Genomic DNA, 58365 nt, shown 5'->3' with positions numbered 1-58365 from the left:
ATTTAATTTAATTTAATTTAATTAATTATCATATACATGTACACGAAGGTCTTTGATTTCTTATATCTGAATGAAATAAATGTAATATATGCACAGAAATTCAATGACATAGCCGGCTAGCTAGCTTTCCAAGTGGTCACAACTCACGAACAGGTCCTTTTTCTTATATACGCATGATGAAAAAGAATAATTAAAAAATATAGAAAGACGTGTTCGTACAAGTCCAGCGCGTTCCTGTCATTTCTTAGTAACATGTACATGAACGCGTTGATCGTCGATAGGATCTATAGAGAGATAGCATTGCTTGCACGCAGGGTTTCTCAATAATTCGATCTACAAAGGACATGCATGGTTCATCCTACTACTATACTATAGGACTTTTTCTCAGTAAGTTGCAGTCGTCGTCGAATAAAAGCAGAAGAAGAGACACAAGAATGAACGCTAGCTGCTGCACGACGATTTGACGAGCCACGCATCAGGCACGTACTAGCTGCATGCGTGTGTGTATGTGGATTCCTGCATGTACAACCTCAGGCGTACTAGCCACCGGACCAGCCACCTCAGGCGCCGCCGCCCGCCGGCGACCAAGCACCACCACCGGCCAAAGCCCGTGATGGTCGTCCACGCGTGCGCCATGTGCGGGCTGGGCTTCTCCACGGGCCAGAGGCCCTTGGTGGCCACATGAGGAGGCGCCGCGACGGGCCTAATACGGAGAATTCTGCCTATGTGGGCCTTACAACGATCATCGCGCACGAGAGGCTCCTCAGTTCGACCTCGTTGCAGCTTCTCAACCTGTTCGTGTAGATCGCCGTCGTTTGGGGTGCAAATAGTGCTCCTTATAAAGTTCTTTTTTTTCTTCATAAATCAAATTTTATGTGACAAATAAATGCGTGTACCAGTTGTAAATTAAGCTAGGGAAATTTAATAAACATGGAAAATATTTACAAGCTAAGCAATATACCACGTATATCCTTAACACCCTTAAGCTTGTATGTGCTCAACATGTATGTAGGAGGCTAGGAGCCCAACCCCTTCTTTTTCTCCCTAATGTTGATGTGAGGCCACACTTAACCTGACAGTGAGTATCAGGTGGAAAGCTCGCAATTAATGAAACAAACTTCATCTTCACAACCTATAACAAATGCGCTGCTCTTTGTATAATTTGGTATTATAATTTACAAGCTGCTTGCCACTGGCATGGTCTGCACTCTGCACTGCCCTGCCCGGCTTCTTCCTTTTTCATTTGGTTGGGCCCTAGGCCCGGTGACCCATTCAACCTTGTCGGTCATGACCTTCTCGAGTCGTGTGTTACCCTGTATATTCTTTGCCACCCACTGATGCATGCTTTAAAGAGTTTCTTACAATGATACGCTGCTGTTGCTCGGAGGTCTCCGAGACTCCGACAGGCCATCGCCGGTTTCACTCCACACACTGGGGGTTGGTTCTTCTGACTTATTTTTAGCACATGTTATATCGAATGTTTAAATACTAATTAGGAGTATTAAATGTAGACTATTTACAAAACCTATTACACAGTTGGAGGCTAAACGACGAGATGAATCTATTAAGCCTAATTAATCCATCATTAGCAAATATTTACTGTAGCATCACATTGTCAAATCATGGACTAATTAGGTTTAATAGATTCGTCTCGTCGTTTAGCCTCCATCTGTGCAATTAGTTTTATAATTAACTCATACTTAGTCCTCCTAATTAGCCTCCGAATATTCGATGTGACACGGATTAAACTTTAGCTCGAGGAACCAAACGCCTCCTAGATGTGGCAGCCTCGGAGCTGATCGATGCTCTGTGACGAGGGAAAAAAACAACAGCCTTGTTATTCCACGCTCGAGTATCCAATGCGCCATGTGGTGCCGGAAAAAAACATGTGCCCTCAAGTAACTCAGAATCATGTGTACCTTTGCCCAGAAATGTTGGATAAAACTTGGCCTCTTCCCTGATCTTTAAGAAGACCCTTACTCCATCCTGAGTAGTTTGAAAACTCAACTACAGGTGCCTTTTTTTATGAAAATAATAATTATTATGAGTTGGTGCATATAGATGGCTCGTAATGATTACATATTCAAATGCATTTCGCCGAACATCTAAGGAGTTCTTATTCGATTCACTGCTATTTATACTCTGGTTATGCACAGAGTAAAGGAAGACTGGCATCAACCTATGCTTCAATGGCTCGAGCATACTCTATAATTCACATGATTTTCTTTGTAAGGTTCTTTTTTCAATATATAACCAGCAGGGGTAACCCCCTCCTATTTCATAAAAAAAAAATCATATGTATAGCAAGGGCGGACGAAAAGATCAGCCGCCCCTGATAACAGGGGCAACTACTACAGCATCCGGCCCTAGAAATGCATTACTAGGGCTGAACGAGGGGGCGAGCTGCTCCTAAAAAGCCCCAAATTACCCGCGCGTTATGAAAAAACATAAAGTAACCCAAATCATGTGCATATAATGCTAATTAATTAATTTAGTCCAAACAGAACATCGGCGTCTTAGGGGTGATGTGGAGTGCACCTAAAAATTCAAACTTTTTCTTGAAATGTTGCACCTTGAAGGTTAGCTTTCATGACTACTTGTCATTTTTTTGATGAGGCCGAGCTATTGACAGAGTACGTACACAACCAATAAATTAGAAGTAGCAGGTAGTAAGTGGGTTAGGTAAGTACCCACTGTCTGGCTTGGCGTGATCGGCTGTGCTGGTTCCACGAAGATGCTAATATATAGCAAGGACATAAGACCAAAGGAAAGAACAACCAACAACTGGGCTTGGTTCCAGCCGGTAGCTAATCAATAGGGGCGTACGGGTGGATTCGTGCGTCAATATTTTTTCAATCATGTCATCAGGCCGCGGATAAAATGGGCTTATGGTTGACTAACCTTTAACATTCTTAGAACTGTTGGCCATTGTGATAACTTTGCATGTGCATCATTTCTACCTTAGTGTATAATATAATTGAACCAGTGGCTTTGCGCTATTTTTAGATCAAGGAATAAATGATATCCGAGGCTTGGAAGAGGTTAGCATGAGAGCCAACATCTGCGCTGCAGCAACTCCGAGAGGACGAGTAAAATGAAGCGGCTTATTGGTTGCTCCCAAGCAAGATTTTTTGCGATAGAAGTATTTATTCTCTTTCTTTCTAGTGCGCTTGCATCACTGTTCCACTTCAGACCACCCCAGCCGCGTGGCCTCCAGGTCATCCAAATCTCTAGGGGAGATGAGATGCACAGGGAACCTAGGAGCGCTCTCTGTGCTCTGGTTGTACAGGTATCGGACCACGCAAGCACAGAGACACATGCTGCTAGCCATCTTTCCTCACCAATCAGTGGTGTGGAGCTCTGATAAAAATATCTCACATCCATGCAGTGCAAGATTGGTCATTGATTGGCAGTGATAGAGCACGCGTTCTCGTGACCACACAGCATAAAGGCTACAACAACTAAAAAAAACGACAGCATAGGAGTGAACATACAATCCAACAAAGAGAACAAAATTGTAAGAAGGGGAAGGATTTGTACTCTATGGAAAACTACTACTGGATAATAGGGTACTCTCAGGGAGAATATTTCATAGTGTCAGGGGGAGGGATCGGTACAATTCACGTGAAATTTCTACATAGATCTTGCACAATCGAAGAGCTGAACCAGAAGTAAGGTTCGTGACTTTAATTTGGCTCCGATCCCCATATCTTATCTATAATTCTTGCTTAATCCACCCATCAATCCTTCATTCTCTCTAGTCTCTACCTAGATCTGAAGCACATATTCTCTAGCTCTATCTTTCAAAATCCTGCTTAATCTTTTCTCGATCTAGCTTGCTTTCTTTCTTTTGAACGAAATATCCTCGATCTAGATTTCCACCCTATTATTTTTTTTCTTTTTCCTGCTTGTTCTCGATTGTGCTTGAAATCCTAGCCGGTAGCAGCATGTTCTTGGTAGCCTGTGTAAATAGTTCAATGTTATTCTATTTTCTTCATTCTATCTTAATTAGATCCACAATTCATGCAGGTGACATTGCATTAGCAAGGTTGTAGGTCCTTATGATAAAAACACATATGTTGTAATACATATTAATTTTAAATAATATAATTTATTTAAAATTAATATGAATAGTCATATTGAAATTAATTAAACTTTATCATTATATATCACTAGTAATATTAGGTTAACATAATTACTAATTTGTTGTATGGATAATTTTTTAATAGTTTAAATGGTGCAAGTAATTATTTCATTAGTAATATTAAAATTAACATAATTTGTAATTAGTATTTAGTAATATAAATAAGTTTTAGATGGCTTCGTTAGGTACTTTATTCTTTGCGGATACGGATAATGTTGGATATTTCATATTTTTGTCGAATATGAATCTGGAACCGGATAGAGAAAAACATTGAAAATCGAATACGAATACATCCATTAGACATCTCTATTAAAACGAATACGAATACGGATATTCATATTGACGTTTTTAGCAGATACGGATTCGGATAATTCGGATTTCTAGACATCCGAATCCATCCCTGTCCTGGGCCACCTGCTGCTTTATGTCAATTGGTGGTGTGGAGCCCAGCAGACAGCTGATCAATCAGTGGTGTGGAGCCCTTGAGATTAAAGTCCTTTGAAATTATGCACTCTCAATAATGCAGTCCATGCGTCACAGGCCTTGGTACCAAGCAGAGCAGCGGCCTCCCATTCACTGCAACTGCAAGTCGATCTACAAGCTCAACCAACCCCCAGTTCTTCCCTAGCGAGATCGATCTGAAGCACAATCAAGTCCATCCAAGCAGATATTTTCCCTACCAAGCAGAGCAGTCCTCGGCTCATTCACTGTAACTGCAAGTCGATCAACCAAAGCCCATCCATTATTCTTCGTAGCTCTATCTATTAATCCTGCTTAATGTTTTCTCGATCTAGCTTTCTTTCTTTCTTTTGAACGAAATATCCTCGATCTAGATTTCCACCCTATTATTTTTTTCTTTTTCTCGCTTTGTTCTTGATTGTGCTTGAAATCCTAGCCGATAGCAGCATGTTCTTGGTAGCCTGTGTAAATAGCTCAATGTTCTTGGTAGCCTTGCTACCGTTCTTACAAATATATATATTGATATTAGATTGCACGTACTTGATGCATGGACAAGCTGCAGTAGTGCTTGGCTCATTCATGACAAGCTGCGCTTCATCTTCAACTCAACCACCCATCAATCCTTCACTCTTTCCTCAAGCACAATCCAAGAGCTGAACCAGCAGCAGTAAGGGTGCGTGACTTTAATTTGGCTCCCTATAATTCTTGCTTATTGTCCTCGATCTAAATTTCTTTCTTCCTTTTGATCTAAATTAATTTGGCAATGCGATCTAAAGTCGCATTATTTTTTTCTTTTCTGGCTTCCCATTTCCATGCTTCTGAAGAAGAAAAAAACAGAATGAGTAATGCGCGAACAAGAGCGTTAGCAATTTCTTCGGGGTTGATCTGAAGAAAAAACAACATGACTAATCAAAGATCATACACAGCTGCTGTTTTTCATTGCTCCTTATATATAATTCTTAGCACTAGATCTAGCAGCAGATTAATGAAATTAGCCTCCAGTTAGTAACCTACTAGTCCACCAGTGCTTAGTTATCTTTATTCCATAGTGATCAGTTTTTCATCCACATTTTATATGTGTTTATTACAGGAACCTTTATTAGTTTGAGCGATGTGTTTGGCATTAGAATCTTCACTTTCGTCACTTCCTTCGTACATCTATACACTGTCTATGCTTGCAGGTGTTTACATGTATTAATCTGTTATATCAGCTCTGCACATGCACAAGAGCCATAGGCATGGATCTTGTGTCCGGGGCGGTGGGCAGCGTCATCGGCAAGCTCGGCGAGCTGCTCCAGGCGGAGTACAAGCTGCAGAAGGGCCTGCCTCAGCAAATCCAGTCTCTGAAAGATGAGCTCGAGAGTGCGCAGACGGCTCTCAGCAAGGTGGGCGAGGTGCGGCCGGAGCAGCTCGATCCACAAGTCCGGCTCTGGGCTCGCGAGGTCAGGGAGGCGTCCTACGACATGGAGGACATCCTCGACACCTTCCTCGTCGAGGTGACTGACCCAGCGGAGAAGAAGGATGGCCTGCTGGAACATCTCAACAAGAAGATGTCCAAGTTGCTCAAAAAAAGCAAAGCGCGCCACACCATCGCCGGCGCCATCGATGACATGAAGAAGCGACTCCAGGAGGTGGCTGACCGCCGTGACAGGTTCTCGGTTGCGGTGTCGCAACCTGCGTTGCCAACGAAGCCGGATCCTCGCCTTGCCGACATGCACAAAGAAGCGGCGCAGCTCATCGGCATCGAGGAGACCAAGGCTGAACTTACAGCCATGCTTCTGCCGACGCCTCAAGGCAATGGAGATTCTGACATCTCTGGCAGCAATAACAAGATGAAGATAGTATCTGTGGTTGGAGTTGGGGGACTGGGCAAGACGACTCTTGCCAAGGCAGTTTACGATGAGCTTCGTCCGCGATATGATCGTGGAGCATTTCTTTCCGTTGGCCGGAAACCTGACCTGGCACAAGTCTTGAAAGAAATCTTCCTTCTTCTAGACAAAAAGGAGTACGAGGCCATTCGTGATGTAAAGAACGAATCCCTGCTTATTGGTGAACTCCGAAAATTCCTCCAAAACAAGAGGTATGCATAGTAGCTACTCAACGCTCTAATTAAGATGACGAGCATATGCCACTAAATTAATAGTTTCTCTGTTAGTTTTGAAATTGTTTCCGTTTCCTTATGAATTAATAAACTACAATATTTACATCAAGATCATAAATATAGAGTAGATTTTAGATAATAAAATACATTACATTAGTAAATTTTCGCTAGCATTTTTAAGATTTTATTCTATACTTTGTCACTCTTCTTTTCTTTTTATACATGCTCAACGGTTTATCAACTTTGGGTATTGATCTGTACTGTCATGTTGCTAGGTACTTCATTGTTATTGACGATGTATGGGACATAACAACTTGGAACATAATCAAATCAGTCTTGGTTGAGAATGACACTGGAAGTAGAGTAATCACAACTACTCGCAATCGAGATGTAGCCAGCATGGAGGAGGTTTATAAGTTACGCACACTTTCCCCTGATCACTCAGAGAAATTATTCAAAACGAGGTTGTTTGGTGTTAATGGTGAATACCCTGCTAATCACCCTGCGGAGGCATGTGAAAAGATTCTGAAAAAATGTGGTGGTGTACCATTAGCTATCATCACAATGGCCAGTTTGCTGGTGGGTAAATTAAGAGAAGATTGGTTTGCTGTGTGCAACTCTCCTGGATTCTATCGTGGTCAGGGTAACCAGCAAGTAGATGATACTGAGTGGATATTGTCTCTTAGCTATTATGATCTTCCTTCTTATCTAAGGACCTGCTTACTGTATCTAAGTGTGTATCCAGAAGACATTGTGATTGAGAAAAATTCTTTGATATGGAAATGGATAGCTGAAGGTTTCGTGGAGAAGAAAAGAGGGACCAGCTTGTTACAGCAGGGAGAGGAATACTACAATCAGCTCGTAAATAGAAGCATGATCCAGGTGGTCGAGTCATTACATTCCATGGGCATTAATGGCTGTCGTGTTCATGACATGGTTCTTGATCTCATCCGTGACTTATCAAATAAAGAAAACTTTGTGACTATCTCATCAAATGATGATGAAGGAAAATCACCACATCAGAGCAGGGTGCGCAGGTTAGCTCACCAGAACATAATTATGAAGCAAACACAGCAGGACGATCACATGGACATGGCACAAGTGAGGTCATTGGTTGCCTTTAGGTGTGATATTGATAGTTGGGTCTTGCATCCAAGCTTTAAACTCTTGCGAGTGCTAGCTTTATTGGGATGCCGTGGACATTGGGAAGGCCGGCAGGGTCTTAAGCATATTGGAAATCTACTTCATTTGAGGTACCTTGGGCTACGACGCACAAATATTCGTGAGCTCCCGGAAGAAATAGGAAAACTTAAGTTTCTACAGATACTTGACTTGGAAGGTTCTAAAGTAGGGCAACTGTCATCGAGCGTTTGCCAGTTAACGCAGTTGGTCTGCCTATGTGGTCACTCCCGTTATACATGCCCGCCGGATGGGTTATTCCTTAGGAAGGTGACATCATTAGAGTACCTGCGTATACGTATTGATAACCTTATACGTATTGATAACCTGGATGAGGAGTCCCAGCGGCAATTTATGAAGGACCTTGGCAACCTGAGGGAAGTCAGGGTGCTCCACATTATTGGCTCGTTGAAAGGGATGGTGCAGTCAGATCTAGTGCATTCACTAGGCAATCTCCATAAACTCCAGCATCTGGAGCTGACGAAATATAATGGCAATAGTGAAGCCGCAACGAGGGAGTGGGACAGAGTGGTGCTTCCACAGCATCTCCGGTATTTGGATTTAGATTCTATACCGCTCCGTCAGCTACCATCATGTATTAATCCCGTTCATCTCCCCGTCCTCCACTACTTGCGGTTGCATGTGGATCATATGGACGAGTCAAGTCTGCGAAACTTGGGTGGGTTGACAGAGCTCCGTGACCTCAATTTGTTTACGGCTCGGCCGTCGATGGCTTGCGCGGCAACTGCAGCTAATATAAATACTGCGGTCGATGGCTTCTTCAAGAAGTTGAGATATTGCTTATTGCATGGCTGGATGGTCCAGTTGGTGCTCAACGAGGACTCCACTGGTGTTTCGTTTAGCATCTGGAATGGGATGGGTGCTATAGCATTTGGTTCCAAAACAAAGGACGAGTACAGCAGATCAATAGCACCACAACCAGTGATGCCGAACCTCCAAGAGCTTCTGCTTTACGTTCCCGTCAGGGACTTTTATAAGGATGGAAATGGTAGCTGCGGTGATCTCAGGCTGGATTGCCTCCCTTCGCTTTGCAGTGTCATAATATTTGTCGACTGTATGGATGCCTCTACTGATGACGTGGAGAAGGCAGAGGCTGAGCTGAGGAATGCAGCAAAACTCTATCCCAACGGGCCCATAATCAGACTCCAACGACTCCTTGAACATAGGATGATGGCACGATCTACAGACCAAGATGACAAAGAGGTACGTGCGTGGTAACTTCCAACACGCAGTTCAACTTTTTTTTTGTGCTAATCAAATTCTTTCCCAATTCCAGTCCGTCGATGTTTCCGCGAAAGAAGAGGAGCGCGGGGCCTCAGCAACTGGCGATGAAGTCGCTGTCACGGAGTCAGGAGGTGACAACCCCGCGACGCCTAGCTGTTGAATCTGTTCAATGCAAATCAGTCTTGCTATGACAAAGAGGTACTTGCAGTGCATGGTATTTCTAGATTCATATAGTGTATATATGGATGAATACCAAAAGCTATGAACCTACGTATGCTAAAATGACCTACAATTTGGGATGGAGAGACTACCTTATGTGTGTGTATATATTGTTTGGTAGTATTTTATATATTACATTTGACATTTACATACGTACATATATCCGTTCTTGTGGCAGAGTTCTGTTTCTGGTGACTTATTAACCTGAATGAATCTATGTCAGTGCATTTTGGCCACCTGAATACCTGAATGAACCAATCTCCCCCTTTTATAAATGCACTATTTCTCAGTTTTGCAGCTATTGGCTAGGATTGCAAATGCACGGCAGTGTATAGGAAGATGAAGGCCTTGCTTTTGCCTAGGCTCTATCCTTACTAAACCAGTTCACTCTGCAGCTCTGTGCTTGTTTTTCAAATTAGAGCCTACAAGAAATAGTTGATAGAAAGGGACAGTATACTCTATGGCCGGCCATAGAATAGCTTATTCTGTGACTAGCCCATCTTACTTACTAGAATGGCTAAAATAACTTGAATGCTAATATATATTATACAACTTGCTTTTGCCTAGGCTCTATCCTTAGTCAACCCTTTCTTTTTCTCCCTCCTGAAGATGCAGAGCTCAACCTTGGTCCAACATTGGCCCGGTCAATTTCAAACTGGTTTTGTAAAAAAAAAATAAAAATAAGAAGAATGCCATGCTCGTTTTACAAACAGCAAGTTATCCGACAAGCGGCTGCGCGCGTGCAGCAAATAACATAAAGCAACTGTAACACAATACCACAGGTACCACGGCTACAAAAATTGGCAATCACGGTCACGGTCACGGCCTCAAGGGCCCTGGCATTTCTCTCTTCACCTGTGGCGGCGATCACGGTCCCGACTCTCGTAGCGATGGTCTCTTCCCCTATCCCTCCCTCTTTCCCTATCGCGGTCTCTGCTCCGGCTGCGGCGCCGCTCCCTTCCATGATCACCTCTGTCGTAGTCGTCCCTACCACGATCCCTGCTCCTCTCCCTGCCTTCCCTTTCACTGGAACCTGCAACAGCGAATTAACACCAGGTAAGTAATATTCATGACAACTACCAATTGGGCGATAAACAATCCTAAAACAGTCTGGAACATGGACTGTGTCGAGAAGAATACCTCGCTGCTCAACTTCCCATCCAGCACGTCCAGACCCAGGAAGAGTCTGTGCACTTTCAGTATGCTGTGCTTTAGCACGGAATTTCTTTTTGAGGTTGCCAAACTCATCATATATCTCTCCATCATCCTATTATACAAGCCACATTTAGGCATGGAAAGCAATGGTTACAAAAAACACAATCAGTAAGCATCCTACCTCCTCAGCCTCTTTCCGACGCTTTTTAACTTCCTCTAGTTCTTCTTCATCAAGCTCTTTGTACCCACCACCACGGCCACCCCTAAAAAAATAAAGAATTCGTGAGACAATTCTCAATATTTAAATAAATGTGTTTTAGTTATGAATAATTAAATGCATGGTTGCTCACTCATGGACATAACATACAACACCTAGTTGTGCTGTTCTATATATACATTTGTGTGCTGGTTTTTGACATCACATTTCACAAAATATTCACTGCAAGATTCACAACTAGCCACTCACTATTGTCGATGGATGGGCCAAAGTTTCATGGCACTGCACTGCTCCTCCTTCAAGTCCAGTTTTGAGCTCAAAAGCCAAAAACTGGTCACAAGAAGGGCACCATATCACTGCAGTTGACCTCATGTTTTTTAATAACTAACCTAATGTTGATGTGAGGCCACACTTAACCTGACAGTGAGTATCAGGTGGAAAAGCTCGCAATCAATGAAACAAACCTCATCTTCACAACATATAACAAATGCGCTGCTCTTTGTATAATTTGGTATTATAATTTACAAGCTGTTTTGTCACAGCAGGTCAGTCAGCCAGCTAGCCGTACGGGCCCAAGAGCACAAACCATAGCTGCTAGAGTAAATTTCATATTCAACTTCTTGAACAACGTGGTTATGAATGAGCCAAATGCAAATAGTAAATCTTGTACTTACCTTACACCGCCTTCATTCGTACCAGGCTTGGAAGTGTTACATATGTTACATTTTGGCCGCTTAGCCCAATTTATGTTGCCACACCTGGAATTCAAATGAAGATAGGTACCATAAGCATCATGTTTATTAAGTACAGTAGTTTAGGTTTTAAGCATAAACAAGCATACAATAGAGGCTTGGAAAGAACTATCTCATTGGTTTCATAGGGCAGCAATTACATGATGCATACAAATGAATGGGAAGACCGAGCTCAAAAGATGTATCCAATACATGAAACAGATAAACTTAAGCTATTAGCTTCTTACATTGGACATGTCCAGTCATTTGGACCAAACAATCCAGGTGGACCACCAACAGCAGCAGCAGCGCCAGCACGGCTGCTTCCTCTTGCATCAGTGCTACCACGACCTCTACCCCTGCCAACACCACCACCAGTAGCTCCACCAACACCAGCAGGGCGAGCAGCTCCACAACGATTACAAACACCACGAAAGGCAAAGTTTACATTGCCACAGCTGAGAGAAGAAATCATATCAGAAAGAACGGGATACACAATTAAGACCACACTAGTCAACTGGAAAACTGAAGTGATAGAGAAGTTGCTCACCAATCATAACAGACCTGGTATTTGGACACATCCAATCCCCATCTTGCTGCCAAGCCTTTCCTGGACCATCACCGGATCCTCTACCTCTGCCAACCCCATTATCCAAGTCTTGTCTACCTAAGTCAGCAGTGATGGCCAAGTTCGTGGAGCTATCGAATGTATCTTTACTTTTTGACTCAGCTATGTGAACTTGGATAATACTTCCATGGAAATCTTTGTTATTGAACCAGTCCACAGCAGCTGAAGCAGCATGTGGGTCCTCATAGGTAACTGTTGCATCACCCTTTGGTTCATTGGTAACCTTGTCTCTATATATCCAAATTTTTGGACGCCCAGTCCTTTTGTCCTTCTGTGTGGTTTAACAACAAAGACGACAAGTTTATCATGAAACGGAATTCAAAAATGCATAAAAGGGATCTTGACGAACTTAATAGAGGTTGCAAAAATGTTACCTGATAAGATCCATACCTTTAGCAACCCTATGGTGCCAAAATATTCAGCCAGCATAGTCTCATCAGTTCCAGGAGGCAGGTTGCACACATAAACTGAACTGTTTGGGGGCCCTCTTGACATATATCCAGCCATCTGTAACAAGCCACCATTATCATTATTTTTGAATTGCTTCTCTTCAAGAAAAGGTAGAGGGGCTACAAACAAACAAGTATTCAAATTACATCTATACTAGTACATGACATTGTAGTTGGGGCTACAAACAGAAAAATAGTAAAGGGACTACAGACAACCAAAAGAAGCATGGCGTCAAATCTGAAATATACTTATGCAGGACGTTGTATCAGGGGGGACTAAATGCGAAAAATCTTTGCTCAATCTCAAAAGTGAGCTGTGGGCTAATTTTACATGCAACATTCTAGTTGGATACAAAATTTTTGTTTGATGAATAATGTTGGAGGTTGCAGCCAAAAAAAAAATACTAAATTTGTACAGCAAAACCTATTTCTATAGTAGAATAATATTAATCCTGAAAGAAAACTAAGAAACCAAACATAACAAGTGAGCAACCGTGTTTGAAAAGGAGGAGCTAAGCACTTGATGTTTCCATTTCAAATGGCAATTGAAAATGTTGGAGGTATGTTTTTAAATCTAAACTTTTTTTTCAAAAACTTCTGCAAACATTTCACTACAGAGGTAGTCAGATGTAAAGGAAGACCAAAATTTGTCTATTTCTAATGCTGAATCTGAATGCCACACACACAAGTTACTACCTTGGTGATTCAGCATGCAGTAGAATATAGCTGACTCACCAGCAACATTGCGTGCACTGCAATTGTAAGGGGGCATGCTCAGTCTCAGTCCTACTTCGTAAATCGACAATTCATCTATGATTCAGCAACCTACCAGCCAGCCATCAGTAGACTAACCAAGCCCACCAAGCATGGCCAAATGACATCCACACGGACATTTGAAGAATCCAATCACGGTAGCAGATTACAAATGCGTGGAAATCAAATATGAACCGGCACGCTGGATCAAAAACCGCAGGTATTGCTCCATATATGTTGAATCGAAATTTGCACAATATAGATAAATACTGATGCATACAACAAGTTCACAGCAACAAACACAAGTCCAACATAGGCAAATAGCAGGAAACAAAGGTTCTAGTACGGTAGTACATAACAAATTGCCGAAGTAGGCCCCCTCTTGTTCTTACTATTACTGCCTGAAACTGAAGGAGGAGCAGTAGGCAAAGACACAGTACGTGTCTTCCCTCTTTCCACTAGTTCTTGGCACCTTGCAACTTCCCTCCTCATCTCACAAAGCATTTCAGATGTCACATTCGGAAACACATCAACTCTAGTGCAGCTAGTGGATTTACTCATTGGACAGTAGCACGAGGCACTGCTTGAATTTGTTGCTGCCATCCACTCGAGATCAGGAAGCAGATAGGAAAAATTGAACAAACAAAACGAAAAGAACCATCGATCGAGGAAGGGAAGGGAAGGGGTGAAGGGCTGACCGGCCGAAAAACAAGAAGAATGGGAAAAAAAACTCACTGGAGTTCGCCGGACTGCCGCTGAGCCGAAGGAGAGTCGCAGATTTTTCTTGTCCTTTTCAGTTCTTCGTGAGCCCGTCAGAGATGCAGTATTGCAGGTCGTCGCGGCCGGCGGCCCCGCTGCTGTGTGGTGGACGTGCGTGGCGACGGAGTAATGCCGCCGGCGAGCGGCGGCGCTCGTGGGTGTGGGTGGCACTGCGGCAAGCCGGCGGCGGCGGCGGCGGCGTGAGAGTGGAATGGAGAGGGTCGGGGTCTCGCCGTCTCGGGGACTCGGGGTTGGGTGGGCAGGGAGGGTCGGAGGGATATTGGGCTGGGCCGTATATCAAACCGGCCCATACGTACTTATTGGGCTGGGCCGTATCTCAAACCGGCCGAAATAGCTCTCTGTCTTATGGGGGTACATAAATGCTTGCCTGAGCAGCATTCCAACATATTACATGTCTATGTATCTGTTACAAAAACAATTTATAAAAGAATAGATAAAACAAGAAAAATGTTTTTTTGGGCAAGGTAGGGGACCAAAGAAAAGGTATTATCTGGTGAAATGGGTGAGGATTACCAAACCAAAGAAAAAAAAGGTGGGCTGGGAATTCAAGACTTGAGGAAAATGAATCTGAGTCTGTTTGTGCAGGTGGTGGTGGAAATTAGAAATGGGAGAGGGTCTTTGGGCCTGTTCGCTTCAGCTTATAAGCCGGCTGAAAAACTGAAACTTCTGATTTGTTGTGAGAGGAAAACACTGTTTGGTGGCTGATAAGCCGGCTGAATAAGCTCAAGCGAACAGGCCTGGCAAGAAATTGTTAGGAAAAAAAATACTTCAAACAAGATGGCATATCCCAGGTAAAAGCAAAACCAAATAATTCCCCCTGCGATGGAATGACTTAATAAAGGTGAAATAGTTGTGTTTGAAAGGTAGAATTATGAAAATTGGAAATGGGAAGGTGACTTACTTTTGGAGAGACCCATGGTGTGGCTCTGTTCCTGTGAGAGAAAAATTTCCAGACCTTTTTAACATTTTGTAATGAGCAAACTGGGAGTGTTGCAAATATGGCTAGTGCCCAATCCCAGATGAGGAGGCTGAGAGATATGTTAGTTACCTGTGCTTTGTCAAGTGAAAAAGACACTCCCAGATGGGTATGGGAGAAATCAGGTTGCTTTTTCAGTGAAATCCATGTATTCTCATTTATGTAGCTCGGAAATAGAAGCCCCAAATAAGAGTATTTGGAATGCAAAAATTCCCTTAAAAATAAGAATCTTTATGTGGTTATTAATCCAACAAAATGCTATACTAACAAGGGATAATCTACTAAGAAGAAGATGGCAGGGAGATAGAAGATGTTGCTTCTGTCCTTTAGATGAAAGTATAGAACATCTCTTCTTTTGTTGTTCTTTAGATGAAAGTATAGAACATCTCTTCTTTAGCTGTATGTTGGGCATTGTGGAAGTCTAGAAATTCAGTTTGTCTTAAAGGAAAAATAATAAGATCTACTGAGATTATCTGTTTGACTTCTTCCTTTGTATCATATTGGGCAGGTTTGAAAACCCCGGAGGACAAGGCCTGTTTGGGGATGGGAGCTGAAGCTATGAAGGGGACGGCGCGGCGCTGCACTTCCATCCGCGAGAAGCCAACCCTGATGACAGTGGAATGGTGCTACTTCAGTATGTAGAAGATGATGATGCACGGGTGGTGCTGGGCAAACTGAAGGTGACCGCCTGGTGAAAGTTGGAGTTGGGCACGAGTCCTGCTGAAGGAGGGCCATAGCGTTTTCTGGGTGAACATGAGGAACAAGCATGATGTTCCGTGGTCACTATTTTATCCCAGCAAAGTTCACTTCCTTTTACTACTTGACTTGATTCAGTAATGTTGCCATGAGCACAGGAGAAGTTTGCCGTGTGTCCACGGCACACGGCGAAGCCCAAAAAACACTCCGCAAAACTGCTAGTTACATCATATCGGGAACGAAAATGGACCTCATTCCTGGCTGCAATTGTTCGTCGTGTGCACTGCACATGATAACTATGCTGTGGCCCAGATACTGTTTTACATGACGCCTTGCCAACAAGAAAGATGTGGCCTTCGATCAGTTCCCGCCAGTAGCAGTGAAGAATGCGACGAGGCGGTCCATGAGCTCCGCCACGACATCATCGTCGGCAGGCTTGGCGAGGAAGAAGACGTGGTCCTCGCCCTTGGACTCGAACCACTCGACCTCGCCGCCCCACCCGCTCGCCTTGAGCGCCTCGTAGTACGCCCTGCACCTGGGCGCCCCAAAGTCCTTCTCCGCCGCGCACACCAGCACCCTCCGGCACGGCATCCTCCGCAGGCTCGCCGGCGCGGCCGCGGGGTTCATCCGCGGGTCGTCCGTCCCCTCCGCCGCCTCCGGGCACACGACCGCCCACAGCTTCCCCAACGACTCCACCCACATCGGCAGCTCTCCGTCGACGGGCTCCCTCCCGCTGAACAACGCGTGGAGCACCGCCGCGCCCTCGACCGCCGCCGCCGCCTCGCCGGCCGCGGCCATCATCGCGACGTTGTGGGCGATGTTCCCGCCGGCGCTCTCGCCGGCCAGGAAGACGCGGCCGAGGTCGCCGTGCCGCGACAGCCAGGGGTCCCCGCCGCCGCCGGCGACCGCCCACTCGAGCGCGCGGAGGGAGTCCTCGTACCCGGCGGGGAACGGGTGCTCCGGCGCGAGGCGGTAGTTGACGGAGACGACGAGCAGGCCTGCCCGAGCCGCCAGGGTGCTGAGGAACGGCTGGTACGCCGGGGCCGCCGCCGACTGCGTCACGAACGCGCCGCCGTGGAAGTAGACGAGCAAGGGGAGCTTCTTGACGTCGTTCTGCTGCTTGGACGACGTGTCCGCCGGGAGGTAGAGGCGGACGTAGAGGCCGGTGTCGGCGTCGATGGTGACGTCCCTGGACGTGACGCCGGTGGCGGCGTCGAAGCCCGGCGGCACGGTGGTGGTGCCGACCAGGCGGTCGATGCGGCGGTCGCCGTAGATGCGGAAGTAGCGACTGTCGATGATGATTTCTTCGGAGCTCGCCGGATCCATGGCCAGCGCCGGACCTGCTACTAGCCTCCTGGAAGGAATCGACCGGCGGCCAGCTGCTGCAGCTAGTAGATGTGCCTTGTTGCTCAATAAGCTGGTCTTGTGTCCATGGATGGAAACAGGAATCTGAGCTCCGGCCTGATGCGTCCTCGCTCGGGAGAACAATGTAGGTCTGGACCTGATCATATGGCGAGATTGCGTGGTAGCTAATAACTTTCGGATTGTTCAACAACGTTTCTGCCTGCGAGCGATTATACGGTAGCTGAAGCTTTTACGACACCACCACTGCATCTGCACCATTTGGAACTTGTAGGGGGTCTATGGAAATCCTGGATGGATGGTGACAGGCTGACAGTGATTGGAGCCTGTGGGAATTTCAGATAAGATCGAAGCTATTGGTGCACAGAGGTTCAAGGGTACGGTGCCATCTTATCTGTAGAAGAGACATCACTACTTAAGCAACAACCCGAACGTAGTACACCCTCGGCCTTTCAAGGATTATTCGTACAGGTAGTTCACATGAAGAATACAAAACGTATCATGTTCGGTGATAGGAGCTAGCTACAAATTAAATTACCACGTTAATTGAAAAAGCCTGGCTAGACTGTTGGATTTTAGATGTCAATGTACGTAGATGCACAAGAGAAGGCGATTTCGGAGCTCCGATCCATGGGGAGAGTGTAGTGACAGCCGATGACCGGATGGTTCAACGTTTCTGCTTGGCATAGGGTACGGTAGACAGAGCTTTCATGGAGTTTGGAGACGCCAGCACCGTTGATGGTCACCGTGATTGTGGCATGCGGAAATTTCAGACAAGAAACAAACTGGTGGCGCCCGAGGACAAGGTGCCATCTCGTCTAGAAGACTACTCCCTCGGTTCAGATATTATTATGCACATATACATACAATATATCTAGATACAATAATATCTATAAATCTAAAAAAATTAAAATGATCTACAATTTCGAACAGAGAGAGTAGAAGATAGCGCTCGTGTGTGATGGTACAAATGAGCACTGTCAGTTTCAGAGAACTGACTGTGGAACGGTGGAAATGAAGTTACCACCGTCGACAATGGGAACAATTTTTTTGCACCATCAGTTTCTGTTATATTTAAGTCTGTGAAAAAAGATATACTGCGCTGAGGTGGTTTTATCTCTCATCAAGTCTTGGTCTTGGTCATATAGAATCTTAAAAGAATTACATCATGTGACTAGCTAGATGTGCTGCTGATGGGTAGAAATGCAGGTGAGGTCTTCGTCGGTGTGAACGACACTACGGGAAACTTTAAATTTGCCGAGTGTTTTTTTTTTGCTGAGTGTTTTTTCTCGGACACTCGGCAAACAAGCTATTTGCCGAGTGCGAAGACAAAAACACTCGGCAAAAAAAAAAACACTCGGCAAATTGGGACTTTGCCGAGTGTCAAATAAAATACACTCGGTAAAGCCCCCTCTTTGCCGAGTGTCAAAAAAAACACTCGGCAAAGAGGGGGGTTTGCCGAGTGTCAAAAAAAACACTCGGCAAAGAGGGGAGTTTGCCTAGTGTTTTTTTTTACACTCGGCAAAAAAATAATTTTTTTTCCTCTTTTCACCATGAAATTTTTTCTACTCCCCACATACAACATGTGGTACTCCATGTTAAAATTTGGTATATTTTTGAATTTATTTGCTATATTTATTTAATTAATTGCATTTCAAGGGAATTTTTAGTATAAGTCAAATTTGAACTGCAAGTGATTCAAATTATGGAATAAAATGAGTAGAAAAATGATATTCATGTTATTTGGACCAATTTGAGACCTGACCCATGAAATGAAAAGAAATTTCGAACATCTTGTTCAGGAAACACGACCATGAACGTGTGGCAGTAGTATTTTTAAATTAAAAAAAACAATCAAAGTCTGAAAATTATGAGATTTGCCATGATGTGATGATATAATACGTGGAGACTGTGGAAAAAAATTGAGAAGGTTTTGCACATTTCATCATGTACGATGATTACAAACCGAAGCATCTCAGAAGAAGAATAGTAACTTTGAGAAGGATTCGATAAAATTTAGAGTCGAAGTGACGGTCGAGTTCGGTTTGACTATAAAACTTTTTGTATAGTCAGTAGAGAACCTATATTGGTTTGTGTGAAAATTTGGTATTTTTTTGAAACTGTTAGATATTTTTTAAATTTTTTTTAAAAAATATTTGCCGAGTGTCCTATGGTGGACACTCGGCAAATCAACCGTTTACCGAGTGTCCACGTAGGACACTCGGCAAACAGCCGGCCACAACCAAATAAAGGACCCCTCCGGCCCGGCCCCCTCCCGGCCTCCCCCCACTCTCCTCTCTTCCCCTGCCTCTTCCCCTTCCTGCCTCATGCCTCCTGCCGCCGCCGTCGCCGCCCGCCTCCGGCCGCCGCCACCCGCCTCCAGCCGCCGCCGCCGCCGCCCGGCGCCCCCGGCCCCGGATCCGCCGCCGCCCGCCGCCGGGCCGACGCCGCCGGCCCCGGATCCGCCGCCGCCCGCCGGCCCCGGATCCGCCGCCGCCCGCCGCCCCCGGCCCCGCCGCCCCCGGATCCGCCGCCCCCGGATCCGCCGCCGCCCGCCGCCCCCGGCCCCGGATCCGCCGGAGTCTCGCGTCGGGGGCCTCGGATCCGGCAGGCGTGGATGGCGGCGGCGGCGGGCGTGGATGGCGGCGGCGGCGGCGGTGGATGTACTTGAGGAGCGACGGCGACGAGCTCGACGGCGACGGCCCGCCTCCTCCCCCCACCGAGGATCCGAGCGCCGCCGCGCCGGACGACGACGACCCGGCCCCTGACGCCCCGGCGCCTCCGGAGAAGATGACGGCCGCGGCGGGCGTGGATGGTGGCCGGCGGGCGTGGATGGCAGCTGGCGGCGGCGGCGGCGTGCTGGTGGTACGAGTGTCGGCGTGCGGCGGGCGTGGATGGCAGCTGGCGGCGGCGGCGGCGGCGGTGGCGTGCTGGTGGTACGGCCGACGGGTGTCGGCTCTTTGCGGGCGGGGATGGTGGCTGGCGGCGGCGGCGGCGGCGGCGTGTTGTGGTACGGCCGACGGGTGTCGGCGTGCTTTTTTTATTTTTTTCCAAAAAAAGGTTTGCCGAGTGTTTTCGGGGCACTCGGCGAAAGCTGTGCCGAGTGCCCGACCGAAAACACTCGGTGAATATTACTTTGCCGACACAAAATTTCCCGAGTGCCAGACGCCGAGTGTAACACTCGGCGAAGTCTTTGCCGAGAGTATTTCGGGTTTTGCCGAGTGCCCCTGGCACTCGGCATAAAACCTGTGTCCGGTAGTGCGACAACATGAAAGATGGCAGTACTTCAAATAACGGCTTCAGTGCCGTGATGCTCACAAGGTACATATGGATAACCGTCACGAGTGTGTGTCAATTCCCGTCGGCAGGTAAAAATGTCATTAAACATGCTCCGAACTCCTGTCGGTTTGGGATTAGCTCTCATGAACCATTTAAACCGTCAGGAACCGACGTGGATTCATGATGGCCGCTAGAAAACCGATTGGAAAGGACTCCTGTCGGTTCAAACCAGCCACCTCCCACCTCAAAGTCTCAAACCGATTGGAAAGAGACGATTCGTTCCACTCATGAGCCTCGACGCGGACTGCGACAAGGGCCTCCCTCCCACTCCAACGCCACAAGATCGAATCGCTCGATGGTTCGGGAACCGGCTCGAGTAGATTGATCCGAGTCGGAGTGGAACGAAGCTGGACGGTGTGCGGACTTGTCACTGCTAGGAAAGCCCATCAATACTACTTGGGAACCCCCTTTAGTATCGGTTATGCAAATGGTATTGCTAATTTGGTACTAAAGGGGGGGCTTTAGTACTGGTTGAAATAACCGGTACTAAAGAGGTATTAAAAAAAATCCCACCCAGCCTAGCAGCCCTCCTGCCCGCCCCCTCCTGTCGCCTGTCGCCCCGCCCTCCACCCCGCCTCCGCCTCGCCATCCTCCGCCCGCCGCCCACCCCCCGCCCCGCCCTCTTGCCTCCGCCCGCCTACCCCCTCCCGCCAGCCCCACCATCCTCCCACCGCCCGCCTCCACCTGGCCCCGTTGCCTGCTACTGGGAGGAAGAGAAGTGAGGAGGAAGAGAAAGGAGAAGAAATAGGGAGAGGGGATCAGGAGAGAAGATAGAGAGAGAGGACAGACAGAGATGCGTGCGGGAGAGATGGGAGGGAGATATATGGATAACGCGTGGGGCGACGGGGTAGCTCCCTTAGTACCGGTTGGTGCCAAAGGGTGCACATTAGTACTGGGTGGAGTCCTCACCCGGTACTAAAGGCCCGGTGGCACACTAGTACCGGGTGGGGGTACCAACCGGTACTAATGTGCACCATTTAGTACCGGTTGGTGTCCCCAACCGGTACTAAAGAGGGTCACGGGTCGCACCTTGGGCACTGGTCATTAGGCCCGGTACTAATGCTCACATTAGTACCGAGCCCAATTGCAACCGGCACTAAGGTGCTGGACGAAAGGCCCTTTCCCCAGTAGTGTGTCCTCCCAACCTCTGGTCAGGTCAGAGATTGAGAATTCGTCAAAGTTCTTGACGAGATTTGTCGAGGTCTTGGTGATGGAGCTTCATGATGGTCATCATGCATAGCATCAGGATGTTGAATCCTAGACACGCCATGTCTAAAAATGCAATAAAATTGGTATGCAGAGATCACCTCTAATGCATAATATCACGTTGTTTTTTAAGAGCTCTCAAAACAGTTAATTAATATTGCGTTGTGAGTTGTGTATGAAAGTGGACCTAGGACATTAGTTTTTATGCCCAAAATAAGAAATCTTCCGAAGCTATATCTTGTGCAAGATACAGCTTTATTCTCTCTCTTTTAATCTTTGCCAAATCAGAAACAAATCCCATATTACACTTAATTATACACACGATGCCATAGCCATAAGAACTATCCTAAGGCCAAACCCAGATGGAAATTTCATATTGGTGTTCCAATAGTGCCACACGGCGAAAGGGTATCTAGCCTAATAGATAGAGCACCTGAGTAGCACCTAGTAGGCTCGGGTTTGACTTCCCGTGGAAGTGAATTAAACGGCTCTAGATTAAAAAATTATAAAAAAATAGGTAGAAGCTTTCCTTCCTGATTTCGGAAAAAAAAAAGTGCCACATGTGCAAGAGATCCTTTAAGATGATTTAAATAGCTATTGCAATACATAATTTTTTTTCTAGTCAATATAAGTAAGACTATATTTGTGTTGAAAATGGTGCCTAACTATATGGAACCTGATGCACACTTAGCCAGATTTCTTAATGTTGTTAAGGGAGCTAGCTAGCTCAGTAGCTCTGCAGCAACAGCATAGCTAGCTAGCATCCGACAGACGAGGTTGCGTGCACGAATCTCGAACGTTAGAAGCTTAATAAAAAATAACTTCCGAAAGTTATATGGGATTGCGCGTGCGGCACATGTGGGCTGGTATTCTCGACGGGCCAGACCCTTGGAGGCCGACACATGAGGAATTGAGGAGGCATCGCCGGGCTTCTTTGGAGGAGGATTCTGGCTATGTGGGCCTTGAACAGATCATCGTGCATCCTTGCAGCTTCTCAACCTCTCCATGTAGACCATAGTGCATAAGCTTAGCTTTCAAGTAGACATGCCTTCATGAAGTAACTAGTTCGATCAGTTAATTTTAATTAAATATGATGTGCGAAGGTTGGTCTAAAGAAGGATTTATGGTGCAGGAAAAAAAATTTAGTGTCTATGCTTAATAGTAGTACACATTTTTCTTGTTATGGCTTTACATATCATATTTTTTCTAGTACCAACTTGCTACATCAATAAACATTGCACGGAAAGAAAAAGTTGCCGTGTAGTTTCATGAAGATGATACTGAGCTCTAGGCGTAGAAAACCCCCGATCAATTGCATATGGAGTCTAAGTACCCATTTCTAGAAGAAGTTAGCCTTGGAACCATCAGGTATATACATAAGTAAGTACTTACCCATCTCTCTCGCGGTTACTTTATCACGGCTTGACGGACAAGCCGTCCAAGTTGGACGTAGAAGCTGAGAGATATGAAGAAAAGGAGACGACGATAGGTGTGCATGTTTGCTCAGCTACCCCCCCCCCCCCCCCCCCCCCCCCCCCCCCCCCCCCCCCCCCCCCCACCCCCCGGGGCGAAACGTGAACATGGCAGCAGCCGGATGGCAGGACGTATGTCCCATCACCTAATTGGCTTTGGGACCATTAAATTAGGTTGCAGTCTCTGCAGGCTTTATATGCATGCATGCAGTCGCGGCCGTTCACACTGCATGCTATAGTCGCGGGCGTTCACACTGCATGTACTGCGTGCTGGATGGAGTTAGGCCAGTTCACATGCACCTTCGTTGCCAAGAATTAACGAGGTTTGCATGCCTCGACCACCCTACCTCGAGGCTATATAAAGGCTCGAGACCGCAGCTACCAAATGCAACAAGCACATCCACACTTGCAGAGCTAGCAGCAACACACAAGGAACACAGCTAGCACACAGCTTGAGCGATCCAAATGGCGCCTGCTGCAGCAACGAAGCAACAAGATGGGGAGCTGAGGATCCTCTGCATCGACGGTGGTGGCATCCGCGGCCTCATCCCGGCCAAGATCCTGGAGTACCTCGAAGCCGAGCTCCAGAGGATTGATGGGTCGACGGCAAGGCTTGCCGACTACTTCGACTACATCGTGGGCACCAGCACCGGCGCCCTCGTCACCACCATGCTGGCCGCCCCCAACAAGGACAACCGCCCACTCTGCACGGCCAGCGAGATCATCAACCTCTACCTCGAAGAGGGTGCCGGAATCTTCAGAAACGATGACAAGGCGTAAGCACATCTCGACTTAGATGCACACATGTCGGTGTGATAAAGTAAACCCTAAACCTTATACGTGCATGCAGGACATGGACTCAGGTGGTGCTGGAGGCCGTGCTCCTCTACATTAAGTACTACGATGGCGACAACGAGACCCTGCGGTCCTTGCACGACATGCTCAACCTCGGGATGGCCATCGAGCCCTTGCTCCGCCCCATCCTCGACGCGCTGATCCACGCTAAGGGCCCTACTGCTGCTGCCACTGCCAACGGTGGCGGCCTGCAGCAGCTAGCCGCAGCACCCCATGACCCTGATGCAGTGAGCAACGGCGTCGAGTCCGATGAGGCGCCGCCGGCGTCGATGGAGGACTACATCCAGGAACAGGCTGGATCCATCCTGCAGGCGCTGTGCCATGCGCAGGGTCTGGCTCTGGACTCGCCGCCGTTCCAGGAGGGCATCAAGGAGTTTGCGGAGGGCCTGCGCAGGACGCTGCTCAACCCGGATTTCGTCAGGTACGCGCTGCTCCGCCCCAAGTACGACGGCGAGGGGCTCCGCAAGGTGGTCAAAGGGAAACTCGGCGACCGCGAGCTTAAGGAAACCGTCACCAACGTCGTCGTGCCCACGTTCGACATCAAGCGCAATAAGCCCGTGGTCTTCTCCACCTCAAAGGTACCCTAGCTACTTACTGCGCTGCTTCTGAACGAACTGATCGTCATCGGATGTACTGAGCTGCTGAACCATTGATCACGTACGACAGGCGCGACAGGATCGGGTGATGAACCCCTACCTCTCGGACATTTGCATCGCCGCAACTGCCGCGCCAACATTCTTCCCTGCCCACAAGTTCAACATTTTAAGCATATTGCCACTAAATTTCCAGGAGTTTAACCTAATTGACGCCGGCGTCTTCGCGAACAATCCGGTACGGTATATGTGATAATTCACTTCAACTGGATGTTATTCTATGTAATTCGATGGATCACTTGAACCGAATGTTCTATGTACTGGCTGAAACAAATGCAAACTACCCACGACGACGCAGACCACGGTGGCGATGAACGAGGTTTGGAGGATGATCGACAGGGGCGAGGACCTGCCGGTGGAGGGGATATCGGCCATGGACTGCAGCAAGCTGCGCATCCTCTCCGTCGGCACCGGCGTGGTGAACCACTCCTACACGGCCGACGAGTGCAACTGGTGGGGTCTCCTCCCGTGGGTGTACAACGTCCGCAACAAGACCCAGCCGCTGATCGACACGCTCATGTACGCCACCGGCTCCCTCGTCGACTACAACGTCGCCCTGCTCTTCAAGTCCCAGGGCTACGAGAACAACTACTTGCGCATCCAGGAGGATCAGCTGGACCCTGCTCTTGGAGGCATGGACGACACCAGCAGCATGAAGAAGCTCATCGATGTCGGGGAGAACCTCCTGGACAGGCAGGTCTACCGGACGGACTGCGAGACGAGGGAGTACCAGCCGGTGAAGGGCGCGGGGACCAATAAGGAGGCGCTCACCAAGCTCGCCGAGCAGCTGGTCGCCGAGAGGCGCCGAAGGGGGGCTGCGGCGCCGATGTTGCTGAAAGTTACCGAGATTACCACCGTCGTCGAGCCAAGGCCCAAAAGGCTCAAGCCTACCTACGTCGTGCAGTAAGAGCTATCCTGCACCTGCATGCTGTGTGTCTTGGTCTGATCTATCTATCTTTTGTAACTGAATAAATGTGTAGCTAGCTGCACTCACTATGGATGAATGGGTGCATGCAGTTACTACTTGTAGTGTGTTGGGTCATGAATAAATGTATCATGCAGTGCCCACTGCCGTTTGTATGAATGTTTGTGTGCAAGTTTCAATAATTTTTGAACTGATCTACTTGCATTAGATTTATGCTTGTGGGCGATGATGTCATCCGCCAACACAGATGGATCTGTGCTCCCCGATGGTTACATTACCCGCTAGCATTTATATCGAAAAAAAATTGGTACAACAGCTCAGTATCCTTTATGCATCGGAATATCTAACGGTGTTCAATAACCTCCATTTGTACTCGTGGGCGCTTATATCACCCGTCAACACAAATGATTTTTTTCAATTTACATGGATGGGAAGGACCAAAAATACTTAACTAGTAAGCAAATCTATCTACATATTGTAACATATTTTTTTAATATGCATTAGATATGTATTGTTGTGCAGGAGTTCAAAAAATTTTAGAAGTGATTTACTGTTTTCTAAGGTTTAAATAATTATAAGAAAACTTTTTAAAATTAATTGATACTTGAACTAATTTTTTTCACAAATAAGATTAAAAATGTTATGAAAAATGGTGTTGAAGACATATGTTCCATTTTAGTTCAAATCATGAAAGTGCATGAAAGATTCGCAGAAGTATGTTAAGTATATTTGTCACTTCTATAAAAACTTTTGGTGAAAATAAATTATTAAAATATCCAAATAAAATCAAAAAATTGTATAACTAGATGTGAACCACAATCTTAACCAGAACCAACCATCGCAAATCAATGATCCACCTCCTTAATCACTACTATAATCACTAAGAAGATATATTAGTTTTATACTCTCTCCATCCCAAATTGTAAGTCATTCTAAGAATCTTGGAGAGTCAAAGCATCTCAAGTTTGACCAAAATTATAGAGAAAATTATAAAGATTTATGACATCAAATAGGCATACTATGAAAATATAATTGATGAAAAATCTAATGATACTTAGATGACATCATAAATGTTATTATATTATCATATAAATTTGATCAAAATTGAGATATTTTGACTCTCCAGGATTCTTGGAATGACTTACAATTTGGGATGGATGAGTAATATTGCACACAAAACTTAGAGGCTTCATCGCTTTGCCTACCTCTACCATTAATTATTAGGAAAAAATTCCTATTTGCCATTGCAAAATTTTGTAATCCTATTTGGCATCGATGTCTGAATGACATATAAGGGATTGTGCCAACTTGCAGTGGGCGGGAAAAAATACCCATATTTAATTGATGCAGATGTACCATGAACATCTGAATGCGTTTAAGAGATCAAACTCGAAATTTGGATATAAGGAAATATAGGTGATAGGACCTGATACAGATCGAAACAAATAGGCGATGTACTCGGATTTTAGCTCGTCGCCGTTGTCAGGTACGTGCTCGGTTTTTATGTTAATCCAAGTTTGCTCAGTTTTGCCCCAACTCGATCGGCATGGAAGAACCAAAACCCATCGGGATGAGGAAACCCTCCGAGACGACGCGTCCCCCGAGCTGGGTAATCCTCGACAGCTTCATCCACCGCAGCAGCGGCGACGCCGAGGCCCGTGGCGACGGCACGGCCTCGGAGACCTCATACACCTGCATCGGCAGGCTCATCCGCGCCTCCCTTCGGCTCGCCACCGGCGCCGACTTACCGGCGGTGTCCCGCCTCCATCTCCACTGGCCGGGCCGGCTGGAGCTCCGAGGCCTGCGGGAGCCGCGCGTGATCGCCGCCCACGGCCACGCCATCCTCTTCAAGGCGATCGTCCCCTTCGATGACCCCATGTCATGCACGGCGGACACCCACCGCTTCCCCGTGGACTTCTTCGTCTACTCGGCCTTCTCCTCGCCGCCGGCGCTCCACCGGCTCCCCGCCTGTTTCGTCGGCGGCGACGCGGCGTCAGCACCCCCGACTAGGACTTCTACTTCAAGCCCTACCGGCGCCGGCAGCAGCGAGCCGTGTTTGAAGAAGAGATGGGCATCCTGTGCCACGGCGGCGACAGCGAGTTCACGGTGGTGGAATTCACCAACTTCGGCCGGGACGGCGAGCTCTGCCTTCTGCACCACCGTGGGTCGGCGAAGAAGGACATTGAACCAGAAGAGTGGATGATCAAGAAGGTGACTTTTCCCCAGGGCCCCAGTGCTCACCATTGGGTCACCGACGCCGTCGTCCCCGTCGACGAACGCTTCCTGTGCTGGGTCGACAACTACCAGGGCGTCCTCGTCCTCGACGTCGTCCTCGCAGCCAACGACGACGAGAGCAGCAGCCCCGGTCCGGTGCAGCTCCGTTACATCCCGCTGCCGGAGGAAGCTTTGCAGTCTGACCGGCTAGATCCTGATGGAGAATGCCCTGACTCGGCTCGGTGCGTCTGCGCCACCGCCGCCGGCACGATCAAGCTCGTCTGCATTGAAAGAGTGAGCTCTGATCTCACTGTTCGTCGAAAAGAAAGTTCTGATTTCACTGTAAGATCATGGACGTTGCACGACATCAACCAAGGGAGATGGCACGAGGGTGAAGACATGAAAGCCGCCGAGTTCTGGCGTCTTCACAGTGGCGAGATGAGTCTTCCATGGGTGGTGAAGCCAGAGTATCCTCTGGTGAGCTTGGTTGATCCAAATGCCGTCTGCTTCCTGTTGAAGGAGGATCACTACACGTACTGGATAATTGAAGTCGACATGAGGAACAAGGTGCTCAAGTCGTTCGCCCGGTACAGGAACGAAGAAGAAGAAGAAGGGTGCGCCGGAAAAAGGGTCCGCAGGAACGTCTTTGATGGCCACTCTTTTATCCCCAGCGAGATCTCTGCTTACTTGAGCTAGCTAGGATGCTACCAAGGGATGGCATTTTTTTTTACCGTTCAGTAATTGTTTCAGAGAATGCATCAAGAGGGATCTAATGTCAACATCAAGAGCATACCATTGATGTGCATGCCTACAATTGTCTGTTGACTTGCCATTTGAGTCAAGTCCACACATGATCGATGGACTCTTGGGTCTCTGTCACCGATATATCCTAGTAATTTCGTTGCTAATCTTCAGTTGCTCATGAACCGGACAAACGCGCTTTAACTAGCTGTTACCATTTCCAGTGACAATTCAACCCCAAGATGATGACTTCCTTGTAGAGTTGTAGTGTGTACTAAAGTAAACTGTGGGTAAGTTTTATTACTCTTCTGAGGATTAAACTCATTGGGAATTCATTTGTATCTATAGTCGTACCATAGAAAAATTCAACCATGCATTGGGATATGAATATGCATGAGATTCGGAAAAGGAGGATGTGTAGAACATTCCAACCTACTGCCGTTGGCTAGACTTGGGCAGGAAAAGCCAGCTGAACTGTTTGGAGCATGCATGTCAAGTTTATTAGCAGCTAGAAAGCACATGCATGGTATTGTACACCCATGCCTAATATCCAATTGGTCATAAACATATCCATAACCATAACTATCACACACTTTCAAACTTAAAGATGAACGAGATTAGCACATCTCTTACACCCTTAATCAGCATTGACATTTTCAAAGGCCCAGTTCACACTAGACTACAATATTTTCACAAAAATTTTGACCAAGTCATTTTATTTTCCGCTGTGCTAAGTCTTCAATATAATTTCCTGGAAGAAGAAAATACATACTACAGCCATAATTCTTTAACCAATCGCCTAAAATACGTACAATTATTACATAAATTAGAATTGCAATTCAAATTAGACGCTTCCATAGTGGTGCTATATGAAAAAAGGTCGATCGTATCATAATTCTCTTAATGAAAAACATGCTGTACAGATTACCGAAAAAGAATTGCAATACAAATTATAGATGCATGGCGTAGTAAGCTAGGTAGGTGACTGACGCCACACATACGCTGGGATCACACGTCCGAATCCTACGTAAGAAAGAACAAGTGGCACCGCGTAAGCAAAGTAGCTAAACCGTTGTGGAAAAGACACAGAAACTCAGCTAGCATGTGGCCATGTGTCACTAGCCATTGGCTGACGGCTTCTGCGTGTGTATCGAGCTTGACCTTGACCCCGATCGAAGTCAACGTTAACTAAGGCTTGCCTGCACTATAAATGCCTGCACTGGCTTACCACTACAACATTCGATAGCTAGCGTGCTTGCTTGTGTGTGTGTGTGCGCGCGCACGCACGTGTTAGTATTGATCAAAGCTTAACAGCTGCGTCAGTATACTGTCACGGTGAGTACGTCAACCATGGACAACGTGGCAACAGCGACAGCAAGAAACTCGACGGCGGCCGATGGCACGAACCGCCGCCTCCTCCTGCTGCTCTCGCTGTCGCCGGCGAGCAAGGTGATCGCCAAGCAGGCCGTCGGCAAGCAGCACCACCGGGCACGCAGCGGGCTAGACGGCGGCGGCGGCGCGTCGTTCCGGTGCCGCACCTGCGGGCGCTGCTTCGCCACGTTCCAGGCGCTCGGCGGCCACCGGACCAGCCACAGCCGGCCGCGGGTGCGCGCCGACGGCCTTGACCTCCTGCTCGGCGCGAGGCCCGGCCGCAAGGGCGCCGCCGCCAGCGATGTCCACCGGTGCAACACCTGCGGCATGGTGTTCCCCACGGGGCAGGCGCTCGGCGGCCACATGCGCCGGCACAGGGCGGCGTTCGAGGTCGCCGTGCTGGAGACGATGCAGGCGACGACGACGGTGTCTGGGTTGTCGGAAGAAGAAGATGATGACGACGCGAGACACGTGTCGAGTACCTTAATCCAGTTCATATGAGTGGTTGTTGACACGTGTCATCAAGCGAACTTTGGTTTGGTGTGGGATGTATACTGCATGCATGTGCATTAATTAGGGTACGCGTGAACGCGTCCAAGTTTCATTTGTTTTGTAATTGTTGTTGCAAAGGACTAGTATTTGGTACTATTGATTATTATATTGGACAATGAAACAAATTTCAACTTGCTAATAGTATACAGCACTGCAAAAAGAAATATTTTTTTAGAAAACATTGGCAGATCGCTGCCTATTCAAAAAAGAATTATATACACAACCTTTATTACCTATTTGTATTATATCTTCTAGCTGGGTAGTATACATCTCACTCAAATTAAAATGAATATTTTATACTTTTATTTAAAATCTCTAGCTTTCTATAACCTGCAGAAATATAAGAAAGAAAATTACTTACAACGCTGTTCTCCTTAACATATGAGATCAGCACATACATGCCCACAAATGCCATTTTTGCTCTTTATTTGACTTTGGTCAACCAATTATGCTGATGTCACACAAGTGTGGGTTGATCCCATGCGAGTTAGCAAACAACTTCTGAAGAGCGACATATACATTTTTTAATTAAGGAAAGAACATCCAGCCTCGATCATCCACATAGGCTGACAACTAAGCATTAAACCTTAAACACCAAGACCGGCATATACGTACTGTACACGAAAAAAAATGAATGCCCAGCCCTACTCTAGATGTGTCAGATTCTTACTCCAAGCGAAATAAACTCAAGCCATCGACATCTATATATGTGCAAGCTATGGAGTACCTAAGTAGGTGCTTCATCTTCTCTAGCCACAGCCCTACCCTCGTCTTGAGCATTTGTCCTGGTCCTTAGAATAACCCATTTGTTATCCAAACTCTTTTCACACAAATAACCATGCAAAAGAATAAATATTGGCGGTGCCCAAAAGCTATCCAAATGAGAGTATCGCATGCATTCGATACTTGTGGATCCTGCTAGATACTGGCACCCATAGTATTTTCTGCTAGTTCCATATGTCACCAAAGTAGGAAGTGTTGTTGTATGTGATGCTCTATTAGATTGGTGTGGATGTTGATATCCCTCAACCACATATTGTTTTTAGTCGCTACTAGAGAATGGACCTTTAGTCCACTCCCTTAGTATCAGTCAAATTTTGACTCGGTACTAATGCTAACATTAGTACCGGATTCAAATTTGGGATGCCTCAGAAGCTCTTTAGTACCAGGTGGAGCTTCAACCCGGTAATAAAGGGTACTGGGTGGAGCTCCCACCTGGTACTAAAGCCTCCATCCGCACATTATCTCGCACCAACCGCTCCCTCCTCTCTTTCTTATCCTCCCGTGTACTCTATCTCTTTCTCCCCTCTTTCTCACAACACTTCCTCTCCTCCTCTATCTCTTTCTCCTCTCTCTCTCTCTCTCTCTCTCTCTCTCTCACACACACACACACACACACACACACACACAACATAGAGGAGGAGATTCCACGGGCGGGCAGGAGCCGGCGGCGGGGCCGGGCGGTGGAGACAGAGGGGGCGGATTGCTAGGAGGCAGAGGGACGGTGGGGGCGGAGGACGGCTTAGGAGTGGCGAAGGCGGAGGGGGTTGCGGCGGGGGAGGCGGAGGGGCGGCAGGTGGCAGCGGAGCGGAGGAGGCGGAGGGGGCGAGTGGCGGGACGGTGGGGTGGCGGCGGGGAGGGGGGGGGGGGAGCAGGCCGCGGTGGGGGGTAGGGCCAGGGGTATTTTATTTTTTTAAATTTTTTTAATACCCTTTAGTACCGAATTCCTAGTACCGGTTGCGGAACCGGTACTAGACGTGGATTCCCTAGTAGTGAGTGTGTCCTCAATTGTTCTATCTATCTACCCCAAGGGTTGGTAAACTTATTAAAGTGCACTAACAAATTATTTTGGTCCATATTTTATTATTGCATTATGTCGGATTTAGTAGCTATCAGTCCATCAAGGGGTTACTCAAGTGCTTGATTTGTAGGTAGAGAGGATCGAGAGACCAAGAACTCGAAGGTGATCACGAGAACGCGAGAATTTAGATAGATTCGGGCCTTCAGAGAATAATACCATACATTTGGTTTGTATTACTTTACGCTGGTGCATGGAATAGTTCGCGTGGGATTGGATTACCCTCGGGAGGTGCCCTTAGCCACCTTATATAGGCTGACGACCTAGGGTTACAAGTCGGTTTAAATCTAATCTACTTGGTTGTTACATGGAAAGCAATCTGAGTTGGATTATAACATGTATCCCGCAATATCCGGGCCGATTTGAATTGCCCGGTTTCCTTGTCTTGTACTCTAAGTATCTTCACATCTTTGACCCGCACGTTCTGGTCAGGCGGGCCCACTTGTCAGGCCGGTGAATATCCAGGTCGGTGGGGACCCATGAGGTACCCATATCCCTCACATTATATCATTCATCGCTTAGTGTGCAAATATACATAACTGACTATTTTTCAGGAAGATTGGAAGCATTTATAGCCTACATAGGCACCAACCATTGGCTTATAGGTTGAAGAGAACAAGTCTTTTGGCATCCATTTCTCAAAACATCGAAGCATCTAAAATATACTCCCTCCATCCAAATTACTGTCTGTTTTCGTTTTTTTAAATACATAACTTTTGCTATATATATCTAGACACAATATATATCTAAATACATATAAAAAACTATGTACTACCTAGAAAAACCAAAACAAATATTAATTTAGGATGGAGGGAGTACATATACTACTAGTAGTGTCTCTTTGTTGCTCCAACAAGCGGGCATTTTGTTGATTGGTAGAGAGGAAATCAGGTGAATTTCCATGAAACTTCATGAGAGGTACGTCGATGTCTGCCACTGAAAGTGATCAGAAGTAGTATCCTTGGCCACCAAGTTCTGAGCAACTTCCTTAGGAGTGATATTTCATAAATGGTGCTAGATTCTGCGATTCAGGACACGAAACAAAGATAAGGATCGATATGACATAAGCTAACTTTATTTGTTCCCCAAGACCACGACTAGCAAAGTCCTAATTTCATATATTACTAGCAACATACATGCTAAGGAGCTATATATAAGTTAATTATTCTCTTAAAATATCTTAGCTTAGCTTGTTTCTGAGACATGCCTTGCTTAGTGAGTTAGTTAGTTTACCCATATATTCCTTTCATACTAGCTAGTGATTGACATTTAACTATATACCTACATACACATCAATCAACAATGATACAACATAAATCAACAATAATTTCATCATCTCATAATATATCTCTAAAATAAACGTCCTAGTTCGTTCCAAGTCCTAAACAACTTGGTCATGAAATCAAAGACGTAGTAGGCACCCCACCAGCCTGCTCATGTCATTTTGTAGCACGTACTACATGCAACTTGATCAGTAAGTTAGTTGTTCTTTCTATCTCGATAGAGAAGAATATTACTCCCAATTGGCACTACTAAAGCAGGTGATTACTTACTTGTCAGGTAGTGTAATGAAATAGCTTGACTTGTTAAGAGCAGGGCCCAAAAGAGAAACTATTCCAAACCGTGAGAGCGACGTTGCCTAGCTCTTGTCTTGCCGCTGGTATGAAGAAACTTACTAGTAGGAGACTTGTGTGGAGTCATGGACATCACCGCGTGTGCGTCAAGTCGACCGAACATATTCTCGATCATTTCCATGTCCCATTATATTCGCACTCAACATTCAGCTGCTGGATGGCTATATATACAAGTATCTTCAGCACCTATGTATCTTCAATTCCCATGCCTCCAAAATTACACCTCAAGAATGTTTAGCAAGGGATCGGAGCTAGCAAGATTCTAAGAACCTCGATCCGCAATGAAGCGTGGCAGAGATGACGCCATCGCCGCCATGGGGGATGACAACAACGACAGGTACCCTCTCGGAGAAGAAGAAGAAGATGGCGTTGAAGAAGAAGACCGCCACCAGCAGCGAGCGGCATGCGACGTTCTGCTCTCTCTGTCGTGCGGCTCATCATCCGGCAGCAGCAGCACCAGCGGCGAGGAAGAAGCTGCAGGCACGGCGGCGGTGCCGCCACTTAATAAGCGCCTTCGTCGGCGCCGCCGAGGGCGCGACGACGCTTTCGAGTGCCGGACGTGCGGACGGAAGTTCATGACGTTCCAGGCGCTCGGCGGCCACCGGAGCAGCCACCTCAGGCGGCCGCCGGCGACGAAGCTCCGGCCAAAGGAGGTGGCCGTCCACGCGTGCGGCACCTGTGGGCTGGGCTTCTCGACGGGCCAGGCCCTTGGCGGCCACATGAGGAGGCACCGCGGGCCTACTACTACGGAGGATGATTTTGGCTATGTGGGCCTTCCACAGATCATCATGCAACAAGACAGGCCCAGTTCGGCCTCCTTGCCGCTTCTCAACCTGTTCGTGTAGATCACCATACAAACTGCTTAAAAGGCTAAAAGCTTAAATGCCTACATGATGCAACCAGTTCAGTTCCTTACTTGTAATTATTAATTAACATGTTGTGTAAGGTTGGTATAAAAAAGGGGATATATGTAAAGTGGCGTATATTTGTATATATGCTTAATATACATACATTAGAGATAACTAGCAAATTTGTCCGTACGTTGCAACGGAACGCAAGAGCAGTGAAACAATCACAATGGTGACATGCGTCATATGCTAGAGCCTAGATGTCCACACCTAGTTGGAGTGGCACCTCTACTTCCCTCGGCCGCTTCCAAGCTGCCTGCCACCGAGCCTCCTCTGTTGAGCTCCTCCTCAGCATCCCGCTCCAATTCCTTCCCCTTTCAAGCAAATAGGGTGCTGTTGAGTTCCGCTTCATCTATCGAGCATCTGCCATTGGCAGTGCCGGTGTGAACACATGATAAATCATGTGATGCCATGGAGGAGGGGAAGCTAGTGCTGGTGATGATAAATGTGGAGCTTACGCCATAGTGGCCAGCCTCCCATGCTTCTCACGGCGGTAGTTGGAGGAGATCTGCTAGCGCCGAACCTGACGTGGGCACGTGCGAGTGGAAGTCAGCACAGGGATGGTCGGTGGCAGGTTTTACCGGCATACGCAGAGGGGGTGTCATGATGATAGACGTGTTTGTCGGGATGGCGGAGAGGGTGCATGTCGTGTGGGTGTCGGCAACCGCGGACATGCGTGGAAAGTGAGGAAGAAAGAATTGCAGTTAGCTTAACTCATAGGATAGCGGGTTGATTACGAAAAAAGCGAGTCACGATGACGAACTAGTTCATGGGGACGGCGGAGGGGGCGCACCGTGGATGTGTCAGTAGCCGCAGACATGCGCGGTAGGCGAGGAAAAAAGAACTGAGGCCTATTTAACTCACAGGATAATGGGATGATTAAAAAAAGGCAAGGGACTTTTTTGCAAATCATCAAATAGCTATGACCGTTTAATCCACAGGATTGAGGGTTGATCGCAAAAAATATGATGATTTTTTTGCAAAACAACCATGACGGTCGGAAGAAACACACAACTTTAAGTACATAAGCCTTGGCTTCACCATCATGACTGCCATGATCAAGTTGGATCATCTACCTATCCATGAGCTCTTCAAGGTAACTCTCTCCTACTTCCTCGACAGTTTTGCCAGATTTCTCCCATACAAGTCCTTCAGCCATCCAGCTCCTTATTACACGGTCAAGGTCGATCGGATAATCTGCGGGAAAAATACTTAGATGCCAGTGGCGGCACGCCTTCAGATGGTGAGGAAGATCATGATAACCAAGGGACGGTATCCTTCTCATTCCTTCTGTGGTCCTAGGAGAAGCGATGATATATACAATTGCACACATCTCCCATACTGACCTTGCTCGCGGTTTGCAAACCAATAAACTGGATATAGCGGCTATGGAAAGAGGAAAACCAGCACATCTTATCAAGATCCTGTCAGCGACATCTGCCAAATCCGGAGGACAGCTCTCCACGGAGCCAAATATCCTTCCGTGAAACAAAGTCCTGCAGTCTCCCAAGCCGAGAGTCTTGATGTTGTAGATACGGCTATTGCAGTTGGAGGAGCATGACTTGGCAACAATGGTGGAGCATGTCGTCGTAATCACCCTGCTGCCAAGATCATTTTGTGGTAGAGATGCTCTGATGATGATCCATGCTTTTGGGTTCCACATACCGTCAAGAACCACCAGGTACCTGTTGCACCACGGTTTCCAGCGTAGATGTGTCAGCAAGTAGCATTGTTTGATGATAGGAAAATAGAGAAATAGACCAAAACAAAATAAAGTAGTTCATAATGAATAATTGCTTCATGACATGGAATTTCTAGATGCAGAGAGCATGTACCTTTTATCCTGCAAGCATTTTCTGATGCATCCGATGAGGTTGTCCCCTCTGCCGTCATCGTCATCGCCGCCGTTGCTGCGTGGCTCCTCAACCTGGCAAAGTATGCTCCAGAGAATGTCCTTCAAGGGGCATTTCAGTCACATTGATACCCAGGCCAGGCAGTCGAAGGTCGAAGCGCCCCTAGAATCCATATCGCGCCGTAGACCTCCTTGGCGAGCGTCGTCTTCCCCAGCCCACCATCTCCAAGAACGGAGACCACCCTGAGCCACTTCGCCGAGACGTCGTCGGCCTCTCTCCCCTCCCCCCACGAGGAGCATTCGGGCGACGAGCTCGTCCCGGCGGCGGCTCAGGCCAACGAGGCTCGACGCTTCCGCTGCACTACCGGGCACCGGGCGGGGGGCGCCACCTCATCCTCCAACACGGCCGCGGTGTCATCGAGAGCCTGCACACACACCACCACTGCCGGCGCACTTCCTCGAGCCGGGACCTGAACCCTCGAAGCTGCTCGGCGAATCGGCGACGGCGCATGGCCCCGACCGTCAGATCCATGGCCTTGTCCGCGAACCGCCTGAACCCAAGGGGCGGCGTGGCGAGGGGGCCGGCACCGGTGGACAGCGAGTTCAGGGAAAGGGACCGGAGGAGGAGGGCACCGCGGCAGGCAGTGGCACGGGCGGCTGGAGGATGGCGAGGGGGCCGAATGCGGAGGTGGCGGCCGGTGGATGACGAGGGGCCGTCAGCGGACTGGAGGAGGAGGGCACGCGTAGGTCGGAGGATGGTGAAGGGGCTGGATGCGGAGGTGGCGGCCGGTGGATGGCGAGGGGGCCGGCAGCGGACTGGAGGAGGAAGGCACGGGTAGGGCGGGTGGGTGGATAGCACACGGGGGGACTTTTTAGCAAAATTGATGGAACTATTTTTCAAGGACCGCAGGTTAATTATGAAAAAATTGAGGGATTTTTTTTAAAATAACCACGACGGCGATTGCGATTGGCATCTACCCCCTTAGCCGGCGCCCTTAAATTTCATCATCCATGTATATGGTGTAGGTATATGGTGCACTACATTTTCTTTCCTTTTTTTCTTTTGCTGACGCACAACGATGCTAATTTCCAAATTCAAGCGGTATTAGAGTACACTTGTGTACAATAGAACTACGTCAAATTTGTGGTCCGCGCGCATGCATGGATAATGTTTTGCGCCGGCGCCGGCGCACGTAGAGCCGGCAACGCTTGGGTGCGAGTGCGAAGTTTCTCCTGGAGTCGTCTAGAGACGACGACGAGTGGCAGCAAGGCGCGCCAGCTAGCGTGAAAAAACAAGGGATCGATCGAAGTTCAAGCCCATGTGTACGTCTGATGACAGCTCAGTTCTTCCTCGTATTCTCCGATCTATAACATATATATTTGTGGAGAACTCACCTATCATTATGATTATTAGTGCAAATTAGACAAAAAGGATTAAATGGTTTTGCAAAAAAAGAAAAGAAATCCAGGAGGGTTGTCCCCGGGAGGTGAAATATGCAATTTTTCACGTGATATATGCGTGTGCACGGTCCGCCTGCTCGATCATCTTCTCACTCACTTCTCAGCTAGCAGCTAGAACGAAGCAGCAGCATGGATTCAGCTCGCCTCCTCCTGCTCATCGCCGTCGCCTCGCTCGGTGGTGCAGCGGCAGCTGATGACCACCTGGTATTCTCGAACTACACCTGCTCGGCCCCGGGGAACTACACCTCCAACAGCCCCTACGCGAGGAACCTCGCCAGGCTCCTCGCCCCGTTGTCGCGCCCTGCCGCCGTCGACAACTGGTTGTTCCATCAAATCACCGTCTACGGCACGACTACGCCCGATGACCAGGCGTCCGGCCTCGCCATGTGCTTCGCCGACTCCGCCCCCGACCGGTGCCGGACCTGCCTCGCCACCGTGAGCTCCGCCCACGCCCTGTTCCCCGCGTGCGACCACAGCCGGAACGTCAGCTTCATCAGCTCCGACGGCTGCGTCATCCGCTACGCCGCCGGCGGCGTCACGCCCTTCTTCGTCTCCTCCGCCGCCGACGACGCCTCCGGCGCCCGGCTGGTCCTGCGCTCGCGTACGCAGGCCGCCGACGCTGCCGCCATGAGGGACGCGCGGCGGGTGCTGCTGAGCCGGCTCGCGGAGAGCGCCGCCGGCGACGACGACCGGCGGTTCGCCGCCGGGAACCAGGGGTACATGGACGCCGCCGGCCGGGGAACCTGGCAGGTGATATACGGGATGGCGCAGTGCACCAGGGACCTGCCGCCGGCCGAGTGCTCCGGCTGCCTTCTGGATCACCTCGGCGTCATGTACAGGGACGCGAGCGTCACCAACAGCACGGAGGCCTCCGTCATGGGGCTCACCTGCTACCTCACATACCAGATGAACAAGCCCATCCACATCGCCGGAGTGGCTCTGCCGCCAGCGGCGCAGCCGAGTGAGACCCCGACAGGGTCCGCGCCTCCTCCGCCGGTCGTCAAGACGACTGTGCTGATCGCCGCTCTGGCTGCAGCTGCTGTCACGCTCTTCAGTGTTGGTGTTTAATCTTGTCGCATGTTCATGTCTGGGTACCGAATACTACCATGTTTTAGGGGGTGTTTACACCCTGCTAAACTTTAGCATCTGGCACATCGGATATTTGATACTAATTAGGAGTATTAAATATAGTCTAATTACAAAACTAATTGCACAGATGGAATCTTATTCGCGAGATGAATCGATTAAGCCTAATTAGTTCATGATTTGACAATGTGGTGCTACAGTAACCATATGCTAATATAATGATGGATTAATTAGCCTTAATAGATTCATCTTGCAAATTAGACTCCATCTGTGCAATTAGTTTTGTAATTAACTCATGTTTAGTCCTACTAATTAGCATCCAAACATCCGATGTGACCTGCTAAAGTTTAGCAGCTCGTATCCAAACACCCCCTTAGATTTTAGAATGTATGCATTGATGTACTATTAATTTCTCAAAGAACTGCATGTTTGGTCATATATAGGTACGTGGCAGTACTGAGTACATGTTGCGTAAAAATTGTCAATTCATATCGGCAAATATACGTCAGTACTGTGTTTCGCAAAAATATCAGAAAATATATCAGTTTTTTTGGTTTCGCAAGAATTCGCCAAAAAGATACTCCCTCTGTTTTAAAATTATAAGTTGTTTTGACTTTTCTAGATATATAATTTTTGCTATGTATGTAGGTATATATCACGTTTAGATATTATGCATCTAGAAAAGCTAAAACAAGTTACAATTTGGAACGGAGGGAGTAACAATTTGCTGTTCGAAGACAGCCCGCTTACATTCCTAGTATAGATTTCCAGATGGACTGCCCGGCCCTAGCTCGGCACTAATAGGCCCGAAGGGTTTTCATGCCGAGCCAGGCTAGCACTACGTGCCGAGGAGGTGGCCCAGCTTCAGCCCGACAACCTTTTTATCAGGCTGGGCCAACCCGCTAGCATGATGGGCCCTGCCGTGCTAGTGGCCAGCCCAGTACTAGTAGTGGTGGGCAGCTCCAGACAGCCTTCGCTGTTGCCCCCGGCGGCTCCAGGTAGCACCCCGCGGCGCCCCCAACAGCTAGCGTGGTGGGCCCCGGCGGTTGCGAGCGGCTCCAGGCATTCCTCGGCGGCGGCCGGCGACTCCGGGCTCCAGATAGCCCCCCCCTCCCGCAGCACCTCCGGCGGTGGTGCCGCTCACGGGAAGGAGGGCGGTGGTGGAAGCGTCACGGTAGAGATTGAAAGAGGGTGGGAGGCCGCCGGCTGCTCGCCTGGGTGTTGGGGGAGGGGAGGAGGGCAATGAATTAGGGTTTTTCTATATAAACTTGCAGGTTGCTAGTAGGTTGTTCGTCCGCATTGGGCTAGTCAAAACTCGTGTCGGGTTTGTGCTGGCCCAGTGTGCTGAGGATGCGGCCCAGGCCCGGCATAGTACCGGGCCGACCCAGATACTATTCACCTCGTGCCGGGTTCGTGCTCGTGCTGTGCCTCGGGCCGTCCAATGGGCCTGGACCATCTGGAAATCTGTAAGTCCTAGTCTCTTCTCACCAACAACTTAGACCTTTTGAGCGATTTAGCAGGTGTATACAACTTAAGGGTAATAAGTCTTCTATTACCAACTAAGGCTTATTTTTAAGCATCCATATTAATCCTCGTGTGACCTGCTAGAACAAAAAGATAAATCATAAAAGTTCTAAACCAATCATAAACATCAAGCAATCAATTGGTAGACTTCAATCGTCATTAATAATAACAAACATTAGTTTTATGATGGTTTTAAAACATTACTCACCTATGTCATAATAAAAATACTTTTATTAATTACTTTATAGTAATCTTCAAATTTATAGCTAAATTACACGCCAATGCTATATAAAATAATGTAAAATAACTACATAATTTTTATCTAAATTATCCGCCTTTATTATTATTACCTGCGCCTTGTTTAGTTCCCTCCTTTTTCCCAACTTTGGCACTATGCAAAAGAAGATTCCCCATCACATCAAACTTGCGGTACATGTATGGAGTATTAAATGTAGACGAAATCAAAAACTAATTGCACAGTTTTGTTGTACTTTACGAGACGAATCTTTTGAGCCTAATTAGTCAATGTTTGGATAATAATTCACAAATACAAACAAAATGCTACAGTTACGTATTTATGATAAAATGCAAACTTTGCCACTCCCAATTTGGAACTAAACAAGGCCCTGTATGCCCCAAACTGCCAGTGATTTCGCCACGTAGAGCCACCCATCAGGTATGGGAGCAAGCCCCTAAGCTTTTGCATCTAGACCCCTGGAGAACCCTGTAATAACTAGCTTATCACTTGTGTCTTGCTAGTTTCACAAATAACCCCCTAGGTGATCTCAATCTTCACGAACAGATCCAACCTAAGATCTTTTATGAAACTAACCCTGAGCCTTATCAATTTTGCGAGTGCTATTTATAGTGTCTTGTAGAACTTCCTTGCTGGCCTTGTCATCTTTTGTTAATCGCCGCTTGATCCCTGTAACCTTCCATAGCTCATAGATCTCATGTTTCAGCTCCGTTTCAACCAGTTCTCGTTGCATTAGATTCATATCAACTTAAACTACTGCTCCAGTGAAAATAAGGCTGTTCTTTTTTTAACTGGCTCTGATATTGTACAATAGATGCCGCCCGCTTGGTTTGAGCATGAATCATTAGGCCAGCAGCGCGTTTGACCTAACATCGAAATCAATCTTGCTTATGATCAAGCATGCAACGCTATGAGCGTGGCGTAGTAGCGCGCCATTCTTCGAAAAGCCTAAAGCTACCTCATAATAAAACAGAAACAGAAATCGCCGTCGAGCTCGTACGGATAGCAGCACGAACAGCAGCTTTGTCGTGTCCAAATCAAGGATCGCAATCCGCGGCTGGTATCTTGGGCTGGGACGCTGGGAGAATTTCTCTGTAGTCGTTCGTTTTTCAGTGCGGTCGCTCTCCTTCGGCCTTTTGACAAGCAAGAATAGAAACCCCCAAAGATGACAGTGCGGAGATGACAGTGCTTTTGCTAATTCGTAGGTGTCGTACAATAGAACCAGGCAAATGGCCATGACCATTAGTTAGCGACTGCAAGGAGGGAGACAAGGACTGAAGGGCAGATACGTTAGAGAGAACACAGCATTCGCTGCTAAAGAGAGGAGTACCATCATATCGGTCCGATGCGATTTCAGACTGCAACCCCTGCGATGCGAGGACCCGTCACGTGGAGAGGCCGCGAATACATGGGGTGCAAAGAATTGGTGCTTGTAGCCTAAAAGGGGAAGGTGAATTAGACAAATTTAAAAATCTTAGCCTATGACTTTCACTATTTGTTTCAAAATATAAACTAGATAGTGCTATCTAGATGTGTTGATCTAATGATTCTTCCCACTCAAAACAAGTTTTGCAAACCAATCATATCAAGATTCTACTCTAATAATTAAGTAATTAAGTTAAGAACTCAAATTGCAAGTATGAAATGAGGAAACATAAAGGAGTGGGTTAGGAAGAATGCAAACTTGGACACCACGATTTATCGTACGGTATCGGTAGGCAAATATCACCCCTAGTCCATGTTTGAGCTCCACCAAGGATATGCTCCCGGTCACCAAGTCTCTTCCGATCAAGGTCTTGGACTCGCCACAAAGGCTCATGCCAAGCCAGATGAGAAACTTGCCACTAACACAAAGCTCACCACTCCCTCTCTTTCCAGTCACCTTGATGCCATCTTCACTACGGAGTTTCTCCACCAAGGAAGGGGTCTCCTCGTCCCCCACACACGGTCGTCGACGCCGCTCCACACCAAGCCAGAGGGTCGAAGACTTACCGGTGAACCACTAAGGTTCCAAGGCGTCGGTACACCTTGTACAGCTGTGGTTCACTCCTTAAACTGATCACAAGGCAAAACACCTTACACTCTCTCTTCTCTAGGCCTATCCTAGTACTAAACACTCTTCTAAGCTTGTGCTAAGCTTTGATTAATCACTTATGCACTTTTGGTAACTTGGATGTGTTTTTGATGAGTCTTGATCTCCAAAGGATTCTTGCACACTCCAGCAACATCAAATGGTCGAGTGGAGGGGGTATAAATAACCTAAAGCATCAAAGTGCCGTTGCTCCCATGGCTAGTTAAAGTTTACCATTGGATGTTCCGATGGTTCCTTTTTGACATGTATCGAAACATCCAATGCAATTAGCCGTTAGCTTCCCCGTGCCCAAGTTCTTCATAGACTCAAAATTCATTCGACGTTTCATCAGATGGTACCATCGGATCATCCGGTGCTGAAGGGTTTAAGGCCAAAACCTCTCAGGAACTTCATAAAGTAAATATACTTCATCCGATGCTCCTCTTGGCGTAGCATATGATCATCTGGTGCTAGAGGGTTTTCTTTGTCTTTACATCCTTTACCTCCGAATTCATCCGACGCTTCTAGACATCCTATCATCGGAACGTCCGATGGTCTTAACTCAGATAGTTGCATCATGTTGTTCTAATTGATCTGATGGTAGCTCTGACACTTATCCTGTAGACCTTTGGAACATCCAATGGTTCCTTTCTCTCTTCGGCTCATCCAATGCAAGCACCAAAAATATCATCACTTTGATGCTTGAATACTATAGAATAATCCTAGATGCTATGATTTGGTTACGAAAATACCATAACTTGGACACTTGAATACCACGGATATCATAGCTTGGATACTTAAATACCATGATTTTGACCTTACCATGGTTTGATTTGCATTCTTGGAACTAAAAACCTAAGGTACATTCTTGACAAGACATTAGTCCGTTATCACTCAATTACAAAATTATAAATTATGATCTAATGAGGCTACATTTACTACCCAAGGACGGATCATTGTGTACTCAAACACATTATTGCTACGACGTTGGTTATCCTAGATCCTCGTAGTCCTCTCGTTGTAGTATTCTGTTCAGATTCGTGTGTGTCCTCGGACCCCCGCTCGTGCGCGATCGGATGAGATGACAGGCCTAGCTTCCCGTACGTCACGTTCGCCTTGTTCTGTTCATAGCACAGCGCCCCCGGCCGTCGATCGGCTAGCCTTCCTAGTCACGGCTGCAGGTCATAGAAAACTTGAACTGGAGTCCGACCCAAACCAAACAGGGTAATCTACCTAGCAGTCAGCAGACCTCGAATTACACCTTCTAGGATATCACAAGCCGAACAGCCACAGCCGAGACATTGGAGTGAAACCCTACTCGACCAAATCCAAGGAATCAAAACATTTCTCCCAAGAATATTAACCTGATTATTACTCCATCGTGTAAGATTACAACCTACACATAGTTTCCGATATTTGGAAACAAGAAGATTTGTCTTGACAAGCAATCTCATGATAGGTTTACTGTGCTTTATAAACATTGTAAAAAATATAAATTAAAACTGTGTTTTGAAGACAATGTTGGTGTATAAAACGAAACATTTTACCTGGTCCATGGGTCCACATGCCAATATGACTGGCAAGTGGTAACTAACCTCTATTTTACCAGCCCATTTTGGCTAGCAAATTTGTGGTCTTTTCTCAAAATATTGTTTGTTTGGTCTTTTATAACCTTTGGCGGTAAGGGTACAACAAAACCAATATAAAATCAGCTCTTACCCGCTGATGCTATATATTTAGTTTATAGGACGAGTGCTGCCATTAAACAACAGGTTACCACTTTTTTTGTTCCATAGCGACAATGCAATATCAATCAAATGTTCAAGTTAAGAGAATGGTAACCTCAGCATTGCCGTGTAGCATACAAATGAACAATCGGTAAAGTTCAGTGCTTAAAATACGTATGAGCGAAAAAGAATACAGTGCAGATATTGACAAATGTACCTGGCAGTTTCTGAAACTGCAATCGTACTGAATTTCCAGATATTCTACCTAAAATTGAACTTCCAGAAATTCTACTAGCAAAATCCCATGATCCCTCAAATTGGATCATCATCTGATCGTGAAAACCAAAGAAAAAGAATGGTCCAAAAAGGCATCATGTATTTGTCGCAACAGCCGCGCATCAAGGCAGAGTACAGAAACAATAGTTGACAATAACCTTCTACCACCTGGTAATATCCCATGTTGGCATGTACGACCTAAACACAGGTAAACAAAAAGTAAAAGAGCAGTATTAGGCAATCTACTACACAGATGTAGGCTATAGTACACAATAACCCACGCATACCAATTCATAGTTTCATGATTCAGCAGAACATTCAGATAAGTGTCACCAGGGGCAGAGTAAAAGTTTATTGCTGGGGCTGATAAGCTCCATCTCATTTGAAACGTGAGGTGTTTCTAAATTTTAAATTCCTTCTAAGCATGGATAAGCCAGTATAGACTGGATCTAGACCCATCCACATGTAATTCTAATTCGAAATAGGAGTCTAGGGTCAGGACCATAATGGCCTGGGTACACAATTTTTCTTTGGAGGGTGTTAAGGATGAATCCATGTCTACAGAGGTAGCTTAATCTAGAGAAGAGACCCTCAATAAAGTGGATCCATAGCCATCTACATGTAATTCTAATTCAAAATAGGAGTGTAGGGTCAGGACTAAGACCATATCAGGCAGGCTTTGTGGTTACCTCAAGGATGTTAAGTACCAATCATTCAACATTCAATCCACATGTGGAGGTAGGTAGCTTAAGCAAGAAGAGAAGTGATAACTGATAACCCAATTTATGTTATGCATTTTAGCTTTATCATATATCCTTTATCAACTGAAACTTTCTTCTGAAAATAAGCATAACTTGATTGTCAAAAATCAAGTTAAGAACTCTTTAATCAGACAAGACTCATAAGCTAGCATTTAGAATGTCATGATTTCCTACCTCAGATATTTTATACTGCTGAGAGACTGCCGATCTTTCCCATCTCATATGTATCTGCGTAGTAGTACAACTTGATCTTATTTGACAAAGACAGTCCAGATGCCAAAGGAAGATTTCGCAAGTTTAAGCCGTCAAGCTCAGAAATGTCATCAACAAAGGCAGTGACATCCCCAAGTAATCTAAACATAACACAACGGACATCTTGTTGCAGATCAGGAAAATCAAAATACAGTGGTGTACTCGCTTTGACTTCAGGTAAACGGTATTCCTCTACAACCAGCTTGCCAGACTCCTGTACAAAACCAAGAGCACAAAAGAAATGTTTTATGAAAAAACAAAATAAGCACTCAAAAGACTGGACTATATATATAAGGTTCAGCTGTATGCTTATCAAACCCTCGATTAACATTATGTAAAAAATGATAAGTTTGCAGCAAACCTAAAAAAACTGAAATAGCAATATTTTATTGTGTATAGTCATTCGAGATATGAAGAGGCAGCTTATCTAACGATCACCACTATATAAATGGTGAAGTTTCAGTTGAATATTCCATACTAGCATGAAACGAGAGAAAAAAAAACATTTTGCAAAATGCAAAACTGTCAGCAAGAAAACCTATCAGCAAAACTAGGTCACATGACCACCTGGGCCCACTCTATGACGGTTTGGACTGTACAGGGACAAGCATTAAAGGAGATCACAGGAAGCAGAAAATAATGAACCATACCACTGAAATAATAAAATTTTGAGAAGAGGCAATGTCTTAGTACCTTAACAATTGTGACCTGCATATAAAGAATTGCTTGATTTACAAATCTATCTTCCATTCGTGTCAATGAAAACTCCCTCATGTACAATTCTGATGAGGATGGTGAATGGGTCACATGAGGCCTTATAACACTGAAAAAGTCAAGCCGGAATCCAGCTATTCCAGGTGAATTAGGTAAGAGATAATGCTCAAGAACAAGATCATTATCTCTTAGCCTCTCAGCTTCAACTGGAATCTGGAAAATACAGAAGAAAAGCTTCAGTAATAGCCAGAATCAAAATATGGAAACTGTTCAGCAAAAGACATAGGGTTTACCCTAAATCTCCCCAAGGGCGGTGATCTGTCTAAATAACTTTTCATTCTCATTATTCCCCCAGATGTGTCAGAACCCATCTCCTTCCTCAAAGAACTACCGAAAACAATAATTCTTTTTGCATGGATAAATGAATTCTGTGGACTGGTTGGCTTTGATTCATAAAATGAGCTATCACCCAATGACAGAAGATCAAACTCCTCACTAAACTTGGTTGAATGAGAACCAATATGGGGAAGTGTCATTTTTATTGAAATGATACGACAGCGGATAGGATTTGGGAAGTGAAATTTAATGTGTCTTGGTTCTCCACTTATTCTACTAGATTTTTCAGGTCCACAAAGCTGCGGAGATGAAGATATTATATCTTGTACATCCCACTTTCCTATGAATGTACGATCTTCTCGCTGTATTCTATTACTGGCCCATATCTCTACCTGGACAAGCAGCACGATTATTAGCATATGAAAGCAAAAAATTTTGTTAGAAAAGAAAACATGCACTGAAGGAACAGAGAATGAAACAGCTCAACAGGTTAGTTCAAATGATCTTGTTATGCATAGATAGCTAACTGTGTCAGAATATGGAAAAGATGTTTTGCAGCTCTTGGACATTGCATTGGTTCCAGAAACCCAAAAGGCTAGTTCAAATGATCCTCTTGTTATGCACAGATAAACTCTGAAGTATATGCAAAATACGTCTGAAGCTCTTGCACATTGAACTAACTCCAGACCAGGATTATTTCAACACATTAGATGTATTTGTGTGGTCATAGCGACAGTATCGGTGCATGTATAGAAGGACAGGTGACTATCACAGAATTATGAAGCCACAAACATCATAAGACTGGAAACCACTGCTATTACTAGTCATAAATTGAATTGCAAAGAGCATAAGCGCAATCCTGAAGTGTAGGTTTAGAACCAAAGTACTAATGCAGCTCCAGATATTTGATAGCATATTAGCATTTTGTCTTGAATAAAACCAGATTTTGCTCTCAGTATAACCCATGTTAAGAATTATTTCTCTCTTTGCAAGTTCTCCTTCATTTTGTGGACATTCTTGGAAATAAATGGGCAAGAGCATGAGATGTCTCTCATGCTGATGTGGCATACAATTCTGCAGAGGGAGATAATATTTTTCACATTGGTTCCCTTGTAATCAACATGTAAGCAGACAGCTGAACTGAAATGTTTTCCTTCTCTTGCTCAGAAAGAACATGCATTTGATCAAGCTACATGATTTCATGGCTAAAAGTATAATTCCAGTAACTTCAGTTTAAATATCCTCCTTTTTTCTCAATCATCAACAAACAAGAAATGTCTAGTGAGGCATATTGATATAGCTGGGATCCCGTATATATCATATTAATGTATGCCTGACTTAACATTGTCTGTAGAGATTTATAGATAAAATAAAGGATAAAATGATGAAGAAAGAGAAAGTAAAATAGGCCATCTTACAATAGGGCAGTCAGATGTGTAACCGCAAGAACTGACAATTATGGCAACTCCTGCAACATCTGATAAACCACCAAGAACAATCGAGAACTCCACTGAAGTGTTAGCCCCAGGAGCTTTCCAGTAAGAATTGTAATCTCCGGCACCAAGAGGTGCCAGTAACGAAAGCAGTGGTTCAGAGTCATCAGCAGTTTCAACCTGAGTAATAGAACATGAGGGCTCGATCAAAGCATTATCTGTCAAACTTCATACAAGAAAATAAAAATAGGAGGTAGGCATCTTTAGAAGAAACAAAGAATGATACGCATAAGGCCAATTTATAACTGTATTCCCATGGTCCATGGGAAAACACAACAGTGTTATAAATACAGCAGAATGTACTTATAACAAAGGGCAGCACAATATACAGGAGTAAAAGTTATGATAGCATAGCACAGAGTTTAGAAATACCGTTTGTAAAAAGCTTGCATATGGAAATTCTGCAAGGGACTCTTCACCATCAAGGATCTGCTTCAATTGTCTCTGACCAGTTTGAATACTTTGCGATAAATCAGATACTTTGCTGGACTCCAGCTGGCAGACCTGATTCACAGCGTCCATTGCTGCTTTCTCCGCACGATATTTTCTCCGTAAACTCTGAAGAACCCGAACATAATCCACATACAATGCACGTTTGATGATTTCACTGCAGCATGATTTGCACACAAAACTATCTGCGAGTGCTGAATAGCCACCACCTTGACTCCCACCATATATCTTCAGATCCCTATAGGTGTTGAGCAAAAGGAAGGCCCCTCTACCAGCACAGCAAGCTTTGCAAACTGTCCTTTCACACTGGGAACATTCCACAAATACTGATTGATTTTCTCTAGTGGCTGAAGCCTGCAATGAAGATGGAGCACGGACTTCACATGCCCCATCATAGCAGGAATCATCATTTTCACTGATGTTCCAAAAATCTATAGCGTGTCCACTGCCCTTTTCAAGCCCTATTGAAGCATTAACACGATCCTCAAGGACTGCATGGCCCAGCAGTGCTAGATTATCAGCTAAGCTGGACAGCTTCAACAGGTAAGAATAATCAACTGAACGGTTTGGATCTACTGTGGCAGGAATAACACCAATTGATAACAATGCCCGGTCCCTTTCAGCGGCAGAAAGACCAAGATGGAGACGTTTTATTTCAAGTTTCATCACTTCCTCAAAGGTAAGACCCTTTCCCTGGAAAGATGATAAAGTTTACATCTGTATTGGATTTAAATTCATACACACTTTTTTTTTTTCAAAAGAGGACTATTTCTGTTCCTATTTTTTTCACAATAAGCAAGTATGTATTGAGAAGATAGGAAAGCAATAGCGCTAGAACCTTAAACATATGTAAAGTACACAAGCATATAAGAAATAGACAGCTGTAACCTGAATAGAACTAAAGATTCAGTAACCTGTCATAAGAGGATGGTTAAAGTGCAGTTATGGTCGTGGTAGGTTTTCAGTTTTAGCACAGGCGCATATGTAATTATTGAACCTAGATGTGAGTGTGTTGATTTTTCTTTGGGTGTGTCGTTAGGGTTATCTACCCCTTTTTGTCTTCTTAATACAATGATACGCAGCTCTCGTGTGTGTTCGAGAAAAGAAAAGGTTTTGGTAATGTTGTTACTAGAAACTACAATCTTGCCCATTTATCGGATAAAAGAGCAATTCAAGATATTACTGGTAACTTCAGGACAAGCTCTGCTCAACGCTTTTTTAAAAAAAAAGAAGGAATGCACACAGATACAACAAAATAAGATAAGAAAAATAATAAAATAAGATTACAGATGGATACCTTATTATTGCCAGAAAAAGATTCAAAAAATTTAAGATAAAGCTGTGTGCTGCCACATTCTTCAACCTGGTTATTCACTGTAGGAACAGGCACTTCTGATGCAGAGGCAAAAGGGTTAACATCAAATCCATCATCTAAGAAGTTTGTTTGTTCCCCATTACCAAAAGACATATTTTCAGTTATATGTGACTTTGACATGTCAAAATCACCTGTGAGAAAATCCAACAAATTTTCCGAACCACCTGGTTGAGCTGACGATGAACTTTTAGTATAAGACCCCTCACTGCCACGAGAATCATTCACAGGCCCAGAAGAATTTGCAAAAGACTTTGAACCCATATCACAGTGAGCGCTTGATTTTTTTTGGAGAAGCTCCATAAATTCAGGAGCACGTCCACTATTGTTTAACATGTCTGCCCATGGAAGAGAAATTCCAAGTACTTCAATCTGTTAAAAAGGATTTCAAACTCGTCAAGAAAAAGATATAGAGAATAACTTTTCAAAGTGCCTCAGTCTAACAAATTCATAAAAATTTACCTCACCAAGAGTGATGGGTGTCCTTGATATGGAAGATGGATGAAAAGATAATGCAACAACCCGATTTAAAAAGTTTAGTTCTCCTTCTAGCTCTTCAAAGTCATATAACAAAGGAAGGTACGTGCTCTCTTGAACATTGGGCCTAGCACTTTTCCCTGTAACAGCTAAGTCCTCTGGATCAATTCTTCCAGTGAGAGGTATCAATAAATTTGTGCCATTCGAGCACTGTGGAATGCAAGCACCCTAAACAAACAATCTCCCAATTAATATTCATCCACCAGTTAAATACGACGTTCAAGACGGAACAAATGAAAACAATCACATGAGCAGGGCCTTGTTTCGCTAGCAAGGAATGAAAAAATGCCTCAAAAGAGGAGAGTTGTACTTAAAAATTAAATAAGTTTAATGCATCTGCATGCTTTAATTGGATTTCATAGACAAGAAAATATGATTTATTCAAATTCAAGCAGCTGGCATACACAGAAAATGTGTAGAGAAGTAATTGCATAACTGTTGAAAAATACAAAATGATACTTTAACAATGACGTAAATATATCCAATGAAACCAATATCAGATGGAGCAATAACCAAATTTAAATCTACATGACTCTCTGTGGTGCTCGGCTTGAGCTAGGGATCTCAGCTTGCTTTTAGCTAGATAAGATCCTTTTTTCTCTTTGATAGTATGGTCATCTTTTACATGTCTGTTGCGTGTATGTTATAAGTGTAATGTAGGCAGTTAGGGCCTGTAACCTAACAAACTTTTCTTGTTCTATTAATGAAATGACATGCAGCTCTACAGTAAACATAACCAGTTCTGCAGCAGCAGCAGCAGCCAGACACACTTATTTTAAGTTTGTTCAGAATTGGTTTAGATTAGATAGATTTATTGCCATTGGTTAGCAACTTAGCATCTACTGTTAGGGAGATGTCTGTAAGTGCCTAGCCACATCATCAGTTGTAATCAAGAAAGAAGAAACCCTAAGAGGGAGAGCGACTAGCAGGTTTCTTCCTGCTATCCCTAGTCGATCCATATCATTTGGTAGCCAAAGTTATTGGCACGCAGTTTAACTCTGGTTCTGAACCAAGCAAAGTCATGTGCCGTAGTTCAAATTGTTGGAATCGCAACATAGCAAGGTGTCTTAAACCCAGATTTTGATCAGATCAGGTGAAGCTCAATTTTTAGAACCTTCCATTTTTGTGTGTCTGCAATCTTGAGTTTGGGCACAGGGGGGATAGTTCAGTAAGCCCAATCGTAAAAATATGCAAACTAACTTTTTATTTGCAAAGAAACTTGATGAAACAACTGAAGAAAGAAAAAATACATATGATAATAAACCAGTGAGGTAAGATAGAGACAAGGACCTCAACCACGAGCTTAAGGGCATCTATGCTTGAGCCAATTCTAACATCTACTGATGCTGGATAGGAAGAATCTTCAGCACCATGGGAGACAGTAAGAAGCAGTTGACAGACTTGACAAGGTTCCCCAAGGTATATAAAAAGTTCAACGTAGTCTGCACCTTGCTGACATACCTGCAGGAGCAGAAGCCTTTAACGTGCTATGTGAAAAAAAAAAGAGATCAAGACTATAATTAAATAAAACAGATAGCAATCAGGGAGCACTACTGGACAGTGTACTTAAAGGAGAACTATACCCAAATAAGATCCTTCTTTTTGAAGCTGAGAAGACTGGAACCACCATCAGCCACTGGGGTGATACTAGGAACTGGTTTCAACATGCATCCAGATGGCCTTGATAGCACCTAAAATTTCAAGATCCAGGATGTTACCAAAAAAGTATAATACAATAGTAATACTGAAATCAAGACCAATAATGTAAATTTGCAAGAAATATACTGATAATGTGTAAGTTTACCTACTTTGAGAGGGAATATAGGAATGGACGGGAGATGCTTATATAGCCTCAATCCAAGGAACATCTCCAACTGCTTTTGGCGGGAACTATCATTCACATAATTGTGGAACCTTCTTTGCACTGTAATCTTCACATTCTGAACAGCTGAAAATTTACTAAACTTTCCGGTTTCCTCCTTGAATATGTTCAGAATCTCACTGTGCATAGCTTTTGAGCCAGTGTACAATGTGGCATGGATATCGCCAGCCAAAAGAAAAAGTTCAGCAAGGTGGTTCACTGGAGCAAGCATTGTTGAGCCTTTGAACTGATCAAATGTCATATCAAATCTCTTCCAGGGCTTCTGTGGAGCCTCCTGGCATGGATGTTCCCATGTGGTCGTACGTGTATTATGATCAATATAAAATGATTTCCCTGTTACAGAGTCAAAGCGCTCCTCCCATCCAGGGGGCAAAGAACGAGCATTTCGACTGTCATATTCAGAATATCTGCTTGATAACCCAAACATTGCATCTACATCGAGTGAGATACTCAATCGACTACACTGTTCAACAAAAACTTGAAGTGCCCCAAAGTAACTAGCAGCATTGGTCCGATCAAGGGAGTCAGCACAATTGAAACGTATCACCCCATTTTGAGTAGATTCCATGCAAAATCCGCCATTTATGTCGTCATTGCAGATAATCGATCCTTTACATTCCTTAAGCTGCTGTCTTACATCATAGTAATTCCCTTCACTGAAGCCAATGGCCATTGTAGGTGCTTTAAGATGTCTCCATAGGCCCTCAACTGTCTGTTGCTGTCCTTTTAACTTCACAGTGGCATGCCAGTCATAATTTATCAACTGGATCCATGTGCTTCCAAGCTTTCCAGTAGACTTCATGTACTGTAGAGATTCTTTGAAACAATCAACAAGAACTGACTCAGTTTTTCCTTCAGCATATCTTAGTAAGTTAACACAAACAATGGGAACCATTCCAGATTTCTTTTGCCTAGATACATTCTCTTCAGATGATTTATTGCCGTATCTTCTACTCAGTCGTTGGTAGTATTGTAAGCTCCCGTTGTAAGGATCATCAGCAACATAAATTTCAGCTTCTACTGACACAGCATTCTTTATTTCTGCACCCCACCATATCGGTATAGTTCCACGCCGCCAGATATATGAGCTAAAAGGGATGCGCCCTCCACCCTTTTGTGGAACCCAAACAAGTTGCTCACACTCTACCTCATTGCCTGTGCCTGAACATGCATTCAGTCCACGAGCCAAATAGCGGGTTCCAGGATGCAACCGACTCCGACGTGCAATAAGGGCAACTAACCCACCTTGCTGCCCAGCACCTCCAAAGTTTCGACACTCAGCAAACCCCTGTAAAAGAATGACACAGTGTCCTGGCAAGCCGATGTCCTTAAAAGGCTTTGACAGCCACTCATTCCAAACAAATTCCTCATCTGGTTCCCATACTGTCATACGACTTGGAAATGGCCTGGTAACATCCCTTGTCTCACAAAAGTAGTACTTCCCGTCAATATCAAGATCAGCCAATTCACGGATATTTTTCTGCTCTCCATTCCCCTGGGGCTGAGGGTTTTGCAGCTGGATCTTTATCCATTGACTCTCCGCCACTGTGTGTATGCACCCACCTCCGGGCAGATTGGGAACTGTTGCACTCAGCTGCGTTGCAACCAAAAGCAAAGCATAGCTTCCTAACACTGCATAGCCCAGCACTGCTTTCCCATAGGTGGTGCTCTTGGATAAAATCCTTGATCCATCAGTGATGTAGTTCAATGCCGCCGCCTCGGAATCGAAAACATCTTCCCCGTGCTTCCCCAAGTAGCGCAGGGCGCCCGTGGTCGGGTCGACATATATTACCTGAGTATCGGCCCTCGTCGACAAGCTGATCACAATGTACACCTCGGTTGTCTCCAAGACGACCACGACCACCGACGTGTCCTTGGGCCTAGGGAGGGACTTGCTGTGGAACATCTGAAATCCAGGGGCGGATCCAGTTTAGGACATCCCGATAATTGCTTGAAAAAAAATCAAAGTTGAGAAGATATAAATGCTCAGATCCAAATATTTTCCAAATACAAATATTTGGATCTGACCATGTATGCTATTTGTATTTGGATCTGACCATTTATATTTGGAGCCACCGAGCGCGGAGCCGAGGAGGTCGCTGAAGAGGGCAGGGTTGTTGGCCTGCGGGATGCCGAGCTCAGCGGAGGACCAGCTCCGGCCGAAGATGTCACCGACCATGGAGGTCGGCCCGGATCCGGGCCCGGCCGCCGCTGAAGCCGCGGCGGGGGAGCGCTGGTGGGTCCACGCCGGCTTGGCGCTAGCGGGCTGGTGCGTCCACGAGGCGCCGGTGGCCGGCCTGGGTGGAGGTGTTGGCGGCCGCGCTAGAAGCTTCCAGAAGCGCCGCCCCGCGAGAGGGAGGCCTGAAGCACGGGGGAGAGATCCGGCGGCAGGGCAGGTCGGTCGGAGATGGGAGTCCCAGCGTTCTACCGGTGGCTGGCGAGGAGAGGACTGGATCCTGGAGGAGGCGCCGGGCGCGTGGGGTGGCCGGGTGGGGGTGTGGCGGGCTGGCGGCCCATGGGCCAGGCCAGTGGGCGCGCGGCGCGGGGCGCGGGAGGTTTCATGGGCTAAATCTTCGGGTGGGCTGAATATAAGTACAAAATACGGGAAACCGTCAGGAATATTCCGGACCGGACTGTGAAAATGGTCGGGAAACGCCTTCCCCGATTCCGCTCCCGTCCCCGCCGAATTTTTGGTGAGTTTTTCCTATTTTCTATTTTTCCTGAAAAAACGATATGCGATCAGTTAGTACGATATACAGAGTCGATCGAGATGGAATTCTATCCCGCATTCTATAATCTGCACTCAATATTGCTGCGATGTTTGCTACGAGGCCACCCTAGTTCCTAAGGGTCTGATTGGTTAGCTGTACCACCCCGGATACGAGCTCCCCACATGCATCCTCGAGTTGATTGGTTACCTAAGCTAGGTGCTGAGCCTGACCTGCTGCGTGCAAAAAGAATCGTGGATCCTGGCTCCGGCTCCCGGGATGCGGTCGAAATCTTCGTTTCTCCGGGAGCAGGCTCGCACGATGCATGCACAAGCACACGGGCAGCATGTAAGAGAGAGAAAGCGGCTGGCTGCCGTGCATGCAACCAATCCATTTCCTCTTGCTGGCCTGGCTGCATTGAAACGCGAACCAATGCATGACCTTTTCGAGCCAGGCTGCGACCGGAAGAAACCAATCAGAGATCCTCCGTCCTCCCCTAGCCTTGTGGGCACCCGGCAATGCAGGTACGCAAACCCAGTTGGTGGCCCTACGTGACACTAGGACAGAGTCATAGAGAGTTGCGGCAGAGTACCCTACCCCCGGTGCGGATGGAGTACTTGCGTGTGCAAGTGTTTTTCTTTATCGTTGGTGAATAGAGCAAAAGCTAAGGCAGTGGTCAAGTTTTGCCTTTTTCGTTCTCAATGGCAATGTTCTCTTCTTGTGTTCAAAACGGGACCTCAAGAATCGTGTCCGCAGGAGCTGGCTTGGCTACAGTACGTAGACCAAGTGCGACCTGGCGAGAGAAGTGCGTGACAGCACGGCCTGGCAGGCGGGTGTACGAGACGCCGTAGCTTTGCCGTGCGTCCGCGCCCAAACCTGAGGTGAGTGACAACACGCGGGCATGCTAGACCGCGACACCTACGACTTGGGACAGGCAGGCGGAGGCAGGAATCTCTCGAGCGCGGCCGGCCGGGGCAGCTCGATCGGCCGAGCAAAGCGGCGGCAACTCGGCGTGACGCGACCACATCGTGCCCTACACAAACGCGGCATCTTGCTACTGCGCTCCCGGTCGCCGAAATGGAATCACTTTGGTAGTGTTTGGTTTGGGGTCGGAGGGGTTCGATCCCCTTCGATCCCCATCGACCTGTATTTGGTTGGAGAGGGATGTAGATTGGAACCGACCAGCTAGGGAATATTCGCATCAGATGCGGGTTGCCTTCGTTCCTCCAAAATGAGCGAAACCATTTCGACCCGCACGAACGGCATCGTTGCTCCGTTTCTGCCCAGGCGCAGGCTCCGGCGTCGTGAGGGCGCGGAGGTCGGGGGAGACGGGAGAAGGGAGTGGCGCAGCGGAGTTGCACGGGGCGCCGGCGGCGCGATGGGAGGTGAGGCCGGGCGCTGTTGTGGTAGGCCGGCGGAGCTAGGCCGCACGGACGCCGACGGGAGGCAGGGTAGGGAGGAAGAGAGGGGTTGGCCGGCAGCGCAAGGAGATGGAGGGGGTGACGACCGACGCGGGAGAGGGAGTAGTGGTGGCCGGTGCGGGAGAGGGAGGAAGGGGGCGACTGCCGGTGCGGAAGAGGGAGGAACGGCCGGCGCGCCGAGGGGAGCAGGCCATCAGCAGGGAGCAAGGCGGCGAGGGGAGCTAGGCACCGGGGGGAGGAGAGACAAGCGGTGGGGAGGAGTTGGGCCAAGAGGAGCTGGGGAAGCAGTAAAAGAATAAAGAGGATGACATGAGTGCCCGCGGCTGACAGGTGGGACCCGCTACTAACGGTGTTAAAATGCCATCATCCTATCTCAACCTCTTCAACCAAATAAAAGAATGGATCCAACACATCCCTCTTATTCAAATACGAGGGTCCCAACCCATAAATTTTTGTTGACTAGAAAGTCAAGTCATGCCATCTTCCAAAGCCATCCTCGCTCCTGCGTATATAGCAAAGGCATAGGATTTTTTGTCTTGTGGTGCATTGCGGAATTTAGAATGATGGCGGCGGCGCACGTTCATTCGGCATCACTTGGTGCGAAGCTTCATCTCTTGGAGACGATCGATGCCAGCAACCTAGGGGCGCGCGCGCGTGCGAAACAAGGACCGGAGCTGACAAACTTCTCCGATGATCCGCCTGCTCGATCGATCGTGTCCTCAGCTGCGTCAAGAAGGTGGTTGTGCGGCGTGCCATGGATCCAGCTCGCCTTCTCCTGCTGCTCCTCGCCGTCGCTGCCATCGGTGCCACGGCAGATGTCGACCGCCAGGTATTTATGAAAGTCACCTGCTCGGCCCCGGGGAACTACACCGACAGCAGCCGGTTCGGGAAGAACGTCGCCGAGCTCCTGTCCGCGCTGTCGACCCCACCTCCGGCGACGGTCGGCAACTACAGGTGGTTCCGCAGCCACACCGTCGGAGCAGCGCCCGACCAGGTCTCCGGGCTCGCCGTGTGCTACGCCAACGCCGACGCGGACCTGTGCCTCGACTGCATCAATTCCGCGAACTCCACCTGGTTCTCCGACCTGTGCGATGACAGCCGGAACGTGAGCTTCCTCAGCTCCGTCGGTTGCGCCATGCGGTACGCGGACGCGCCCTTCTTCGGCTCCGCCGACTCCGGCGACGGCGCCAGGCTTATCTTGCGCTCGGATTTCCGGGCCACCTTCGCTAGCGCTGCCGCCATGAGGAAGGCGCGGCGGGGGCTGCTGAGCCAGCTCGCGGAGAGGGCCGGCGGCGATGCCCTGCGGTTCGCCACCGGGAGCCAGGGTAACAAGGACGCCGACATCGGAGGCGCCTGGCAGGTGA

The 58365-nt window shown here is 46.7% G+C and overlaps 8 protein-coding genes and 1 long non-coding RNA gene across 12 annotated transcripts in view; 5 read left to right on the top strand and 4 right to left on the bottom strand.

The window, feature by feature from the left end:
- The first annotated feature begins 4652 nt into the window (after nt 1-4652).
- Nucleotides 4653-9524, top strand: LOC117833676 (disease resistance protein Pik-2). 2 transcript variants are annotated; one of them, XM_034713267.2, is made up of 5 exons: nt 4653-4863; nt 5133-5276; nt 5815-6683; nt 6980-9107; nt 9181-9524. In XM_034713267.2, the coding sequence occupies exons 3-5, from the start codon at nt 5842-5844 to the stop codon at nt 9286-9288; spliced, it is 3078 nt and encodes a 1025-aa protein (XP_034569158.1). In that variant the 5' UTR covers nt 4653-4863; nt 5133-5276; nt 5815-5841; the 3' UTR covers nt 9289-9524. The 2 variants fall into 2 exon arrangements, with proteins under 2 accessions (XP_034569158.1, XP_034569154.1); XM_034713263.2 differs by having other exon boundaries at nt 4653-5276; nt 5785-6683.
- A 328-nt stretch (nt 9525-9852) lies between these two features.
- LOC117833678 (transcription initiation factor TFIID subunit 15) lies at nt 9853-14270 on the bottom strand. 2 transcript variants are annotated; one of them, XM_034713270.2, is made up of 10 exons: nt 14016-14270; nt 13357-13876; nt 13224-13279; nt 12469-12585; nt 12015-12349; nt 11699-11908; nt 11394-11477; nt 10684-10765; nt 10488-10614; nt 9853-10380 (listed from the first exon to the last, which is right to left on the bottom strand). In XM_034713270.2, the coding sequence occupies exons 4-10, from the start codon at nt 12583-12585 to the stop codon at nt 10199-10201; spliced, it is 1137 nt and encodes a 378-aa protein (XP_034569161.1). In that variant the 5' UTR covers nt 13224-13279; nt 13357-13876; nt 14016-14270; the 3' UTR covers nt 9853-10198. The 2 variants fall into 2 exon arrangements, with proteins under 2 accessions (XP_034569161.1, XP_034569160.1); XM_034713269.2 differs by lacking the exons at nt 13224-13279; nt 13357-13876 and having other exon boundaries at nt 14016-14269.
- Nucleotides 14271-15822: 1552 nt separating this feature from the next.
- On the bottom strand, nt 15823-17377 carry LOC117833677 (probable carboxylesterase 12). The gene has a single exon (XM_034713268.2). The coding sequence runs from the start codon at nt 17239-17241 to the stop codon at nt 16093-16095; it is 1149 nt and encodes a 382-aa protein (XP_034569159.1). The 5' UTR covers nt 17242-17377; the 3' UTR covers nt 15823-16092.
- Nucleotides 17378-23497: 6120 nt separating this feature from the next.
- Nucleotides 23498-25734, top strand: LOC117866148 (patatin-like protein 2). Its single transcript, XM_034750299.2, has 4 exons — nt 23498-23887; nt 23962-24544; nt 24633-24797; nt 24918-25734. The coding sequence occupies exons 1-4, from the start codon at nt 23577-23579 to the stop codon at nt 25524-25526; spliced, it is 1668 nt and encodes a 555-aa protein (XP_034606190.1). The 5' UTR covers nt 23498-23576; the 3' UTR covers nt 25527-25734.
- Nucleotides 25735-29637: 3903 nt separating this feature from the next.
- On the top strand, nt 29638-30528 carry LOC117834107 (zinc finger protein ZAT7). Its single transcript, XM_034713723.2, has one exon. It carries the CDS (start codon nt 29850-29852, stop codon nt 30369-30371), a length of 522 nt encoding a protein of 173 aa, XP_034569614.1. The 5' UTR covers nt 29638-29849; the 3' UTR covers nt 30372-30528.
- A 5244-nt stretch (nt 30529-35772) lies between these two features.
- LOC117833913 (uncharacterized) lies at nt 35773-37623 on the bottom strand. Its single transcript, XR_004635593.2, has 2 exons — nt 36658-37623; nt 35773-36507 (listed from the first exon to the last, which is right to left on the bottom strand). It is a non-coding gene; the product is annotated as an uncharacterized lncRNA (long non-coding RNA).
- Nucleotides 37624-38264: 641 nt separating this feature from the next.
- On the top strand, nt 38265-39203 carry LOC117834697 (cysteine-rich repeat secretory protein 38). Its single transcript, XM_034714226.1, has one exon. The coding sequence runs from the start codon at nt 38265-38267 to the stop codon at nt 39201-39203; it is 939 nt and encodes a 312-aa protein (XP_034570117.1).
- A 5678-nt stretch (nt 39204-44881) lies between these two features.
- On the bottom strand, nt 44882-55313 carry LOC117833587 (probable phosphoinositide phosphatase SAC9). 2 transcript variants are annotated; one of them, XR_004635512.2, is made up of 13 exons: nt 54930-55313; nt 52799-54778; nt 52574-52681; nt 52281-52451; nt 50916-51158; nt 50379-50825; nt 49004-49774; nt 48557-48751; nt 47096-47530; nt 46782-47015; nt 46011-46302; nt 45765-45912; nt 44882-45273 (listed from the first exon to the last, which is right to left on the bottom strand). XR_004635512.2 is itself a non-coding variant. In XM_034713142.2 (12 exons), exons 1-11 carry the CDS (start codon nt 54930-54932, stop codon nt 46021-46023), a joined length of 4869 nt encoding a protein of 1622 aa, XP_034569033.1. In that variant the 5' UTR covers nt 54933-55313; the 3' UTR covers nt 44882-45273; nt 46011-46020. The 2 variants fall into 2 exon arrangements, 1 of the variants encoding a protein (XP_034569033.1); XM_034713142.2 differs by lacking the exon at nt 45765-45912.
- Nucleotides 55314-57755: 2442 nt separating this feature from the next.
- Nucleotides 57756-58365, top strand: part of LOC117834696 (antimicrobial ginkbilobin-2-like protein) — a 942-nt gene continuing 332 nt past the window's right edge. Inside the window, exon 1 of the mRNA XM_034714225.1 lies at nt 57756-58365. This exon is cut by the window's right edge and continues 332 nt beyond it. Coding sequence (XP_034570116.1) covers nt 57756-58365 — 610 coding nt within the window.

This window comes from Setaria viridis, chromosome 8 (genome assembly GCF_005286985.2).
Source record: "Setaria viridis chromosome 8, Setaria_viridis_v4.0, whole genome shotgun sequence".
Taxonomy (NCBI): domain Eukaryota; kingdom Viridiplantae; phylum Streptophyta; class Magnoliopsida; order Poales; family Poaceae; genus Setaria; species Setaria viridis.
The sequence above is the reverse complement of the archived record's forward strand: the minus strand, read 5'-3'. Positions and strand labels throughout refer to the sequence as shown.

Excerpts from the sequence above, each read along its gene's own strand:
- LOC117833676 (XM_034713267.2), top strand. The coding sequence starts at position 5,842 with ATGGATCTTGTGTCCGGGGCGGTGGGCAGCGTCATCGGCAAGCTCGGC. Across the intron at positions 6,684-6,979 it reads AAATTCCTCCAAAACAAGAG|GTACTTCATTGTTATTGACG; the intron begins GTATGCATAGTA and ends TCATGTTGCTAG. Across the intron at positions 9,108-9,180 it reads CAGACCAAGATGACAAAGAG|TCCGTCGATGTTTCCGCGAA; the intron begins GTACGTGCGTGG and ends TCCCAATTCCAG.
- LOC117833678 (XM_034713270.2), bottom strand. The coding sequence starts at position 12,585 with ATGGCTGGATATATGTCAAGAGGGCCCCCAAACAGTTCAGTTTATGTG. Across the intron at positions 11,478-11,698 it reads AATGACTGGACATGTCCAAT|GTGTGGCAACATAAATTGGG; the intron begins GTAAGAAGCTAA and ends TTTGAATTCCAG. Across the intron at positions 10,381-10,487 it reads ATGGGAAGTTGAGCAGCGAG|GTTCCAGTGAAAGGGAAGGC; the intron begins GTATTCTTCTCG and ends TCGCTGTTGCAG.
- LOC117833677 (XM_034713268.2), bottom strand. The coding sequence starts at position 17,241 with ATGATCAGGTCCAGACCTACATTGTTCTCCCGAGCGAGGACGCATCAG.
- LOC117866148 (XM_034750299.2), top strand. The coding sequence starts at position 23,577 with ATGGCGCCTGCTGCAGCAACGAAGCAACAAGATGGGGAGCTGAGGATC. Across the intron at positions 24,545-24,632 it reads TGGTCTTCTCCACCTCAAAG|GCGCGACAGGATCGGGTGAT; the intron begins GTACCCTAGCTA and ends CACGTACGACAG. Across the intron at positions 24,798-24,917 it reads GCGTCTTCGCGAACAATCCG|ACCACGGTGGCGATGAACGA; the intron begins GTACGGTATATG and ends ACGACGACGCAG.
- LOC117834107 (XM_034713723.2), top strand. The coding sequence starts at position 29,850 with ATGGACAACGTGGCAACAGCGACAGCAAGAAACTCGACGGCGGCCGAT.
- LOC117834697 (XM_034714226.1), top strand. The coding sequence starts at position 38,265 with ATGGATTCAGCTCGCCTCCTCCTGCTCATCGCCGTCGCCTCGCTCGGT.
- LOC117833587 (XM_034713142.2), bottom strand. Across the intron at positions 51,159-52,280 it reads CCCTTAAGCTCGTGGTTGAG|GGTGCTTGCATTCCACAGTG; the intron begins GTCCTTGTCTCT and ends TTGTTTGTTTAG. Across the intron at positions 50,826-50,915 it reads CACCCATCACTCTTGGTGAG|ATTGAAGTACTTGGAATTTC; the intron begins GTAAATTTTTAT and ends CCTTTTTAACAG.